The sequence below is a fragment of the Eurypyga helias genome, unplaced genomic scaffold (genome assembly GCF_000690775.1).
Source record: "Eurypyga helias isolate BGI_N326 unplaced genomic scaffold, ASM69077v1 scaffold18242, whole genome shotgun sequence".
In the NCBI taxonomy this organism is placed as follows: Eukaryota; Metazoa; Chordata; class Aves; order Eurypygiformes; family Eurypygidae; genus Eurypyga; species Eurypyga helias.
Genome location: NW_010235521.1, coordinates 4,447 through 72,866, shown reverse-complemented (window position 1 = coordinate 72,866; position 68,420 = coordinate 4,447). Strand labels below are relative to the sequence as shown.

General features: G+C 42.5%; 1 protein-coding gene across 1 annotated transcript; it reads right to left on the bottom strand.

Moving 5' to 3' along the window:
- Positions 1-14,753: 14,753 nt before the first annotated feature.
- ATP9A (ATPase, class II, type 9A) lies at positions 14,754-64,037 on the bottom strand. Its single transcript, XM_010146791.1, has 29 exons — positions 63,942-64,037; positions 63,186-63,340; positions 62,023-62,167; positions 61,594-61,707; positions 58,048-58,156; positions 51,085-51,143; positions 50,150-50,201; positions 49,481-49,575; positions 48,158-48,238; positions 46,767-46,842; positions 43,571-43,647; positions 42,866-43,026; positions 41,969-42,111; positions 41,088-41,200; positions 38,070-38,282; positions 32,569-32,730; positions 27,843-27,935; positions 26,918-27,001; positions 25,918-26,088; positions 23,976-24,074; positions 23,605-23,694; positions 23,329-23,473; positions 22,753-22,817; positions 21,827-21,982; positions 20,395-20,459; positions 19,472-19,580; positions 18,148-18,205; positions 16,040-16,243; positions 14,754-14,890 (listed from the first exon to the last, which is right to left on the bottom strand). The coding sequence occupies exons 1-29, from the start codon at positions 64,035-64,037 to the stop codon at positions 14,754-14,756; spliced, it is 3,327 nt and encodes a 1,108-aa protein (XP_010145093.1).
- Positions 64,038-68,420: the final 4,383 nt, after the last annotated feature.

Genomic DNA, 68,420 nt, shown 5'->3' with positions numbered 1-68,420 from the left:
CCCCGACGGAGAATGACCCGCTCCGCGCTGTTAACGGGCAATAAACCTGAAAGAGTTGTGGGGTTTTTTTTAATTTCTCATGCTCTCCAGGAGATAAGGCATCAAGGCTTCCTGAGGATGTGCTCTCAGGCCATTGGGGCAGCTGCCTGGAGTTTATCATCATAGACTTCATGGAGACATCTCTGTTTTCCACTTGCAAAAGGTATTTCAGGCTCACAGCAACAATAAGTTTTTTGACAAAAGCTCCTCACCCTTCCAAAGTAAATACTGTTCTCCCTGAATCTGCCATCACATGCAATGGACTCCCCAGCGCTACCTCAGCCTGTTTAAGATGTTAAGCAGAGCTGAGCCTAAACACCATATTCACCCGCTCTGGCTGAGTCTTCCCTGCACCGAACCGAGACTAAGCCTGACAGGGACGGAACAACGCAGCCTCTGCAGCTCGGCCCGCTGAAGTACCGCGCACTGGCACCTCCCCCCTTCCCGTAACAGTCCTGGAGCATCATGACGACGTGTTACCAACTCACGCTTACTTCTGACAATGCATTTGTCTAAAGAACGTAGTCACTCACTCCCTGAAGTTACAAACGGAGGAGTGTCTGATCTTGTAACGAGCTCCACGTGGCCCGGGGAATCCACCCACATACAGCTCTCCGAGACTGGAACGAGAGCTGCTTGAATTTTTCCCATCTAAACATTTTTTCCAAATGAGAAATAGCTTTTCATCTACAACAAAAATTGGTTGAAATTTTCTGTTTTCTTCAACAAAACTCAGTACACTGAAAAGCCTTTTTTTTTAAATTTTAGTTAGTTTATGGTGGTGTGGTTTGAGTTTTTTGGGGGGTTTGTTTGTTTGGGTTTTTTCTTTTTGGGGGGGGAGGGGGGGAAGGGGGCCCCTCCCCCCCAAATTTACTTGTACTGAATGGATTCTGTTTGTGAACAATAAAAATATATTTTCTTTTTATAAGTGAAGAGTGACTTGTTTTTAATTTTACTTTTTCCCCGACAAAGGTAATCTCAGAAAACAGAACCACAAATAAAAAAAGATATTGAAGAAAGGGTAGAGTAAAGCCTTTCTCTTCTCCCTTCCCACCCCTCACCCTCAAAATTTCCTGTAAAGGAAAAAATAAATGTCTTTCAATGCACTCAGGACAATAGGGCCCCACTCCCACTGTCTTCAGTCAGGCAGCATTTGAATTATTGTCCTCTTATGGGACCAGGAGGATGTAATTAATTCAGTTGGCCTGATATGATACCATCCTAGGCTGCAATTTCCCGTTTTATCTATTACCGTGTCTGTCTCCTAGAAATCTGTAGGATTTACGAAGCGTCGCATGGGTTCGTAACCACTCGTACATGGAAATCTCCAACACACTCATGTTAGGATACATGTGAACATACCAGATCGGCACCTGCAGCTGTAGGAAAACGTGTTCTGAGCCTCAGCCTCCCGAAAAAAAACAACCTCAGACTTTGTTTCGGGCAAAATCAGAATCATACAGCTGGGGGAGGCTGCCCGGGACTTGCCCAGCCTCGCAGCATCCTCCGGCCCCGCAGCATCCCCCAACATCCCTGCAATGGCCCCGCGCCCCTTCCCCGCAACTCCCACCTCGCCTCTGGGACTGACATCACCTCCCTTTTCAATCTGCCGAGAGTCCGTACTGGTGCTTGGAGGGGGAATTTTACAGGTGAGGAAAATACTTTGCCTGAGAAACCGAGGCGGGATGGCCCCTTGCGTGCGACGGACTGGAGCGATCTTCCCGGGAAGCTTTTCTTTTCGTGCTCGGACAGACGGCAAACCCGATCCTTCGGCTGAAAACCGGAGAGTTTACATACATGTCCCGTGTCCATATGGGGAGGGAAAGGGCCAAGGCAGCCGGCGCACGGGGTGGGCAGCGCAGGAGCAGCCGCTGCAGAGGGTCCGCTCCTGGTGGGATGCGGCAGCAGCCGGGAGCGCACAGGAAGGCGCATCGACACCTTTGTAAGCTCGGAAATCAAACAAGGCATTGATTTTCTGTATGGTGAGCAGCACTAGCGGCACTCCAACATCGCGTTGTGCGCCCTGCGTTAGCAAACCTCGTGCGAGAGGGATGTTTACACGCCATGATCTGTGCGTCTCCCAAACATCAAACGTTGTTTTCAGGGAACACTTAAGCCCTCCAGATTGGCGCTGCTTTACAAACTAGCAATGACTAGGTTAGCAGCTCTGAGGCTTTTTGCCGACAAGCATGTAGGATAAAATTGAACTATAACCCCTTCTTAAAAGCAAGACTAATTAAACAAATAAGAGCTCTGGATGAGGCTAAAAAGCTGTTAATTTCTCACCAAATATATTTTCTCTTTAAGACTATAAAACCATAGGAGGTTTTTATTTTGCTTTCAAAGATTTTAAGCTAAGGTTCAGGGGGAAAAAAAAAGAAAAGTCAGCCAAACAGAGCAATTACTCGCTGGAATAATTAGTAAGAACTTTAGTCACACTTGGGAGTTGGAGGTGCTTCTCTGTGTGGGCAAGGCAAGTAAACAACATGTTACCATTTACCTGTTTGTTGTAGAGCTTAAGTCACAGTTACTGCGGTCATCAGACCACGCTTTGGGAAAAGATCTCCAAGAAACAGCCATGCATCAGAAATGCCAATATTTTAACTTCATAACCCTGGATTTTTAGCCTCATCAAAAATTGCTACCTGGGAAATCATAGAATCATAGAAAAAAAAAAATCTCCATTATTCATAGAATCATGGAATGTTGAGTTGGAAGGAACCTTAAAGACCATCCAGTTCCAACCCCCCTGCCATGGGCAGGGACACCTTCCACTAGACCAGGTTGCTCCAAGCCTCATCCAGCCTGGCCTTGGACACTTCCAGGGATGTGGCATCTGCAGCTTCTCTGGGCAACCTGTGCCAGTGCCTCATCACCTTCTCCAGGAAGAACTTCTTCCTTACATCTTATATCTTACATAAATATACCCTCTTTCAGTTTAAAGCCATTATCCCTTGTTCTATCACCACCCACCCTTGTAAAAAGTCCCTCTCCAGCATTCTGGGATTGGTCATACCAGGATTGGAACTGGCTTGTGAACCTCTGTCCCTTTGCACAATGCAGGAAAAAAGGGAGAGGAAGAAAGGACATGTGCTGGCCAGGACCAGGCAGTGCGGATTCACAGGCACTTGCTGGCTCAGCCTACAGCAGCCCTTGAGCTGCCCCATCTACTGCCCTTCCCTAGGGCAGATGAACACTGGGAATCCTTTCCTGCCTGCTCTGCTCAGTGAAACTGGATACAGCAGGGTCCCTTAAGCCACAGTTGTTACAACAGTACAAGGAAATAGCTGGTCACTTTAGCACATTGCTCCCCGCTCACAGAATAGTGTGTGGAATGAGAGTAGCGTCATTAATTAATCACTATTTACAGCTATTCAACTCACCATCCCCTTCCAAGGAGTTACTGTAGAGAACGAAGGTAGGAATTTGAAGAGATTCTTCTGACTGCAGATGATAATGAGCCTTTTTCCCAGCTGTTCCTTTCAGGGGGCTGGATTCAACATTCCCTAGGTATACAAGTCCACGCACCAGTGGCTTCTCAGTTCTCAGCGTGGGCCTTCCTCCAAGTACCACACAGCAGCAAGCACCTCTCCAGGGGCTGGGTGGGTGTTTGCCAAGCTTTTGGAAAGGGAAAGCATTCATGGTTGAAAGCTAGTCCAGGAAGGACTTAGCAAACTTAGACCAAGATGATGATTATGAAACCCACCACACTCACAGACTCAAGTACCCACACCTATTGACTCCTGGCTCCGCTGGAGAACACAGCTACACCAGTGGATAACTCCAAAACACATCAAATCACAGTCACACTGCTCTCTCGCTATATAAATTGTTTTTTTCCCCATACAAGTTCAGAGTGAATTGCAGCTTAGAGTGATATTCTCCTATCTAAAGACAGAATACTACCCACTATCAGGGCACTGGCAAAATATGTGTATAAGTGGCATTAGTTTTAGTTACATTAGGACATAAGTTGGTTTATTAATAACAATAACAACAACAAACTAATCCAATTAGACACCTGCACATTAGGTTCAGGATGGAAACACTGGCACAGTCATTTGCTATATCATATGATGGCTAAACTAAAGAAGGATAATAAAGAAAGGTTATGACTGTTTTGAAAAGGTGGTTTTATCCTTTAATATCACCGCCAGGGCAAGGGAATCTGATACTATATCCTGAACACAATTTACGATTCATTACTTGGGCCCTGGCCACACCCGGCAGCTAATCTAGAGTTTCACACATTTAATGACCTTCATACTTGAATTATGTGGTCTGTAAAATCTGATTTACACTGTTGTTAAAATAGTTGGTGTTTGAAAGAGAATATATTTTAAAGTATGTATTTGTGCACAAAGTTTGTTGGGGGTTTTTTTGCCTAAAAGATCCAAACCCAGGCATTAATTTACCCCAAAGCATATAAAACGTTCCCTACAGCATAATTTCTAGTGCAATATTTCTTTCAGCACCTCAGATTTACTCACTATGTTTCTTCAGGAGCAACTGCATTCAGTTACACAAAGGAGCAGAAAGCCCCCACGATGTAATCGTAGGTACTTAGTCGGTAAGTTAACTTGACAAGCCAGTTCATGACAGAGTCCAGGGTCTATAATGAGTCCTTACCTGCCACCGTCGTAAAACCGCTGCATTAGGTCAGTCCTTGCTCGGGCCGTACGAGAGGTACCTTGCAATCCCGGATCATTCAAGCGTGTGAGTTTTTTATTGGATGTTAACACCTGATATTTCCTTCAGGCTCTGGTTTTACTGAAGGTTTTGTGGCATTATGTTCTTCAGAGCTGGAATGGCAACAGGAGCTGAAAGAGAGGAGCGCGGGAACCCCTATAAATCACAGCCCTGCACAGTATCCTGACGGTGAAAGATCACGAGAGACACCCAGGCTGTTGAAGGAACCAGCTGTCGTTCGCATGTGAAACACAAGATGTTTCTTTCTGTAGAAGGCTGTTTCTGGTGAACACTGAACCTGTAAAAATTACTTCCACGCTTCAGTAACAAGGACTCGCAAGGATTCAAGTCAGACTTGAACAAAACCTGAGGATTGCATGGGTGTGGGTGAGTGTGACCTGTTTGTTCACACCAGCCGCATCTTCCACTGATGTACCAACACAATCCACTTTCTCCATCTGATTTTTGGAAAGATGCTGTCCTTACAGATTAGTGTTTCAAGATAGCAATTTCACTTAGAAAATTTATTTTCTGGGTCATTTCTCCTTGTATATAGGAAAGAACAGATAACAAAATCTGATCAGCACGAGGTTTGACACTTCCTAGAAGTGAAACTGGGCAGCTTCGAATCAAACTTCAGTCTATAGACAGTTGCCTGAGAAATTCTGGCACTAGTTGCAGCCTAAAACATAAACTGTCACTTTGGTTAATTTATCTGGATCCAGTTAAAAGGCAGCAATGCATCTTGACAAAGAAATAAAAGGATACCAAAGGTTGGAGAGGGGCATATCTGGAGAAAGCAAGAGAGATGAAGGGTTGATAACATCTAGCCTTGGTCTTTCAGAAATGTCTCTTACATTTGACAGCCCAGCTGTCAGGGTGGAGAAGGTCCAAGTCCCTGTGCCACACTGCAAATAATAACTGATAAATGCGTCTTTGGAGTAGCTCGCAGCAGACCACGATAGTGTAGATACTGTTTAAAACCGGTCTTCCCCTTCTCCAAGTATTTTACTTACCTTGGACACAGAAGTGAGGAGGAGAATCAGTGTTAATTTCACTTTAGGCAAAAAATTTTTCCGTGCTCTTGTTTAATTTTATTCACCTTCAATGTTAAAATCACTTTTTGGTTTGTCATTGGGCTTAAAGTAATTATTACAGGCTAGAAAGAAGCCAAGATGGCACACTGAATAATTAAAGCTACATTAATAAACAGCAGGACGTAAGTGCTTCTGTTAAGCGTAAGAATGAAATTAAAAGAAGGCTCCTATGTGCAAATAAGTGATTTGTAACTGCATCTACATGCAAGGCAGTGTGTACGCACAGGTGGAAATCGGGCACGGGCACTGCGAGGGCTGGCACCCGCGATGGTGCCCGAAGGGAATTTGGGAGGTGAACGTCAGCTGGGTCTCCCCAGGCTGGCTAACCACCGGCACAGCTCCAGCGGCAAGAGCTCTCCTGGCTGGTGATGCAGGTTCAGGCCAAGGATGCCTTGTCAAGAGCGCGGGTAAAATGCTGCTGCTCTTCACCAGGGCTCTGCAATTTCACAGCTCGTGGCGTGCTGGTTGTCAGACCTAAGGAGATCAGGACGGAGCCTAACAGAGGTGCAGCTGGAGAGTGATAAACATTCCCAGCGACATCTCCAGGGTGAAGATCCTGCCTCGTCGGGGTTGGGAGGTCGCTGGCAGTGCTGCTGCCCTCGCAGCGAGGTGACAAGCTGCTTCAGTGTCTGCTGCGGTCCACAGGTCTCTCTGCTCAAAGGTCCTATCCTTTAACTCCTGGAACAAGATCAAAGCCAAAGGTAATAAAAACATTGTAAGCGCGACCCATTTGAGCTCCCCGTTCCAAATCAGCACCCTGAGCTGCCCAGGAGGGCCGATTCACATGCAGGACCTTCCTGTGGAGGGTGATGGCGATGGCGATGGCTCTGCCGGTGCTGGCCCAGGACGGCCGTCACAGCACCTTATAAACATGCCCTTTATGCAAAACCTTCACCTCGCGGTTACAAGGGGTGCAGAGGAATTCCGCCGCTGTGGCAGCATCCCTTGCCTTGCCCTAGGCTCAGCGCTGAGCGGCATTTCATTCCATGGCAGTTACACCATCGCTGCGGAACAGGTAACGTGCTTCGTCGAGACCATGACGCGGCATTTTATATAATGGTATCACGGACGAACGGTTTGGTCTCATTTTAAACAGCAATTTGCATCGCCTTTTGACAAGTCACTCGCTGGTGAAAACGGCCGCCGTGCGAAGTGAGTCTGAAGCGACACGTCTTACGAGCAGCAGAGCCAGCGGACAGATCCGTGTCTAACAGCAGAGAAATACAATGCCCACAGCACAGCTACAACACAGCTTTTCAGAGTGGATGCGGAACGCATGAGGAAATACACCATCTGATGAAATCTCAGGCAGAGGAGATACCTGCTTCCCATGAGCCCACCAGGCGTGTGCCCCTCGGGGCTGACTAGGCAGAATCACACAGTACCATCAGTTCACCTCTGTTCATGCTCTTAATTTATACTGTGGGTAATTCTGCTTTTACCCTGGTAAACAAGTTTCTGGATATGGTTAAGCTACTCAGAGTGTACATTTAAAATAAAATCTGTTTCACATAAAAGGACAAATGAGAATGACTATTACCCCCCTCTTTAATGCGCTAAATTCTTCTGCACAGATTGTTCTTGTTACTACTTCTTTCTGTGAGAGAATCTGAACAGCACACAATATTCCTCCTTACGTGCACAATTACAGCAAGGCAAGAGAGGGAGGCTTTAAAGTGGGAATGCAATGATTTTACAGACCGTTTTTGCAACTCACTCAGTAAGTTAGGTCTTAGGCCACAAAGGGAGGAAGAGCAGCGTAGGGAAGGACATTCTTCTGAAGGCCAGATCCTGCAAGATGCTGATCATCTCTAACTTTTAATTACAAGCAGCAAAAATTCAGAAACTCACCATGTAACCCGGAGAGCCCCACACCAGCTCGTGGCCCAAGGAAACCGCAGCATCAGTTTTGATACTGACCTTAAATAGGTGCTGGGCCAGGACTTGGTGCTGCTAGTAACTGCTGTCAGTCAGCAGAGCTTTTCCTCACGTTACCTGCTCGCAGTTGCAGAGATGCTGTTTCTGCAGCCAACTGCTGCTCACGCTCTCCAACACTCACCGCTTTCACGTGTGGTTGCAAAACATTTAGCGCAGATGTAATTTGAATATGCAGTTCCAGGTTTAAAAGGTGGAAGAACACAGCCAAATCTCTGGATTGGGGTTTATCAATATACTGTTTAATATGGACCATTTTTTTTTTAAGCCTGCAATCACATTCCTAAGATAAAAACAGGCATCTGAATACTCTGTGGAATAAATAACTTTCCTACAGGACTGGTTCCAATGTTCAAGGTGGGGAGAATGTCTAATAATCAAAACAAGGATATTGTTCTGCACTCTGTGCTCTGCCACGGACTTTGGGTACAGGCTGGGGCCCACAGGATCTCTCTGTCCCCACCTCCCACCTGTGGAATGGGAACAGGAGCAGTTACCTTGCTCTAGCGAAGATTTATCACGATATTTAACGCCACGGAGAAGATGCAGGGTGTGTGCAGAGCTGCCGACTTGAGCCATCAGAAGGCAAGGACGGAGGGCTTATCGACAAGGTCTCCTTCTCTGCAAATGGTTTAAGGTAAAGGGAAGTTTCTGTACATCTTCATACATCACCTAAGGCTCAGGGCCATGGTCAGACACCCAACTCCCAGCCAGCACCCTTTTTTTCTTTTAAATAAGGAAAAAAAAAAAGACACACCAGTGTATAATACAACCACAATTCGAAAAAGAAGGCCAGGCATTCTTTGGTAAAGCCTAGGCTGAAAACTTATCCCAGGATGCGTGATCTTCCAAAAATCTGCCAACCCCTGCAGTGTTCAAACTTCTTGTATGACCACAGCCACATGAAGAATGAAATTAAACCCCATGGAAATCTTTGACATTTCTGCTATTATGCAATGTTTGGGTGAAAAAAAAAATTGCAGAAATTCTCCTTCCCTTTCCAGAGTGAGTTCAGAAAAACTATTTCTAGCTTTTTTTAATTACACATTTCACCATTAAAAAGAAACCATCCATAAATTAAAAGAACCACTAACTAGGGCTTATGTAACCCGTTTAGAGTGGGAAATTGGTAACACTTGGGAGTGAAGTCTGTTACTGTAATTTCTGGAGTCTACAGCATTCATTTGATGTGCAAACATCACAAAAATTGTTTATTTAATATTTGCATTAACTATTTTATACAAAAAAATGTTAATCATGAAAAAGGTTAAGATGCTGGCATCTGCATCCTATAGAATCCAAAAACCTTGAATAAATGATAAATGATCTGAGGGATAATTTATCACTCCTTTGGTGAAATTGTCTCCCAAATTATAGATTTACTTTACCTTTTTTTTTTTTTTTTAGTGTTTCTGGCTCTATTGCATTGTTGTCAGAAAACTGTCATACCGTGTTCTTCATCAGGGTTATTGAAGTCGCCCCTGCGGAGAATATCCAGTGTTAGACTCCTGCCTCTCCCTCCCGTTTCTGCCCCAGAAGCGGGGCAGCCAGCCCTCGCCTTGGAGCTGCCCTTCTGCTGAGCCACTACATCACACATTCAACCAACCACAGAGAACATTCCAAAAGTCGCTGTTCCTAACGCTACCGCATCGCTGCTTTTCCAAGAGCAGGCTGTGTGTACGTTTCAAACAAAAGACTTCCTCCTAATTCACGGCAGCGGGTACGACCACCTTCGTTTGGGCTGCACCAAAAAGTACAAGAACTATTTGATCAGAATAATCTTGAATGAGCCGAGTCTCTTTGAAACTGAGTTGACAAATTACAGGGCTTGATTAAAACCCTCAAGACAGTTGGGTGCTCTGGGTCCAACTGGTTGTAGGAAAGGCAGCAGCGAAGCAGCGGCCTGGGGCTGAAGTTCCACCTGGCAGAAACAGCCTCCGGGTCCTCTGGAGGGGGTGAGCAGTGGTGGGACGGCAGCGGGGCCAGCAGCCTGCCCGTGCCCAGCAGCAGCTTCCGTGCTCCACGCAGAGCTATCCCACACCATTAAACTGCAGCGGCGACCTGCACGAAGCCGAGTGCAAGGAGTCACTAATAAAAGAAGAGCGGCAAAAGCTTACACCAATACTTAAAGAAAAAGAAAACCCTTTCCCCCCAAACCCCAACCTTCATGTTAAGGTTGTTGTAAAAGAGTTTATAACAAAGAAATGAATGAAGTAGATCTACACCGATCAGCAGAAAGTACTGACGATTCCTCAGATACAGGCTGAGTTGCACTGGGAGTATCTTACAGAACACATCTGGGCACTGATCACGCCAGGACTAACTCAGGTACATCACACGTGGGGTATATAGATGAAGTAAAGAAGTTGCATAAAATTTATTTTTCCACCTTGTTTTACAACATTCCCTTTTAAGTTTTTACACATCTGCAACGTATAACTCCACAGAACAATAAATAATTGGCATTCCTATTTCTCTTGAATCAAGAGTATTTACATGTCGTTTAACCGGATGACAGGTACAAAACATTGGCATCACAGTAAATATCATTTTGACACCAGAATCCATTTCCCCAATTAAAAATTAAATTAACATTTATTTTTTAACAATTAAAAATGTTCTCGAAGGCGTATAAGTACACAAGTTGTAGTAGGCAGTAGTGATGGACCATATTGGCAAAGCTGTAGAACCCAGGATTTCATGCAAATTGAAGTTTATAGATTATGAAATAACTAATAATGAGTAAATAAATAAAAAAAATTAAAGAGCCCATCCAGCTCACAAGTTGTAGTAGGCAGTAGTGATGGACCATATTGGCAAAGCTGTAGAACCCAGGATTTCATGCAAATTGAAGTTTATAGATTATGAAATAACTGAGTAAATAAATAAAAAAATTAGAGAGCCCATTCAGCTCACACTGAAGATTTTGGTGGGCACTGGACTGACCCCAGCAACTGCAGAGATAGGTCAAACCCCCTCCCAACAGCTGTGTGTGAAGAACTCAGGACAGTGAGCTGCGTGCAACGGTAGTTCACACACCTGGCTCAGAGCACTGCTTGTGCAAACCCAGGATTTACGATGCATCAGATGGTGCAGCAGCTTCCTTCAAAAGATAAAGCCAGAAGACAAGCTCTAGGGATTCAGACATCTAACTCCCCGGGGTCCATGACACACTCAGCTCAGCGATAGCAAAGTTCTCCTCAGCAGCTGCAGAGGGGTTTAATTGTGATAATTCAGTAGACCACAACAAAAACAGCCTTTGATGCGGCTCAGTTTGGTCCAGCCACAGCTGTAACTCCCAGCACGCAGACTGAGGGACAGCAGGGAGGTCACTCATCACTCCCCAGCCCAGTTCTGGTAAGACCCTGCACAGATTGAAGCTGCTGCTGTTGAATAATGTTGCATTTCAGTTGCACTATGAGCTGAGCACAACAAATGTTTGCAGAGATAAACAGGACAAGCTCTGTGGAAAAAACAAGTACAGAGTTTAAGGGGAAAAACCCACTGAAGAGGGCTGTGACACGCCTGGAACTACTGCGGAGATGCAAGAGTGTCACAAAGCCTCCACGTCAGCTCAGCACCGCGGGAGCACAGCGGAGCGCGCTGGCTTCCCGGAAGCAGCCATGGGAAGCAGGAGCACGCTGTGGGGCACACACCACTACCTAGGGCACCGTCCCAAAGCACACCGGTTATCTGAACTGCTACAGCACATACACCAGAACAAGAAAAGGAATAGGAAGAACACCGAGTAAGGCTACAAACAAGATACTACATGGAAGAACAACGCTTCACTCCCAGTAGGCACAAATCATGAGCATACTAGAGGAAAAAGATTAAATTAAGTTTCCAGCAGAGAATCCGTTTATTCAAATATACAGTAAGTCTGAACATATGTATTAAACTTTGCTTTTAAAAACATTTTTAAATAACTTATGAGAAATATATTGCAGACATAAAGTGCTAAACTTGAAAAACACAATCATTCCTCTTTCCTGCTCTTTGTTAGATGACGGTTTTCATTTTCCGATTGCTTTAAAAAAAATATGCAGCGTATACCCAGACAGAAACTACCTCCTGGATTTACAACCTGGTGCAAAAAAACTAGCTGCAAAGGAATATAATTTGCACCTCAAAAACACAGCTACAGATTACTACCAATTCCACTAATTACGCGTTCCTGATGAAAGTTATGATTCAATAAATACAACCGAAATCACAATTCACTCCCTTTCTTGGTGTGAGCTAATATTTTGCAAATATGGTCCACTCAGTGTAAACTGTATTGACTTCAGGAAACAGTGAACTCTACATTATACACGTCTCAAGTATTTACATACAGTCGCATGGCACTGTTATTCTGGCGGGACATCCAACTACTAATACACACAGGATAGGGACAGGGCTTTACAGCGGCGTGTGCTGCCACGTGTTTGCCAACGCACAACAGGGACCTGACTTCTCCGTCACAAGTTGCCAAAAGAAACTCTCGATTCTCGTATTTAAGTCTACTCAATCAAAGGCTGACTGGGGACTCCACAACACCCGTGTGGCCGACGCTGTCCTGGAGCTGTAGCAAGTCATGAGAAAGACAACGTTAGCTATCTTTTTGGCAAAGTGGCGTTATTCACAAAAGGCTGTTAGAGCCTAACTCCCCCCAGATGGGCTGTCCCGGCACTGCTTTTCCTCCGTGAGACAAAGCACTGAAGTGTTTGACTTCTAGGGCTGTTCCCAACACGAACATGTGTGTCAAATAGGCAGTAATGCACACTATTATTATTTTTAGGAAAAAAAAAGATAGGAGAAAAGAGGAAAAAGGTGGTAAATTTTCAAAACGTTAGGAAAAGGTGACTATTAAGAATTAGCTTCCCTTAGCCAGCAGGCTGTTTCTGAAGGTGACTGCTATGCGTTGGGACTTCAGACAAGAGCCTAAGCAGAAGACTGGTACAAGAGAAAAAAACAGTGAGTTTGATTGAAGAGCATTTGCTGTTCTTATTCTTAAGGATTTTGAAACATAATTTTCTAAATTAAGAGAGCTTCCCCCACATGAAATAACAAGGCCATAAGGACTTGCACATTCCTCTCACCTCGAGCCACGTGCATTATGAAGCACATCCAATTTTTCTCTAAATCTTCTGGAACTTGCTTCCCTTCCTCTTTGATATTTGCTCACAGGGACTGAGAGCAAGGAAGGCAGGTCAGGTTGTACAAAACATTCCCCAAAGCAATTAATATACATCGACCAGACAAGCCATGGCTATCTTAGATGTACCACTATGGGTCAACACAGAGTCCAGCTCTCCTTTTGAATCAACACTCCCATTTTCCACTGATGTTCACACCAGACCTTTTAACGCAGCATTGTGCTCCTTGCCACAGTGAAGCGCCTGTAGCGGCAGCAGAAGCTGGCAGTCCATTAAAGAGGTTCAGCATGGCACAGAGACAACCAGGGAGCTTCTGCTCCTCACACCAGCGTGGCTGCCCCGACCGGGGGGGCTGCCCCAGGAAGGGAGAAGGTAGCTCAGGCTCTGCCGACCCCGGCCCCTCCACGCAGCTGGCCAACAGTGACACCAAGCAGTGCCAGCTCCGGCGGTGGTTTTTAGGATGGGGGAATGAGACAGCAAGCAACTAATTTAGCACAGACTACACAGCCGTTAGAGGAGGATGGCTGCCACTAAAAGCTCACCCATGCTTGCTGCACAGACCCCATGGTTCCCATGACTCTCCATCGTTCTTCTGAGCAGCCTGAGTAGGTGTGGCTCTCCTCACGGTGTTACAGTGTGGGCCAGTGTTTATTACAAAAACAGAACCCACACCGAGTTTAACTTTTGAAAATTAAAAATCAGCAAGTGAAGCTGCTCTGCGCACAAGCCTAACACCCTCGTCTGAACCTCACTCCCGCCTCTGATTCAAGTTTGGTTTTTAGAGCAAAGCAAGAGCGAGGCTCTCAAAAACTGCCTCTCTGTAGGGAGCGTGTCATAAACACAACATCCACCTAGGAGGGCCTCAGCTTATTTGCAGCTCATCTTCACAGTTTCACCCTAACAGGAAACAGATTTCGTGTAGCTGTGAGGAGTAGCAGCTCTGTGACCTTTCCTTTCAGTCTCCAAGGATTCAAGACACGTCTGCCACATTGTCTGCAGAACAGTACGAGTCTCTTCTCACGTTGTCGACACATTTCAAGTCTGATCAACTGCAAGTTTCTTTTCCAAAGAGGATTGCTTTAGTTTAGATAATTTTCTCCTATACAAATAAATACAGAGTAAAGCTATTATGTCACCAACTCCTCCTAACTAACAGGAAGCACAAAAGCTAAACAAAACTGAATTTCTTCATTTTGGACTGCATTTCTCCGTATTTATGAATGGCTGGATACTTCCAAAATCACCAGGGTGACCACATTTCAACTGAAGGAAATCTCAAACATGCTCAGATTCTCAAGTGTATGTAGATCCGACATGCTGGAGCCCCGTTATGGAAACAGCATGCCATAAATCAGGAATCAGCTGTCAGCAGTACAGTGCATCACCTACATTAAGGGATTTCCAAGACGTAAAAAAATGTAACTACTTGAATCTAAAAGATAAATAATATAAAACAACATAACACGATACAAGGAACAGCACAGATACTTTAAAAAGTAACTTACATTTGTCAAGTGTAAATGCCAATGTCAGTCAGCAGCTTTCAGACACTTTTTAACTGTGCATGAGAAACCCACCATCATCTAGTTACATGCATTTGACCCCAGTTAAGTTGAACAAAAGGAACAAAACCTGGATGAATTAACAAGTGCCTCTGCCCTCAAAGTCTCCCTTTTCTCATCAGGTTTCTGTTCATGGCAGTCGTGAAGTCTTTTTCAATAAAGCAGCATGTAATAGAGATTACCACATGACCCTTATGCAAATATCGGACGTATTCGTTATAGTAACAACTACATGATTTTGTCTCTCAGCCATGTGCAACATTTGCCTCTGGTCTGCAAGGAGAGCAGCCTTAGGACGTGAGCTTCGAATAGCTTGGGGGAGAAAACCGTCGTCTCAGGTACTTCAGAACGTAGAGGGGAAGGCAGCTCACCAGAGTGATGACGGTGACTTTCCACAAGAACGACAAAGTTGCAATGAAGTAAACATCTGTAAAAAGAAACGAGCACAGTGCCAATGAAGATGGGAAGTACGTTCTGGGAAGAGGTGCAGAAAAGGAATTCAGTCTACCAACGCTTCCTTTAACAGTCTCACCTTCTCCACACGCAAGTTCAAAGCTCATACAAACCCTGGTTCCTCACTCTTCTGCCCTTCTCTTCCGCAACAGACACAGCTTTCTGCACAGCACGTTTCAGGCAGGCATGCAGCTCCGCACAGGCAGGTGCCTATACACACCCCATCTGAAACAGGGGTACCTACCTCCTGGCAATAGGAAGCTTCCTTTAAATGGATTACTTGTCCTCTGACTCTGGGAGCTGCCATCTGCTACTTGGCTGGTAGTCCAGCAAATACATCTCTCGACTCAGTTATAATGCCTCAAAATCGTTGCAAAACTAGTTGCAGCATTGTTCAAAATGGAGCTGGTATGCCCATTTGCAGGAGATACAGACCTTGCCCACTGGGAAGTTATCCTCCTCATTGTCTTCACAGTTCGCAAAGAGCTTTATGGAAGAAGTAGTGACATCTTGTGGTTCCCGAACAAACACTGGAACAAACCCTACGGATCTGCTATTCGCAACTAGACAGCTACTGGGGGAATCTGGAATTTCTCACCCTTTTTCCTTTAGCCAGGGAAAAGGACTAGCTCTGTTTCAGGCAAAAAAAAAAAACCCTGCGACCAAACCCACAAGACAAGGGCCGCAAGGCAGCAGATAAAATAAATTTTAGGAGACAGCTCCTTCACCCAGTTGAAATCTTTCACACCAACAACAGAGGTTTCAGTCTGTAGTCTCAAGTTCAGTTCCCATATGGAAATAAAGACCACTGTTACGTATGTCAGCTGACCTGTGGTGGAGCTCTGAAAGTACAGATTAGATTCACTGCACAGCACACAGTTTACTGACCACCTTTACCTCCTCCAGCATTTTGCTATGAGAAGGAACCAGAAAGTATCTTTCAAGTGCCTTCAAAACAAATATTCTGGTCAGAACCATCAGGTCAAATATTCTGGTCAGAACCACTGCCATTGTAATTACTGTTGGCTTCATCAACAGCCTTTCAGCTCAATTCAGCTCTTTACAGTCCTGTTACTATTCAGCTCACCGACTAACTGCTTGGAGAAAAGGCATTCAACCTTACCAATAAACTCATGTAAGAAGACCAGAGAAGCTATGTAGCAGGAGAGACTAAGCAGCTCAGCCACTATCATGAGCCAGTGCCACGTCTGGATCGTCAATGCCACCATCAGTAACTCGGTGAGAATCAAGGAGGTGAAGGAAATGGCAACAATGTGGACGAACTCGGATTCAAAGAGGAGGAGTGCTCCATACATGATGATGCTACCTGCAAGGGAATGGAACATTCGGGTATTTTATTCAAACATTAGTCTAAGCTCTAAAACCCACTGCTAAGTCTTGGAAAGGCTGAAACATAGTCATGCCTTGAGACTGTTTTTCATGAAACCTGATGGATGTAATGACAACATATCAGTTACTATTTAGGAGACAGAACTGATGACAAGACAGGGGAAAATTTACAGCAGAGATGCCCAGATTTCTGTAATAGTCTGAGATTCATAGACACACGGAGGTAGGAAATTAATACACGCTATTGTGGCAACTGAAGATTTCTAACATCACGAAACTCCATCCTCCCAGAAAGCAGTTGGTCACTACTCAGAAGCTAAAAGATATGAAATACTTCTAAAACCTACTGCATTGCCTCAGTGCCCAGATGGAAGCAAGGTGTTGAAAAGCTCGGTGGATACAAGTTAGCCTCTCTTTGCACTGTTTTGGCCAAGTTCTTTACCCTTCCCCCTAAAAGGAGCACACATTAAAGCACTGTTAATGATGCATTGTTTCGTGCTCCTAGTCTGGCTGGCCAGGGAATGCTCGCAACGCCCCGCACAGCCACCTGCACAAATAACTCATGTTAGCAGCATGAGTAATCCGCACCAACATCCATCACACTAGGCTAGTTTCGGAAGGGAAAACCTGCAAGTGACTAGAGCTCGAGCCACAAAGTTCAAATCCAGCTGTGAAGTTTCCAAAATTTAGGACTGCTCAAGTTTTTGGTCAGGCTCATCTCTGCTAGCAACTAGCCCAATTGTTTGGCCTCCTGTTTTCTAGTTATTTAGCACATCAGAAGTGAAGTCACTTTAACCAAATATTGTAACCAGATAGTGGTCTTAGCTCAAGAAGAAATCTTTCCCTCAATGCATCACCCTCTGGCTTTAGCTTTCCACCACTTGTGAGTTTTCTACAAATGCCCTGGCTTTGCCTTCATATTTGTACAGCATCAGGCAACCGTTATCCCTGTCTTAGGGTTCCACCGTATTAGATTTCAGAAGATAATGCCAAGAGGGCTTTTAATTCTTGGTTTCACTCCCTACTGAGGATGGTAATGTCAATTAAAACAGTAACAATTAGCTGCTTATTTTGGCACATTTATTCTGACTCTTGCTGATGCAGGAGTTTTGGGAAACAAGAAATTTGTCAGAGAATCATATTGGCATTTTAGCTTTATAGCTCCATGTTATTTGCATGTTCTCCATAATTCCCTGATTAACACTTAGAGAAAGTATTTGAGTTTGAGGTTACTTGATAAAAAAAGACAAATAAAAGACCTTCTTAGACATATACTACAATTACTACATAAATAGATGCACTGTAATTAAGGCATTTGTTTAACAGTTTTAGCAGCCTAATTAGAGTGTATGGGATATAATCAAGAACCTGAGCTCTACTCTAGTCCTTCATTACAGATGGCAATGAAGTAACCAGAACTATTGCCACCACTGACAGGGTTTAGATAGAACACACAAAGCTACAGATTCTGTATTTTGCATGTGACCTACTAACCGGTATGATACACAGGTTTAAAAACCTTTTTCAAAAGAAGGGAAGAGTCAAACTCTATGTCACAGATGGAGCAATTAAAGCACCAAAAAACTTGCACAAAGTTACAAAGGATGGTCCCAATGGGAAGAGGCACAACGCTTTCAACTTCTACACCATTGCCTACAACAGGGTCGATCAATTGCTGCCAATATTTAGTTTCAGATAATTCTTCCTTTGGTAACAATGCCAACATTTTCTGAGACATAAAGAAAAATATTTGTTCATTATCCCAAGGATGCATTGCTAAATTCACTTCATGCCTTACTTAACTTCCTCCAGTACAAAAAAACCCAGATATTCTATACTCGCTATAACATCTAAAATCACAAACAGAAGTTGATTTCTTACCTTGATAGATGCTTATTAAGACCCATATTAAAAATGTTTTGTATGATAATGGTCGTCCCTGGAGGTGGAGGAAAAAAAAAAGACAAAGTTCCACTGAGTTTTCTTTTATGAACATTCACTTACAGATCAACCCAGCAACTAATAAAGAGAGATTTTGAAGGTGATTTGCAAAGAAAACAAAACAAATCAACCAACTCTCAGGTACTGTCTCTTTATTCTCGTTTTTCATGATGTGCGAAGGAGGCCTGGGACTCTGGAAGCTCACTGCTTGCACAGTACAGTACAACCTCCTCCTTACTGCACACACAATTAATTCATTGCAAAGATGTCTCATGAGTTTAGTCACTGCAGTGTGAAATATAAGATGTGTGTATACACATATATATGAATACATTAATATTTCTAGACACACACACACAAATCACCATCATATTGAAGGCAGACAGGTTTTTAAAAAAGCATCTCCGGCCAACACAGCTATACCAGTACAAAAAAACCCCCTATGTTTAGACCAGGCCTAAGGATGGTTGGAGAATTAGTGGTTTATGACATAAGAGACAACATACAAGTGAAACCAGATGGAGACTTATTCAGGCTGTTGGAAAAACAGGCTTTGCTTCTGAGAGTATCTGTTTAACAGAAATCCTTGAGGGAAAGGATCTGTTGAAGACTCAGTCCACCCTTTCCTTCAATTAAGAAAGATGTTCCCAGTCTGCATACCCCAGTTATGCAAAATATTTTCCAGAAAAAAAAAGGACCATAAGACAAGAATCATCTTCCTGATATTTCTATGGTTAATATCAAATAAAGTTTTATTTGTCAAGAGAAGAACCTAGCTTTCATGCTAAAGCTACAAAACCAGCACATCAACCAAACTTTTAGGTCCCTTTAGATCATCCTCAAGGGAAATTTCTATTCAAGAAACTATGTGATAACCTCCTTCCTCCATCAAATGAGCACATCCCTCTCCTCATCCCCTTTTCTGGCTTCAGTGTAGCATCAAATCCCCAACAATTTCTCCTTCCCCTTTATTTTGGAACAAATCAGTAATATTAAATCCTTAGAATTTCCCACAGAATGGAACTTCTATTTCCCCAGCCGTTTTTAATAAATTGCATTTCGTGTAGCATTCAATAACAAACTGCCAGGAAATCTGGTTGTATCTGTTAATTCAAATTTGCCTTTAAAACAATTTTGCTTGAAAACGCATGATAAAAGCTCTGTATCTACTGATAATGTATTTGACTTTACACATTTAGAGAGTTTCAAGTCAAGACAGTGATCTTGCCTTAAACCAAAACAGACAAACAAGAGTCTCCCACACCTTAAGAAGATCTTTGTAGAGCTCTGGGTACAACATTGCGACTTCAGATTTAACATCCTTGTCCAGCACTAGTGAAAACACCGGAAACATCGTGTAAATTGTGGAGTACCTGAAAAGAAGGTAGAAGACCAGTAAATCATCTAAGGTGTAGATGAGCAAACAGAAATGCTGGTCTTCAGAAAGCAAATACAGGATCTTGAAGTGCCAAATGATGTACATATTATAAAATTTTGCAAATGGAATACACCAGTGTTCTGCATGTAGGAAAAACCTGCAGGATTTGCTTTTTGAATGGCTGTTGATTAGAAGCACTCACACAGATGACAGGTGCAAGTATTTCAACCCGTGTTAGAGGGAGCCAAGGGCAGACCTGTCCCCACCCCAAAATTTGCTCTAAAGTTCAGGCTTGATCCTGTTTGCATCAGAAGGTAAGGGAGATGAATGTGCTGTTGTTTTTTAAATTATGTACTCAAAACTCTATAAAGTCATGGGTTTACAAGTGTAATCCCAGTATACTTCAGTCGGGAAGCAGTTCCTCTCGTTATAGAGGCTGGGTTGTCCCCCTTCTCTGACACTCTCAGGAGCTGGGCACTGGCTCTCACTGCTGCGCAGACACCAGAGCATGACGACCGTCCCTCTGCTTTTTACTGGGATCGAAGGAGCGCATCCTGAAGGATGGCTTGCTTCTCATGTTCTGAATGTGACAAACTGTCCTTTTGGAAAGGCTTCGAGACGAACTTGTGCTGCCTCGGTTGCTTTGCTGAGCGCAGAGGAGCAGAAAGGGGACAAGGCTCACATCCATCTTTTGAAGCAGTGTTGTGAAACATGTAGAGTGGAGATGTGCATGCCTTGCATGTTAATAAGCCCAGATCTATTCATTATGCACAGGTTTTCCACACTATTAGTAAAAAGTGAGCTCTTACCCAATGATGAGAAAGCCTTGGTAGAGAGGAACTGAAGCAAAGTAAAATACTGACGAGAAAACAGCCTAGAAAAGAAAAGAAATAAGCTTTTCAGGTGCTGCATATTGCAGTAAAAGTAACAGCTTAAAAATATACTCCTTTCAAATTGGAGCACACTGGCAGTGGGTTCTTCAAATTCCTGAACTGAAGACAGAAGAATGTAACATCAACCCTTTTTATTCCTACGCAAACCTTGGATGAGAGCTGTGTTGAAGAGCGAACACTAGAACTGGACTTGGAAAACGTTTTGTAATGCAGTTCCACAGAAAAGAACATAATGAGTTTCCTCCAGGGCCCGCTGTTTTGGTCAGACTTTGTGAAGGACAGGTGTGTGCTTACTTATGCCTGGATGATGCCTTCACAACAAAGAGTTAACACTCATTAGTACAAACTGCAGAGTGTGCAATTTTAAATTTTTTTTTTAATCAGAAGTTATGGGTTTGTTTTCTGTCCTTGTTTTTAGCTGCTGAGTAAGCTAGACTGCCACGAGTTTGAACCTTTTGTCTCCATGCATCCCTCTCCAATGTGTTTATTGTAAAAAGGGGAGAGGGCGGAAGCAGCCTTCTCAAAAGTATCAAGTATTTTATTTAAAAAAAAACCTAAGTATTTTTAAGGAACATCTCAGTACACTGTGGCATCGAATTCAACTCCCAAAGAGTAGCCTTTGTCCTTAACTGTAACTTTCACTCAAGACATCACAGCTAAGAACAGAGTTTGGCCCTGAACTCCTAAAATCCCTTTCAACTCTCTCTGCCAACTGGCAATTGCATTTTTGTTACACTGAGACTCAGCACACATGAACAATGTAAATTTTGTGAATACCAAATCTGTTTCTAAGGTTCCCTTTGAAAGGGGGAGGAACAGGCTGCCTCCACGTGGCTGCAGAGCACTTGGGAGGGCTGCTACGTGCTTCAGTGGCCTTTGCAGCACGGCCCCTGCCAACAATCCACAGAACACCAGACTGAGCTTTTGGTAACCTCATCAGGGTCCCAGCCGGGTCCTCCTCAGCTGCTTAACTTTGATCTCACTATTTGAGGGCCTTACTTAAAACACACCTGAAAAGAAGTGCACTTACTCAGCAGAGACCTTCCTTAACAGCAGTGCCCTGCCTCAGATTTTCAGTACTTCCTAGCATTACTGAGCAACAGCAAAGACATGCTCCATCACAGCAGTGTTTTCTAAGGCAGAATATTGTTTGTCCAATTTTGAACTTGCTGATGTTCGTCCAATACCAGGAACTTTCTTATGTGTCTTCATACCCATGTAACAACCTCAAGTTCCAACCCATGAAAATTTTCAGGAGATTAAATAGTTGCATCCAAAATGAAACACAGAACCTTTATTTTGCTTTTTCACCTCTCCATTGGAAAATTCCGCACAACAGTCCATTCACCTGCATTGTACTGATGCACAAGCTCCTGTGGATTACAAACTGACTGAGAGCTGCAGACCGTTTGTAACTGTTCCTTCCATGCACCATTAGTAAACGACCCAGATGTTTAAACTGAGTGATAGAGAAATCGGCTGCAAGCGATGCCTGTTTTCCTTCCTGTATACAACAGCAAGCAAAAACATAGTAATATAATTTCATTTTTGGAAACAGAGAAATAGAGTATTATTATTCAGTTATCACTGACAGAATTTCCAAGAAAATTTGCAATACATTAGGTGGGGGAAGAGTATTACCTCAGCACTTCTGCCTTCCACCATGGCTTTTAAGCAAAGAGCAAAAATATGAGGAGAATTCCCATTTGAACCCTGGCCTCCAATTCTAAGCAGCTCTCTGGATTATGATTCACAACACGCATGTTAACGTGACACTCGTATCAAGTCAGTTTTGAGCACAAATTTTCAGTCTCAAAAGTTCACTCAATTTTAATGTTTTGGCTCATTGCAAGCAGTGTCTTTCCACTGCCGCCAAATCCAGTCTTGTCATTTCAAGCAGCTCCATATGCAGAAAACCAGAGCTTGCTTTCTAAACTAATATAACTAGTTTTTAATTGTACCTGTAGGATGTATGTTATCAGAATAATTACAACTCCATCATTTGGAGCATCTATGCGTGATTAAAACCCCAAAACTAACCACAATGTCCAATTTCAGGGAATCTGCCATGTACCAAATAATGAACTTGAACTCTGTTAAACACCAGTCTCCTCAGCCAAATTATTTTTCATGATAAGGGTACTGGTTTAATGATTATTCTTGTGGAAGCATCTCACTTTCTTGCACAAATTTCTGAGAATTCATTTAAGAGTCAGCTGCAAACTAGCGTCTGAATTGTAGTAGGAAGCCTCACTAAACATGAGGTAATCTCACCTTCCCTTCAACTCCAACACCGCAGTCAGCCTCCTGAATCATGCTAACATCATTCCCTCCATCACCTGCAGGTCAGAGCACAGACAAATGAAACCGGTAGTTAAAGCAACAGAGGCAACTTGCAACCCTACCAAAGGCACCTGCACCAGACTAACACTAGAATAAACACTTGAACAGCATCAACAAAAAAAAGCAGGATTTTAACTAGAAATAGGGAATTTAAATTTTTTAAGAAGTATTTTTGTAGACACAGAGGAACCCAAGTCCACTGATCACTCTGACTTATGGATGTAACACTATACCTACAATGCTGAAATAGAGCTCACAGCTTAACAATGGCACTTTATCTGATCATGTTCAAGCTCTTTTGTGAAGATACCACCCCAAATACTTACGAGTAGTTTGTCACTGAAATTTCCATATGCAAAATTTCATCTTATCAATCATCCCACAAAACCACTGTCTCCTAACTCAGCATTTCCAAGTGTTGTGAGATGACATGGGACCATTCACGCGAGAGAAATAAAAATAAAGCCACCATCCTACACAGTCACTCCTCCTTAACTAGTGCCTTACCTACAGCACAGGTGAGTTTTCCGGTCCTTTCCTGGAGCAACCGCACGATCTGGGCCTTCTGTGTCGGAGCACATCGGCAGCACACGACGGCGGGGCACTGGCAAGCCAGCTCCATGAACTCATACTCATAATATTTCAGACACACCTAATTTACAGACACCAGAAACATCACCCACGTTTGTGCTATGAAAGTTTCTTTAAAAAAAAAAATAAAATCCTAATTCAGACAGAGCGTTTTGGGGCTGTTCCTGAACAGCCTGAGGCGTTGGAGCCTACCTCCAGCGAGTCGCCAGAAATAACAAGAGCGCAGTCGTGTTTCCGGCGGAAGGCGTTCAGCTCTAGATGGGCTTCTCCACGGTTAGTCACCTGGGGAAACAAGGTGGCAACCGAGGAAGAGTTTGTTTCATTGGGATGAGAAAAAACAAACAAGTCTCAGAGGAAGCAAAAGTAATACGGACAGGCAGCACTCAGTTATTCAGAGCACTCAGTCAGATAAACAAAAGCTCAAGGGATAGGAAAGCTGGTCAAAAGAATAAAAATATTCCAGGTCTACTGCTGGAAAACAGCTGTGATCTCAGCACCTTTGCTGTTGCAGAATCTGGGGTCCCGAACAAGTCTTAGGATAGGGGAAGGTAAGTGTTACTCACTAGTCGGAATATATGGATGTCCTGTGTCCGTGTCACCAAGTGTGCGTTCTTGGCTGTACACGTGGCGGTCTCTAATTTATCCCCTGTCAGCATCCACACCTAAAATCCAAATATTTAAAGAATTAAATACAAAACCTAACAACCATGTCTGCAGGACACCTAGAAGTACCACCTGCCAGTTCAGGCATATAAAAGGACTGTCAGAATGTATATACAAATTATTTTTCTAAAAAAAGCCCTATTTTAAAACATACAAGAAAGTTCTCACAGATGAAAGAAAGCAAAACTTTTAAAGAGACAGAAACACAAAGGAAGTTGCAAACCATGTATCACATTTTTCCCACCTGCAGTATTTCACAATTCTGCTGATAAACCCACAAAATGCAAGCTACAGAATGTGTATGCGTGTGTTAATGTGTCCCACCCCAGCTATTTCTCATACACGGAAATAAGCAGGCCTTGCTGCAGAAAGATCCCTCATGGCCCTGCCTGAAATGTGGATGATGCAACTGGGGTTAGCTCACTGCTGATGTGTGTGTCTGGAACACACAAAGTTGGTTGGTTTTTTTTTTTTTTTTTAAATATACACTGCTCCTTTTATTTTGTGCTGGTGGGGGGGGGGCACTACAAAGCAATGTCAGCAGCAATACCCTTATATAATCTGGCAGGGAATTCCCTCCACAGTGTAAATATATCAGTTTGTTTTGTTTTTTCCACTTTATTCTTTCAAGACACCGCCCAAGAATATTTAACAAAACTTAAAAAAAAAAAAAAAAGCAGTGCACAAAGACTCACTTATTTGTTTAATAATCTGAGGTTGGAAAAAGATTTGATCTTAACAAGATGGTCCCTGTAACGAATTACAAGTCTGCCTTCACTCTTGATTTACTTCTTGCGTGCAATACCCTAATGAACATACCATTGCAAGGAGTGCTGAGCAGCCCTGCACTCGCTGTGCAACCACACGCTCCACGCCCCGACACCGACTCCAGCCGAGGTGAGGAGAGAAAAGTATAACGGCTTTGGAATAACTGGCCTGGACTATGCCACAGGGAGAGAAGGCCACAATGTCCCTAACGAGCTTCGTTTGACTCTGTTCATGTCACTTCTCTGCTGAAGTCCCTGTTGTTCAGAGGGATGGCTCCAAACAGAAAGGACTTTTGGAAGCCTGTCCCAGGCCTTGAATTCCACTTCCCACCTAAATCCCAAACATACAACCCTGCTTTCAATTCACAGCATGGCTGAGGATTTTTGCTCACTTTGTTACTCAAAGCAGAGAAACCACAACCAGAGCCTTTTACCTACTTTTCTTGCCCAAATCTGAATGTTTAGTCCATTATCTGGATCTGACTGACAAGGTTTCAGCGAGAAGCTGAGCAGACATCACACCGGTCCCTCACTGCTGAGCACTGCTCAGGCCGTGGGTGTCTGCCTCAGATGCTGGAGCCCAGAATGCTTGGAAAAGAAAAAAAAAAACGCACAAAACCCTCCAGTTCCTGATTCTCTTGGCTCCGTCCCCCTCTAGTGGCTACTGGAAACGTATATTCACAGCCCAGGGCTGCAACCCCAGCGCGGGAGGGAGTTTGTGCACTGGACACCAAACACATCCGAACCAGGCTTCTCCCAATTGCCCAGAAGCCTCCTGCAGTGCCCTCCTGCCTACGCTCTCGGCAGCAGGAGCCACAGCATCCTGGTGGAAGAAAAGCGCAAGAGGTGACATGCTTCCACGTGTTAACCTTTACTACTTCCAGCATATTCCATTCCCAAAGTGATGTTCAAAATGCATCAGCCAGCCCACTGTTGGCACTCGTGAAGGGCACACGGTGAAACGTTTACCCTGACAGGGCCCCCACACTGTCTGAATTTACTGTCTGTAGGACAGTGGCCCATACTCTAGAGGTTCTAAGAGTTCCTGCTAGGAGTAACATTAGGTTAGAGAGACCTTAATGCCAGCGTTTCTCAGCGTCTCCAGAGTGGGTCTGACGTCCGTCTGGAGCTGATCCTCCACGCCGGTGAGACACAGCAGCTCCATCTCCATTTCCAGGCTCTCGATGACTGTGGCTACCTTCAGGGAGCGGTCGTGCACGCTTAGCTTCGCCTGGACATAGCGTGCCTGAGGACAGCAGACATAGCCAGTCACCCACATAGCCTGCACTTTCGCGGAACACAGGGTTAATTTGAATGCCACCTGCAATGGCTTGTGAACATGAGATGCATGTTACAGAACAGGGTGGAAAACATTTCAACACGTTGTTGTTTCATCCCTGTCCCGTTCCAGCCGGGCAGCACGGTACACAGCGCGTCCTTGTGCACACCAAGGCACAGCAGCTCCTGAAGCGACATCTCCAGAGAGCCTGGAAGTGACTCCCTCAGGCTGCAGATCTATCCACAGCTTCTGCAGCTAACGGATGTACAAACAAAGGCAACAATGGAGATGCTTCAGATTCATCTCTGCGTTTAACTAAGCCGTTCTCCTTCACATTTTGCTTGACTGGGGTAAGCAAATCAGTGCTGTGTGTAGATGAGCCTCTAACAAACCCCACACGTGAGGCCCATGCTTCCGTGAAGCCTGGTGGGGTTATATTCTGGTTGGTTGTAGTTTCCCCGGATGTCGGAAAGCAATCATGAAAATTAAAAGCCAACACATTTCCCCACACAAACATAACTTGTCTAACAAATGATGAATATCTGCAGAATTTAACACCACAGAAGATTATAAGGCAGGATTTAGGAACTGTTTTTGAGGGTCCTGGCTGGGATCCAGTTTCATACATAGTACTTGAAAAGCCACTTGGATTAGAAGAACAGCAAGACACTAAGAATGACAATTCTAGCAGAAGGAGTAGGGAGACGAGAGGCGGCATTATCATGAGAGGTCTGTGAGAAGCACTTCAGTGATTGTTTGTTTAAAAACAAAGGAAAAAAAACAAATAGAAACTTACTTCAAAGTCTTGATACTGCTCTTCCGTCAGAGACTTCTTGGCTACGACAAGAACCCTCAGGCCTTCCCGAGCCATGTTGCCACACTGGAAAGAAGTACCATATTGTAAACCATAAACTGCATCTCAAGTAAGACGAGTTATGCACAGCATTGCAGAGATGGCAATGTAAGATAGCAGGTTAAGAAAATAACCATCCCATTTGAGCAACCCCAGCGAGTCTATAACATCTGATAAAGTGCATGATAAACCCGAGAGGGAAAAAGGAGATCTGCAATGGTTTGTAATCTATCCCAGTGATCAGAAACTAAAATGTCCTCTCTGCTATACCGGTGTGGCAAAAACAACCCCACTGATTTAATTTTCTCTGCCTTTAAGTAAAAGGACACAAGCCTTTGATTGGTAGACTTCACATCTTTAGCCATAAGCACTTTAAAATCAGACCAAGGTATTATTATTTCTTTGAACATCAGGGTTTAGGGATGGGGAGAATCAGTAAGTGAAGCTACTGGTATGAACATTGTGTCAACATTAGTACTAACCTGACAAACATATCCCAGTACAAAGCTGCCAAGTGTAGTTTTGAAATTAGATCTTTCAGTCTAAAATAAATCCAAATACAGGATCAAGCCCAGGACAATTTTGGTGATCTCGAGTGGCATTCTGTTTTGAGCAAAATTCGTTTTATTTACAGGATTTATTCTGCACTAAATATGTTGAACTCACCACCTGACTTCCTTGTTATTGCATTTATATTTGGCTAAAGACTAATCCAATGAATTCCCAAGATCAGTGACCTCCTGGCTTGCAGATCTTTTAGCAGTTATGTCCACTCTGCCACACTGGCAAGCTTTGTCATGTGTTGCTCTGGAGGAAGGAAAGCACTTGCGTGAGAAATCCTCCATACGCAGGACAGACGGCCCCATACCTCCTCTTCCAGCCAGTCATTGTACTGCACGATCCCAGCCATCACCACATCAGCCCCTTTCATATAGAAGGTGATCTCTCCTGTTGATTCATCCTACAGGTAAGAAACAGAAGGGTTTAAGTTGGGCCTATATTAGCATATTTGGAGTGGCCTCAGCAAGCTGAGTGATGAGTTTTCTGCACAACAATCATAAAAATGCCTGTACTAGGTCAGGCTGAAGGACCATGCAACTCAGCATCTTGTCTCAGGGCCAAAAGTAGATGCCTATTCAATAGCAATGTGGTTACTCACAGACGGGAATTAATACTTCAGACAAGGAGGATCAACTTGTTTTATCAGCAACATGTGATTTCCTTGCAGACACCTCTCAATCCCAACTGCATGTGCCTTTGGAATAACCTCTAGCCCTCACCCTGAAAATTTATTTCATACTTACCTGAAACAATAAAACAGATGCACAAAGCTTAACAGAGTAAAAATCACTATAATTTACCCCCTCTGTTATATTACATAGCATAAGCATAATTAAAGTTTATGCTTGCTGCAGGAAGGTTAGACTGCTGCCTGCCTTATCTGATACAAGTAATTTGTAGGCTGCAAGGAAAGCATATTTACATTACCACAAATTAAAAAATCCCTTCTAAGCAGGCAGATATCTAAGGAGGTCACAGCTATTAGTAGTACAAGCTAATGGAAACCCTGGCAATTTCCTCAAAGGAGACAAAACAATGAGTAAGGAACACACTGCTCTGTAAACCAAGATAGTCACCAGGCATAGGAAGAAAATAAACTTAACAGGCAAAATCAAAAAGCCCAGGAAGGTCCGGAAACAGACAGCTGTGAACGGAGAGGGAAAAGTACTTCAGGAAAAAAAAGAAATGAAAGAAAAGCACAGTGGACACTTTCATCTTCACACTACTTAATATACATGTCAATCTCTTTTGCCATTACAGAAACTAGTGGTGAAGGTCCTCGGGCATGAAGAGTCTGAGTTGTAGGTAAGAGCAGCACCTGACATGCATACTAAAATGCAAAGAAAAGAAGGTTTTTTGCTAGGAAATTAAATAGCAGCCAAGGATAACACAGCTCCTTGCTGAACATTTTTGCCATGCTCAGAAATATTCACAAGATTCTTATAATTAAGCTAAAGCATGGTTTTTAATGTCCTGAAACATCCAGCCTTCATATACCGATACGCACCCCCCTCATCCCCATAGCAAAATGCGTGTCACTCTACCAAAACAACTAGAATATGCTGAAATAAAACACAATGCTTTTGGCAGTAGCCAAAGGTAAAGATTTATCTATTAAATTATTTGATTAAAAAGTGTCTAACAACATTTCTGTAGGAAACTGAATAAAGACTCCACTTCCCGTGCTGCAGAACTGGCTTAAGATAGTTTAGATTTTTTGTCCAATATAAATACTGTATCAGCTATCTCCTTGCATTAGTCATTTCCTCTCACTGAGTTCAAAAGGAGGTTAGTGCGTTCTCATATTATGGCAAGATCACACTATAAATCTACAGAGAGATTTGCCAGTTATATTGTTTTGGAGAGGAATCTTTTTCCACCGTGGTCTGACTCTGGCCACGGTTCAAAGGCTTCTTTCAATTCCAGATATGACAATAGCACTATCTTTGCTTGACAACAAAGATCATTCCACATGGGTAAGGGGAAAAATAACGCAAAGAAAAAGAAGAATGGAAAATATTGTGGTCAAACAAACAGGGCTTCTTTCAAAAAGAAGATAAGTCGGTAAACAGTACGGTGAAGAGTGGCTGCTTTGGCAGAACAAGACTTCTGAGAACTGAAATAAACAGCTACAGAAATGACAGTTGATCACAAGTAAAGAAGCAGATATCGCAAAAATATCCCAAACCAGGCAGCATCTGCTACTTGTTTTCAATATTAACTACTACCTTACTAGAAGTTATGTGTTGAAGGAGATCTTTTTATAGGAGCCAGGGCGGACAGGACGGGCAGGGGAGACGGGCGCCTCTGCCAAGTATTTCAGTAACAGCATTACGGGGCTGGACGCATGAATCACTTGCCGAAACTCTATCCCCAGATTGCACAGGAAGCCTGGCAGGACAATCGCAATGGCTCCTGCCAGCCGAAAAAGCTATAAGAATGGGCAATATCTGTACAGTTGAGCAGAAAATATTACCATTTGAATTTACTCACTACAATCCTGAGTGCAGTTCCATTCTACAGCTTCTCCATCCCCTCCCCAGCCGCTCACTGCTCCTGCTGTCTTCTGGATACTTCATGCTACGTTCCCTCCCCTTATTTCTCCTTTCTAAGCAAGGAGCAGTTTCAGAACATACACTGAAGAGGTAAACACCTTGCAAGTTACGGATCAAACCCAAAGGGAGTGCCTACACATGCATACATGTATGTTTAATACAAGAAAACGTCACCTGGCAACTACCTAGTTATAAACACCTTTTTTTTTTTTTTTAAATGAAAACGCTGCTTGATGTTATTTTGGAGTATACAGAAACGTGGCAAAAGAATACCCAGGCAGCCAGTATCTGCTGCTCGAAACCTACTTCTGCACAGGGTAAACGGGGGGGCTGATTTTAAGTCGCTTAGCAGCAGCTCAAGGGGTTCATAATAGATGCCCAGTTAGCAAGCACAGCAGAGAGGGGCCAATGCTTCTGTTAGCACTATTTAGTCAGGATCTGGGCCTGATCTTGCTCCCACCGCCCTCAAGTGGGAGTTTTGCTGGTTTTGGGAGCAGTAATATTCCAAATGCATTTTTTTTCCTTGTTCTACCTAAAGGGGGAGAATATAGAAGATAGATAATTTAAAAGGAATAAGCCTCAAATCAAAGAGGGAAAAAAACCCATAGACGACTCCTTTCCACTTAGATGAGATAATTTAAAGGCATCCATTTCTCTGATGACATAAACACATTTTAATGCAGCATACCCTGGCTTCGATGGTTAGCCCACTTCTTAGACCCTGGATAAAACAGCATGTCATCAGAAGTTTGCACTTAGAGTAAGCAATGGGGAGGGAGGTTGTTTAGTCCTCCCTCTTTTATTCCTAATACTTTTATCCTAGGTCTTAAAAAGGTTGCCTGAAGTCTCCACACCACTTTCACTATAAAAATAATTAATCTGAAGAATTTCCACTTGCTGTATTTAAGCAGATACGCGCTACGCTTATTGCAGCTATGCCACAGAGCATCGGAGTTGAAACGCATTCAGACCCATCTCTAGACTCACAGATTTAAACACTGATTACCTTGCACAAGCCCAGTCTATCAGCCCACTTCAACTAACATTCCTGCCCTTGGGCATGTTTTAGTATTCCAAAGCCTGGAACAACCTGAAATTTGTGTACCCCCCTACATCGTACTGTGGTGGGTGAGCCAGGAATTAAAAGCAGTTCCTTAAGCAACAGGAGATCCAGGTCCAAAATACTCAGGTAGGATAACACAAATACAGGCGTTTGCATGAGTTTTAACAATTTGTATCTGCACTAAACACAGCTTGTCCTTCATGGGTTCGTGAAAACAATGATATGCACATATTACGGTTCCATCTTTATCACCAAATCTCTTGGAAGCAGGAATACTGAAGTTCTCCATAATATTTCTTGCTGTTGAATACATCATCTCTTCACCGTGCCATTTCTGACAGGGGCTGGGCTCATCCAGGTGTCCAGAGAAGCTGAGATTTGCGAAGCTAACATACATATAAGCCAATAAGGCAGACCAAATTAACCTGCTATTGACGAGGCTCACGTGCAATACTGATCCCGACTGGTTCTAACCAAAACCAAACTCTACTCCTCCTACTGCTCTAACTTAAAATATACAAGGCAGAAGATATTTTTTACACCCTATTTTCAGATATCCCAAAATAAACATGCAGCAACACAGTTTTACACAAAGTAAATAGGGGGGTGGAGAACAAGATAAAAAGGGGGAAAAACCCAAACCTGCCAATTTTACCTGTTTTCATCCTCAACAACAAAAATGAAGACCTCACAAAATGCTACAACAAATCATATCTTGCCCTGAATTATAGGTTTCATATTCATGTTTTAGATTCCTGGTACCAATTATATGTCTGTACTCTAAGTAAAAACCAACAAGGATGTTTTAATTATGTCCAAAAGAAATATTCAAACTGCTTCACCTTGTTTGCTTCGCAGGCAAACGGAAGTGCTTTAGGATACCTGGGTTTGTTTGTCTTACTAACGTTGATTCTCTAGCACTATCCTGAAAACTAACGATGATAAAGGTGACAACTGATGTCAACTGTTTTTAACACCCACACTTTCTTCTTCTTCTGACACTGCCCCAGCGGTGCCCGACATGAGCCGATGTGTGCGGACAGGGGGGCTGTATGGCTGAAACCCACCCCAGACTGCAGGACGAATTAAAAATGGGAAGGAGCAGCTGGAGGAAGCTGGAAGCTCAGGCTCCATGTTATGTTGAACAAGGCACCAAAGATCAATAAACTAAAGAAGTCTCAGGGCACTACAGCACTTACCACCAAATATAGCCAAGGAAAAGGGTGTATCACTGAACAAACCCAGCAAGGAGATGCTATTAGCTCTAACCAGGGAAACCAGCTTATGGCCTGAGGTGGGACAGACTGAAAAACCCAGCCAGGGAGCACAGCACAGCTGAGAGCAAGGGCTTTATGTTCCACATTGCATCAGCAGGAGATTCCCAAAGACAGGATAACTTATGGGAAGCCACTTACCCGAACAATTATCCCCATGCGCTTGCTCTCGTAAGTGAAGGGGAAGATCTGGAGGATGGTGAAGTTCAGGATGTGGCCACCCGGGGTCCTCAGCTGCACGGAGGACTGGTCTCTGCCCACCAGCGTCAAACCCACGCTCTCCGTCCACTGCACCAGGGCCACCTGCGAGGAGAAGGCCATGGTGAGGGTGGCCACCCACACCACAGCTCCCCTGAGGGGGCAGCAGGTAGGGGCTGCAACAAAGTTCGTTATCAACAGTGCTAGAGAGTCGATCCGTTCATATACACAGGTGCTCCTATATGGCTCGCTCTAACAGGTTTTTCCTGAAGTTAGCAGCTTATTGACAGTATTTTCGGAGTTTGGGCAGCCCAGCTCCTGTCTGATTCTGCTGCCAGGCAGTCCTGACCTCTCAGGAGGAGGTAGTCAGCACCCAGCCTTTGACCGAAGGGCAGCCCTGCAGCAAGGGCAGGCACAGGTACCCTCCACCCAAGGCCTGGGGTGCCCAAACTGCTGCTTGGGCACGTGAGGTCAATCTCTTTACAAACACTTACTTTTTAAATGTGCTATTTCCCAGCTTGCTGTTCATGAAATCAAGAGTTCAAAACAATGCATTCACCCTGGATTTACGGTATCAAAGCCAAAAACTAATGCAGAACACATTAAAAATTCATACTGAAAAAGCAAACAAACAAAATGAGCTCTGTGTTATAGTCTGTTTCGTAATAACAATTCACAACTTTCAACCTCTGTAGTGATCAGAAAGCCAGCTGAAGGTTGGCTCAAAGACATTTCTTGGCAGAGAACCCCTTCTCCCCAAATATTTAAAAAAAAAACCCACAAACAAAATAACCCCAAAACAAACCCATATTTTTCCAGGCACCCACTCATTAACTTGAATGTGTGGGTATCATTCTGATTGCAGCTTCTATTAAGGACCTACAACACTGAATTCTTTACAAGCTTTCACTAGATTACCACCAATGTCATGACAGAAGACCAAAGCCTTTATTTTGCTTCCCTGACAATCCCCCAGAATCCCCACCTCAGCTGACACATCCATCTCAGACTGAGCCTGCTGAGATACAGGGGTTTAACTCTAGAAGCTGTCTTGGCAGTAACGGATGAGAGCAGCAGCTGACATGAGCCCATGTATCACCGGCCTCCAGAAAGGATCAAGGGATACTCTCTCTCCAAACAGACACGGAACACTGGAAGTGTTCTGCAGTGACATTTTCAAAGGCATGAGAGTTCTGGCTGCTGACTTGAAGGTTAATTATCCCTTGTGCCTTTCAGGTTCTGCCTTTACTGCCTAAGTGACGACAAATACCTTAGCCAAAAATGGAAATTATTTTGGGAAATCACATACATGAGATACAGATTCCATTTTTATCTCTAAGTTCCTGCACTGAGTCAAGATTTTACTAGATGAATTGATACAATCACTTCTAATTGGAGAATCTTTTGTGAACTCAGCTCCCTTTCATCCACAATTAGGCTTAAAAGACAAGCTAATATAAACTTTTCCTTTCATAAAGCAGTCTTAAATCACCAGATTAAAAAAAATTAGTTAAACTGACTTTGCCTTGAAAGGCCTTTAAACCAATTTGAATCAATATTTGGTTTAATGTTAGGAAGTTTTTGCAGCCTTATTCTCAAAGATTACAACAAATCAAAGGCTCTTTCAAGCTTGTATTTTTCATAAGTTTCTTCAAGCCATCCTCAGTGCATTAAAGTGCGCAGATAGACAATCCTTCTAACAGTCTCCCAGAGCAGAGATGCAGCTTGGGTTTCTAATACTCTGGTTAGTCAACAAGTATCAAGAATTTTTCACAGCATGATTTCAGTGCATGCAGCACTGGCAGTTAATTTGCCCATGTAGGTAAGCTGCAAATGTCTGGAGATACAAATCTGTGCTCCCAGCTCAGCCTGTTAAAGCTTCGCCTTTGCTACTTCCTTTCACATCTACCTCCCTCCCTCCTTCCCTGCCAGCATCTCATTTAAATCTTATGTCAGGAAGCATTTAAACCTCCTGAAAGAAAAGCCTTGCGCAGAGGAACAGATGGATGACCAGCAGTTCCGAGGTGCTACATCATGCACGTGACACGCTTCAAACTGCATTGCACTCAGCCACGCCAGTCATTTTGGATGGCCCTGAGACCACAAAAATGTATGTCAATGGAAGGGGAAGAATAATGAAAGGAATCCCCCTTTTCCATGCTGCTCCGGAGCAGGAGTGGGTCCTGTCAGCCCTTAATGGCCCTCCAGGTGAACCACATTCAGCACCCGAGGGGAAGTGGGGCTGACCCCTTTGAACATGCCACTTCCCAGCCTCTGTAGCACTTAATGAATAATTACTGAGAGGGAAAGTGATATAATTTTGAAGTGTTCCTATCAGATGTACCAAAAGCATTGACATTATCGTCTCCATTCAGCAGACAACACAATGGGCCCGGCCTCTGGGAAGTGCTGCAGCACCAGCGGACAACACCGATGGCAACAAAAGCGCCGATGGCTCTTCTGGCAGAGTCCGGGCACCTGGGGACAGGGAACACATTCCCAGCTCAGTGTGAGACAGAGGAGGTATACTCAGCACCATACAAGCAGATACCTGGAGGTGCTTTCAGTCACAGCTAAAAGATGAGAGGAGTTCAAGATGAAAAAATGTATTTACAGCTACAACAGAGGAGATTTAAGCAGGCTTGAAACTCCTCATGAACCATCAAGGGAGCCCATGCTCAGTGCTGAGGAGAAATGAGTAAAGTCCCTGACCACACTCCAGGAGTTTGCAGCTCCATCCAGGCCAAGATACTGATCTGAGCACTGCAAAGCAGAGCAGCTCGAGCAGCTCGGCACACTATCCCCCAAACTTTGCTCTTTCCGACAATTAAATTACCCAAGCCACCACTGAAGTGGATATTGACTAATAAATTTCATTCTAAAGAGACAAATTGATCCTTCTGTGCCATGAGTTGCTCTCAAAACGTCCCATTTAGGGTTGCCTAGGCAGACAAACAGGCAGAAACCAATTGATCGGTGCACCCTTTCATGTCCTGGCAGCTGCAGTGGGTTGTCAGGGTTAAAGACTGTTTGCCCAGGAATCCCAGGCACTCTTATCTCTGATCAGATTATATCTATTTCATTTCCCCTGTTAGTTACTGTATGGCTACAACTGACACGCTTGCAGAGCCCCAAGGCTGTAACTGATATCTGAATAAAGATACTTCAAGACTTCTAAATGGCAGTGTGCACAGGAAACAAATTTAGGAAATCCTGCTTTCTGTTACAGGAAATGAATCCTATGCCAACTGGTAGAAATTACCCTTGCTGTTAAAGTAAAGAGAATACAAGTTTTTGTACTCATTTCATAAACTGACCTTCCCTCCCATGGCAATATTTTATTGATATAGGATTTCAAAGGCTGGCTTTAACAGGAGTCCAAAGCCATTCCCCTACAGGGAATGTTATTTAACAGCATCTCTCCATTCTCATTGACTCGATTTGTGCTGATCCTGCGTTTTGTACCATCTAGTATGACATACACAGAGCATGTCTAAACAATATTTGTGTATCTAAGACCTACAGACAAGATTTCCTCAGTGCAGCAAAGCATATCTGATTTCTGAACTCGCTGTAATTCTCTACTTAAGACACCACAAGAAAGGAAAAAAGAATATAAACAATAATCTTGGAAGGATTAGTTATCATGCTGTAGTAAAACAAACAAACAATAATCCCTTGGGTATGGGAGACAAATTGCTGCATAAATATTTTAAAGACAGAACAGTATAAAGCAAAAAGGAAAAGAAAAATCACTGGCTTCACTACATACCATAGGATATACGTAAATAAACAGAAGATCTGTGCGAAAACAGCCAGTAAATGCTTTAGGGAAACAAAAAAAAAGACAAACCAAACCAAAACTTAAATACAGATCACAATAATTACCATCTGGAAATCATTCAGAACTCGTTTCAATCCAAAGGCAGTTGCTTTCTGTAAGCTGTCTTTACAAGGGAGAGCAACACAGAGGAGAAAAGCAGGTAAGCAAAACCCCAACCTAGATTGTGTGGTAAAAAGACACACATGCTCACCGCTCACCGCTCCGAAACCAGGGAGGAGTAAGTGCTTGTCACTGTAGGCACATCCATGGGGGATGGGAAGGGGGGGAGGCAGCAAAGATGCAGCTTTTGTATAGTACTGACAGGAACACACTATATCAAATTAATGAATAGCCTGCTTTGGAAGAAAAACACTATGGGGAATATTTTGAATGTACATGAAATGTGGAAACTAACTGTGTGCCAGTCATTCAGTAAGACATGCAACAACCTCAAACTCGTCACGTAGCTGGGCTTCTAATGAATTAATTTATTTCTATGCAAACAATTTCTTCACTCTAACAATGAGGAAAGCCAGCTTTTCTACTGATGGCCAAAGGTGAAAAGGTTATTATCGGGGGAAAATTGTTTTATTTGAGGCAATGAATGGCAGAACCATGCTAATGTAGTCAAACGGGTGATACGATCTCATACCATCCGTAGGATTCTTACGGGAAGTTTCACACTTCACTCTCTTTCAATGGCACAGAGCAAGTGTAATTGTACAAATTAATAGAAAACAAATTGTTTTACCTTGGTTGCACTAAAGAAGATGTATCCAAGAAGCACAACCAATACATGTAACCATATATTATTCCACCTGTCTTCGTCACAGAAGGAAACAACACTCTAATTAGGTAGAGGGTGGCCAAGAGTATTTTAATCGTAAGTCCCATATTGAACCTGATCTCTCAGATGTTCAATAAAAGTCTCCAGTGAACCTCCGGAGAGCTGGGAAGTTTCTCTCTACAGAGCCACCCTGCATAGCCCTGGCTGCACTGGGCGCCAGCAGAGAACTGGCAGAGCACAGCTCTTCTCCGAGACAAACTCTTGTGAGCTTCATTCATGCTGCAGAATTCACTCAGGCTCCAGGTCTGTCCCATCTGCACCGGAAGGGACGTGCCATGGAACATCAGGGCTACCCAGTGTGATTTACAGCTTTTCCCTTGGTCTGGCAGTTCGAACACCTTGCAGACCAAGGACATGCTGACTTGTGGGAATGCTCTAACACCCTCTGATGAGCCGTGCCCTCTCCCAAACAAGGCAAGATTGCCTATAATTTACCAAACATGGTCAAAGGGACTCAGAGCTGAACTGCAAAATTACCTTGGACAAAATGTGCAGAAAAACAAGCAAAAATCTGCAATGCAGAGGCTGATAGAAGAGCCAGATACTAGAGTCACCATGTAGCTCTGTAGTTTCAGGCAGAGAGGCAGATTTGGGTGAAGTATACCAGCTGAGAGGGTGCTTATGGTCTCTTTATGGGTTATCAGTGCAATAAAGGCATTAAAATATTATCCCCTTTCACTAGACTGGAGTATTTTCACCAAATAATATTTTTTTTTCCCCCTAGAAACAAGCAAGGTCATATTTATATTTTTATACACCCAAATGGATACTAACCTCATCAGGACTGGAGGCCTGGTACACCCGGCAGGAATCCTCATAGTGTCTCTCGGCTTCAGCCTGGTCCGTGACCCCGTTGGACTCGTAGACCGGCGTCACGTTGTGGCATAGCGCGATGGCTTTCACTGCCTCGTGCACTCGGCTGCTCATGGTCTTACGCACCTTGGTGGCTAAGGTAACGCCCTTCACAGCAGGTGGGTCCTGAGATTGCTTTTATAAAAAAGGAAAGCAGAAAAAAAAAGATGATTTAAATTGAGTTTTTATTTCAGTGACGACCACGCATGTGGCACCTGTGCAGACTCTTACAGCTCCAGGAATCAGACACACTCTCCACACACCTTAACCCAGACCATCACTGGGAACACACCCCAGCACTTTGTCACTGTTACTGGTGGAGGAGAGTGCCCCAAAATGTCTACCTAAATTTTAGGAATGGTACACTGAGAAAAAGACCCTTTGTTGCAGATCCACCAAACTGGTGAAAGACCACAGTCAGAAGACTCAGTGAAACTACTTTTTGCTCCACAAAAGACTGGTAGCTCTGAAAATTTAGAGTCAATTTGGTTTCACATGCAAGAGAATGTAATTGCAAAAAACAGAAAACAGATGACTTGTATGGTCCTAGAAAATCTTAATTACATTATTTTAATTTTTAATACTATTTTTAGTATCAGAATGGGAGTCCTCAGATAATTGCACAATTACTAAATTATCCTGGTTGAAGAAGGGACACACAGTGATCTAGTTTCCTGCTCTGTTAACCTTTAGTGTCAAGAGGACAAAAGTTTCACTTCCAGGTCAAAGGCCACAACATGGTAAAAATAAGAGCAAAGAATAAGAACTACAGTTCCAAATGAATCACTGCCAGCAAATGCTTCTCATTATAAGGAACCTCACTTGGTACTGATAAACATTTTATGAGATGTATCCTTTACCACTATAATTCCACATGCTATTTTCCACACTCTAATGATTAGGACACATAAGAACTTCAAAATTAATATTGATGCTCGTCAGCACTGTTGCAACAGGCTTTGACCAAATCAAACAACTGCAAACCCCGAGCTGGAGTGCATTTAGGTTGACGTAAAGCGCCAGTCACAAACTGGACTGCTCAGAATCACCCAGATGTTCTTGACAAATATTGAATACTTTGACAAATAATTAACTAGTAGTCAAGTTTTCTCTGGAGATTGAGTACAAAATTAGGGTCAATAGATCTGACAGTTTTGGTTGGTCATTGGTTTGGGGTTTGGTTTTTGTCGTTCTTTTGTTCTGGTGTTTTTTGTTTTTTGAAGTACAGTTCAGTCATTTAAGCATCTTAACACCAAGAGAAGAACCAGAGGCTAAGAAGGCTGTGAAAGCAGAGGAGAGAAAGAGAAAGAAATGGCTAGAGAAGGAGTTACAAGTTACCTGAGACACATGCCAGTGAAAAAGATAATTACTCAAAATAGCAGGTATTTATCAACTGTCATATGCTTAGTTAAAATCACATTGCAGCGTGACAGGGAAAAGCTATGCCACCAAATGACTGCTGAGGTCAAGGAAACCTGCTGTGCATCTTTACCACCATGAACAAAATCCAAAAATAAAAATCCTATTCACAGTACATGGTGCCTTTTTCCAGGCAAGAATGCTGGCTTCATGTTTCACTTTGTGGGGGCTATAGAAAGCGTACTTCAGCCTAAAATCTCTAGAGCAAAACAAAACCAATGTGACATGAAAAACCCAGTTCGCTGCATTGGGTGTGCATGCTCAAGGAAAAGCACGGGCACTTCAAAAAGGACTTCTGTGGTTTCTGTATGAATGAAACAATCCTCAACTATGGAGAAATGAAAATGCTTCAGGTATGACAGAGGAGCAGTAACTCATCACTAACATCTGCAGACTGTGTCTGTGGAATCACAGTTTTTAAAAGAGAAAATCTAATCGTAAGTCACAAAAAAGCTATTTCTAGCTGCAGTTGAAAGAATGGTTATTAACAGAAAACGAAAAATAACGCTACCAAGATTACATAACTAGTGACAATTCTTAAATTTTTTATAAGTACCAGTGGCTGGAACATCAGCAACTGGCAGCTGATTTTTTTTTTTTTAAAAAAGGTAGTTATATTCTTAAGTAAAACCTCATCCCTTGTTTTAAGAAGGAAAGGCATGTATCTATACGAAGTTCCAATTGCTAAGTATCTTGTCTGCTGTAACATACTAAAGAATACAGTTTGCTGACCCATACAAGACACATGCCACTACCTGGTTACCAGAGAAAACTGAAATAAACGTCTAGAATAGAGATGAAGGCTTTTTGATGCTGGCTCACCCAGTGATACTGAAGGAGGAATGCAAGGGAGAGACTTCCCAAAACAGGATTTTCCTGTTCTATACTTTACATGTTGACTTTGCTGCCTTCTTCAGCTGTAGATACTTCTCAAAGCAAACATCACTTATGTCTCATGTAAGATCACTGGTGCATTAGTGAAAGAATCCCACTTTTACCATTTTCTTTTTTAACAATCAGGCCCAAAGCAGCAGTACTGGCTCACTGTTCCCTGTTATTGATTACTGAGTACCCATGAGTCCTCCTCCTTTACTACTGCCCAAGTACACACCATTTTCAACAGTAACTTAATCCACTGAATATTACCCAGAGCCAGTTTTTCAATGAAGCAAATGCTGTGGTTCCTGTCAGTGGTGAATATCTAAATAAAAGTATGTTATTTTACAGTCAGACATGGTAGCAAGACGCAGGCGCATACACTTACAGACCTGGGCACGTGCTGTGGCAGTTAAAGACTGGTGGATATGAAACAATCTACAAATGTAATAAGCAAACATGATAATATGCATATATTAGGCATCCAGTGACCTTCAGACTTTTCTAAAATGTAATAGTCAGCAGGCACATCCCTGCCATATTAATTCACCATTAACCCAGTGACCCAGAAAACTATTTTGTGAACAAATTATTAAGTAATGCAATTTAATTCTACCTGCATGTATACCCCCGATTATGTGGTACCTGCGTGTATATACTGAATATGTGGCTCTGCACTTCATCCATGGAGTCCAGGCCGTAAGCGACGGTTCCCAGGTGAAGTCGCTTGAAGACCATCTCGTTCTGGGTAAGAGTTCCTGTAACAGAAGCAGCACCAGACCTGAAGCAGGAACCAACATGCCTATTCCCCAGCACATGTTCTTATCCTTGCTGTACCCCAAATTCAAGAGAAACTGGTCCAGAAACAGTCTGTCACTGCATCAAGCTCTCAGCCCAGGCCAAGGCTCCCAAAAAGACAGTATTAACAAACCTGGGAGCTGATTCTCCCAGGAAGCAGCAGTGCACATCACCATACCAGTAAATAAGAATGAATTTTACCCCAGTCAATGCCACCAAGAGCTGCAGGCATAGTTCTGGTCCTCTTGGAACTAAAGAAAAACTTCTAGAAACTACTTTAATGTGACCAGGATTTTATGTCTGATCAAGCTTTTCATTACAACTTAAGTTTTCTGAATTCAAGCTCAAAGTGTAAGGACAGCAGCAGAGACACTGATGGTACATTTCTGACTACACGTGATATTCATCTGGCTTTGAAAACTAACTCTAAGAAGTTATTCTTAATTTTATTTTTACGCTCAGCTTTTGGTTAAATAGCACACACTAAGTGTTCTTTGAAGTAGAATAATATTCCTGTCCTAGCTATCTTATAGTGTTCAGAACAAAAAAAAAATGCCTTTCTTTTTCCCCCAAAAAACTGATTAAATCATATTGTCAAAGCAATAGGAAATGCATGTTTCTTCTAGTCCAAAGAAATCTTAACATTATACTCTCTGGCTGGACAAAAATTTAACAAAATCCAAACAAAAACATACCATGACTCAAAACTGTATTTTCTACGTAGATACCTGTTTTATCTGTAAGCAAATAGGATATCCTCCCCAGCTGCTCAGGAATAGTGCTGGACCGAACCACAGTCCCAGGGATTTTGGAATCTCTGCGGATTACCCAGCTGTAGACAATTTTCCCCATGTCCAGATTCACACGTAAACTATGCAGGAGGAAGGGGAAAAAGAAAAAGAAAATGTATCTCCAGTTAAGCTTTGGAAAAAAATCACTGTGAACTGCCACAGCGCAACAAAAGGACATGTCTTCCATGCTGAATTGGAGCTGCCAAAGAGGGTGTTTTGGTAGAAGTATATTCAAAGTCAGTGGTTGGGTGGCAAATGGGGAGAAGGACTGTGTTTTGCTGCAGTGGTACTGTAAGGCAAAGAGTGATGGTAAAATTAGGTTGAGAAGAACAGATATAATTTGAGGGGAAGATGGACATAGACAAGTAAGGACAGCATGACGAGGTTAAAAATGGAACTGAAATTAATCCCAGACCTCCACCGAAAATAACAATCTAATTATTAATATAGTGCAATTAAATATTAATGTTTCAGTCCCCTTTAAAAGGCAAATGGATCCCATTACACTACATGCTATATAAATATCCCTCCTTTTCCATTTTTTTTTTCTGCTCTTATCAAAGTAACCAGGCAGCCCAAACACTGAGAGAAGGGGCCTTAAAGGACTAATCCACAGCCTGAGTTAGTCAGCGACAGGTAAATACACTAAACAAACTCAGTGGAAACACCAAAGCAATTCTTATATTTGAATAGTAATTTGATTTCTATTTCTAGATTTCTTTACTTGTCAAATGAGGAATAAATAAAGAGTTGACATGCTTGATCATACTAGAAGCATGGAGGAGGATGCAAAGGAAATAGTATTTTGCTGGGAAGAATTAGCAATTGCCTTACCTAATGGGAATGATGTTTGAGAACAGAAGGAGAAATCTTATGATCTGAAGATACCAACGGCCAGCAAAGTGCTGAAGGGCCACCATGACAAGCGAGACTACCACAAGAGCCCCAAACAGGATCTTGGTAAGACAGTTCACTTCCAAATCAAAAAGACCAATCTAAAGAAATAATATAAAGATATTTCAAACTCACAAGAGAAGACATTACCTCAATGTAAGATTAACTTATCCAAAGAGTCAACTCCACTAGTCAACTTCTCTTTTAAAACACTACAAACATATTTAAGTTTATAAGCAATATTGTTACCACCTTACCAAATACGACTTACATCCTCTGGAAGGTAAGCAACGCATGAAGAGGTGTGAGGGGACCCAGGCTGCCAAAAGCTGCAGACTATATTAACATCCCTGCACCTTGTCTTAGCTTTGCTGTAACAGCAGAATGCAGCAAAGTCAGGTCTCCTATTCTAAATGGGATTATCTCATTATAACCACAGAAAACAATGGCTTTACCAATCTTAAAGTGAGAAGACATGTATATAGTAGGATCAAAAAATTAAGCAGGTAAGTTCTGCTGTGGCAGCTATCTTAAACCACAGATTGGAAGATTGAAATCATGATTCCTATGAGGTTGTCCCTGTAGTGTGTACATATAGCATTTCTGCCCCTTTTTATTTCTTATGAGACTGTTTCCTTACCATACCTTACTTCTTGGGTTTGAAGTATTCATCACGCTGCGCAGTTCCCTTCCAGTGTAGAGTACAACTCCCACAACAGTACCTAAACAAAGCAGAGCACATGTCAGCTGAAGAAGAACAACCTCTGTTTTCTCTATAAAAATACTTGCTGGATCCATAGGCTTGACAGTTGGGAAGGACTTTTAGCAGATTAATTTCAGAAGCAATAGCAACCAGAAATTTAAAAAGCTGGCAGCTGAGATACAAAACGTATGATCACACAGTCTTTGAACAGAAGACATCCTACAAAAAGACAGGAAGTTGATGCAGCATCATGGACTGCATCAATTAATGTGCATAGAAAGAGAAGTCAACTGCTCTGCGGTCTCCATTTTACCTGACCCCCTTCTGATGTCAGTTGTCTCTCCCCACTATAAGCAAAAGTTAGCAAGGCCAAAGGATTTCTTGGCTTTCCTCCCACCACTCTGAATCCCACTTAGGTGTGGGTAAGTCTGCCTTACACCAGATCATGGTCCTTGTGTGTCAAAATTAAATCAGTGCTCTGGGGTAGGGTTCTTCTTTGTTGGTGAAAGCTGCCACAGAGTAAAATCAATGAATTCCAACAGCTTTCAAAGACAGAATTAACTTTCTTACTGTAGATTTTAAAGTATTTGTCTAATTGCTGTTCTCACGAAAAGGCAAACCATACCAACTCCTACCTTGCTGTAACAGATGGAACTGCTGGGAGCCTATCAGTGTATTTTACTGCTATGTCCCACAGTTGCTAAAGAGCTGAGAGCAACAAAGTTCTCCCTTTTATTCACATAGAAACATAATACAGTTTAGCACCATAAATTACTGATTTTCTATAGATTTCTCTAAAGACTTTGCAAAAAGCTATAAAGAAAAAGCTATCTACTGTGAAGAGTTTAAAAGCTGCTATTGTCAAAGTCTAATTTTTTACTAGCCTATTTCAGTGGTCTGTAAAAATGGAGAAAAACAACACTGAAAAAAGCAGCACTGCAAATACATTGACATTTTACACTCTGCTATTCCCATTAATGATGATACTCTCATTAATGATCAAAGTTTTAACAAGCCGCAAGTGAATTATTTTTAAATAAGACTGATTCAAAAGAGGTGGTTTCTAAAAATATGCTGGAAAACATTCCTTTAAAAAAAAAAAAACACCACAACCCCCCTCACACATACCAAAAAAACAACAACAAATCACTGGAGCCAGATGGCAGGTGGTGGCAAGATCATCACAATTCAAATCAGCAGATGGCACAGCTACTCCAAATCGACCACAAACAGTCAGAGTCAGACCCATTCCTACTAGAGCAGATGGAGAAAGCCACATAGCTCTGCTTTGTCTTACAAGCAAAGGCTGTCCCAGCGAGATGGCATCACCACAACTTGACAGCTTTAACTTACAGAAGAAGAAAAATACCATCGCCACTTTTTTCTAACAGAAATAACCTCCAACATGCTATTTATTATTGCCATAGGAGAAACAAAACTCAGTATTATACTGATCAAGTCAGTCAAAATGAGAGGGAAGACTTGTCAGGGCTAGAAAAGAGCTTGAAGGCACATTGGTATGTGCAAAAGAGTTTCTAGTTCTTTTACGGCCATTCAAAACAGACTCCATTGCATAAACCGTTTGAAATGATGAAAAAATTTGCAAATGTTACTCCTATTAACTGAACTCACAAAGAATGACTATCTACAAATGACTTATTCAGAGAGGAGGATTAGATTAAAACAGTAAGTTCATCTGGGCAGAGAGGAGGTCGTTACACGCCTTGATACAGTCACCAAGACCACCCAGGACTTCCCAACACCAGCGATGACATGACCAGGAGGAGCAGAGTGTGTGCTGTGCCCTCCTTTGGGGAAAAACATCTGCACTCATGTGTATACACACACAACTGAGTGTACAGCAAAGGGGAGCTTTTACCCTCAGCAGGCACCAGCTGTGAGCATGCTAAGGGCAGGAGAGCATTTCCCTCTGGTTTCAGTAGGACTATTCACTGTAAAACACACCCCCAAGTCCCGCCACCCCATGCTAGGCTCAGCGATGGCAGTGAGAGATCTGCACCAGCTCAAGAGCTGGTACAAATTAAAGCTTGGATACAAGAAGCCAGAAAGTCCCCTTGGGAGAGGGCGCTGCGAGGAAAATAACCATACAGGACAGAATCACAAGAAATACAGCTTTTCATTTCTCCATCTATTTTGTCAAAGCAGGATAAGTGGAGACTCATGCATTAAGCAGCCTGATGGGTATTTGAAGCTGCCAGGCTGCCTACATGTGTCTACACTGAGAGGGGAGGAAGGTAGGTTACCTACTGCATGGCAATAGGGATCTATAAACATTATTTAATTATTGTATTTGGAAAACTATTTGTTTTACAACCCCTTGGTCACCACACTGTGACAACACTGCAATACATCTCAAAGAAGAGTCAGAGCAGGATTAGATAGAAACATACAGAATAAAATTTATTCACCGTTTTCTGCTTTTAAAGGAGCAAATCAAAATCTTTTCCATGCTTCAGAAAGAAGTCTTTTGAAGTTCATGTTCCTTCTCATTATTATTAATTCCACATACACCTAGGCACTGCACTGTGTAGTGTCTCCGTTCAACAACTTGAATTCCAGAGCACAATTTCACTCTCCTCCAGCTACCACCCTGCAAACCTTGCAAGCACACTGGACAGGAGAGGAACAAGGCTTTTACTTTGACAAGCCTCTACAAGAGGGCATTGATTAATCTCAGGCCTTGGGAGCTTACCGTATATATAAACTGAAATCTGCCAAAGAATTCACTTTTTTTTCCTTTTTGAAAGTATATAAGACAAACTCAATGGAAGCACTTACCTGGAAATCTTTCATCTTAGCTTCTGTTACCAGAATCTGTTTGACACCATTTCTGTTACAGATTAGGATGTCAATGCAGAGAGCAATTAAGTGCTATTCTGGTCCTGGATGCTAAAAGAAGTGCCCAAAGGCCACTCCAATTCTTTCTCATCTAGGAATGTCCAAGAGGCAATTAGACATCAGCTCAGCTCCCCAGAGGTGTTAGGACAAGTGGTAAACCTCATTCCAACTGCTAATTTCTCCAACTGACAGAGATTATTATTCCATTAAAAAAGACCTTTAAAAATTGTTAACATATTCCCTTAAAGAAAAAAAATAGTACACGTGCTTCCATCTTACCTGATGCAATCACTGTGCTGGCCCATAGGGTGTTTTCTATGCTTAAACTTTCATTCACTGGAGGGTCACTGTCCTCCTACAACAGGATAAAACCAAACTTGTCAGCAGTGTAAAAGGCCAGTGGGTGACAGTTACACAGAGGTTTTTGGAGAGGTGCGCTGGGAGTGCTGGTAGAGGGCTTCTTGATACGATGGGGGATTTTCATAAGCCCAGGTAAATCTCTGCTTGGGTTAAGAACACAAGCTTTTTGTTTCAGTGGAGCAGAAGGGTTGGAGGAAAAAAAAAAAAAAAGAATCTATTAAGATACCTCTGCTTGCTGAAGTCCCCCAGGAATCATAAATGAGAAAGGGATTTGTCAGCGGCTCTCCAGGGACTACAGGAATATGTTTCCACACTTGGCTCATGTGGATTAATAGCATTTCTCCTGCCACTGTAAGATCTCACTGAGAACCTGTTTGCACTGCTCAGTGATGCCTGGGAAGTTGTCTGATGTGCACCAGAGAACAGTTACAAGAATGCACAAGTCCTCTTAGGCACCAAAAGATTCTACACAGTTGCACGAGAAAGTAAATTAACGTCTGTGTAGAGTTTATACAAGAACGGCCTCCCCAGGCCTCAACTCCTATTTTGTGCCAGCACTATTAGACTAGATTAAACCTTGCCACATAAAGATAAAAAGGAAAACCCTATGATTTTGAACTAAAATACCAGAAAACAACTTCTAAAACATTGTAACTGTCTCCTATTAGTTACAAAATCATTTGTCCTCTGAAAGCTCAACAGTACTAGATAAATCTCAAGATTTCCATAATCCCACTGAGAGGAACAAAACCCCAACCTTTTGCCCCAACTAGGCAATGCATCTTCCCAACAAGTCAGAAGATACATGTTTTTAATAGTGATATTTCACAGTGACTCTGAGCTGCTGCATTCTGAGTTGGGGGCAGTTATAACTAAGTTCACCTAAATTTCAGGCAACTCAAGACAAAAACCCCATCGACTCAGAATTAAGATTGCTATTGCCTGATCTAGCTAAGATCCCTTGTCTTTTTCATAATTAAAGGATTTTAATCCTACAGAGTCCATGGTGCCCAGATTTCCTTCACCGGCACCATGAATACGTAACTACCAACCTCTGTCCAAATGTTCAGCTCTAGTAGCTTCAGCGTAAGGTCCTCAATCCCAAACATGGTCTCCAAGTCAAAGCTTCACTGAACATATTTTTGTTTCAGATCTATTTCATGGATTATATGAAAAAAAATGAAAGGGACAGGGAATGGCAAGACACTTCACTATTTCTCCTGAAAAACCCTGGCATCCTGGTAGCCCTCAACAGGTTTGCATAGCAAACACTAAATATATTATTTCAAGCACGTATAAACAAGACTCACCCTTGTGAAGGTTCCCACAAAATTATGTATATCAATATTGGGTTCTTCTGCGTACACGTATGATCGGATTTGCAGTAGGTCCTACAAAACAGACATGTTTTGGCAGACAGACAACCACATTTTAATAACGTACAAATGTTTCTACCAAAATACTCTGAGCAAAAGTTACATATCAAGTTAATTACTAAGTTATATTAATTAGTGGAGCCCAACTGTCTAAAAGAAAATACAATTGTTGTACCAGCTTCACTGAAGAGTATTTCTTGAACTGATACCTGAGAGAATCCTGGGAGTTACTTAGATATCAGTGCCCCATAAAAGAAATTTCAGCCTGAATAAACAAGACAGCCCAAGACTTATTACTTCGTAGCAAATAAGGTTTGGATTAGTCTTCCAAGGCAACCAAGGAAGCCCCTATCACTCAATACTTCATTCAAGATGCCAGTGTCACTATGAACAGTTCTGTGGTGACACTAAGATACGCCAATTATGCACAGCATTTTCACACTGACTCCTACACGTGCACAAACTATTCACTCCAAGGAGAGAATGCTTTGCTTCAAAGCCTTTGTATAAAACAAATTTCTTGCACTTTTACAGACAGAACATCAATAAAACAGGTACTCTGATTCTCCCTTTTTCTTGTTTTCTTTAAAAAAACCCACCAAAACAAAAATAAAACAACACATGGACTACTTCAGCTAGATATTCTGGGAAATGGCACGTTTGATGGAGGTTATATGCTTATTTCAGACCACAGAGTGGGGCTTCCGTGGTGATATTCCTCCCTTCATAAAGGCAAGCAACAAACACTTAACTGCCTCTGAAGCCATTTCATGGAAACGCATGAATTGTGCCTCTGAACATACTGCAGTGTCAAGCAGGAAAGGAGCATTTGAGAAGTACCACCACCAAGAGTGCCTATCCTGCAACAAGACCTATCTTGCAGTAAGTTTACTGCAATGGTTTCTGGAGAGGAAAAAGAGAATAGGATCATCCTACCGTTAGCCACCTCCTGCTGGAAGGTCACTCCCCGGCTGCCCACCCCAGTGCCTATCCGCACAGCTCTGCAGTGACAGCCATGCAGCACAGACACACCCAGCTCTACCTTACCCAAAATCCTGCCAAGAGCTCGGGAAAAGCTGGTTTACCCTTATATTCTTTGTTGCCAAAGCTGATCTGTAGCATGCACTGAGCCCTTTGCAGAACTAAGCATTAACCTGCTCCTCAAAACAGCCCATTAACTGAAGCACCTGAATGTTTTTCAGGTAAAACAGATCCGCATGTTTACCAGGCAGAATATTTCATGTGAAGGCAGCTTACAGAAGCAGTTGGCAGTCTCTGAGTACAGGTAACGGGCAGTCGCAACTTCCAGTCTGTCTCACCGTCCAGCTGGTCAGTGCGAAGGAAGCAAGAGCCTGCGGATTTCCAACAGCAGTCAGTGCTCCTTCCAGAGCTGCCTCAGCTACACCTACAGCTCATGAAATGGCTTCCGAGCTAGGACACCCTTCTTTCTTTGGAAACAGCATCTCATTTAAAATAACATTTGCCAATAAGGTAAAGAATTATATTCTTGCATCACCCATTCATTTCCTCCCACTTGTCCAGAATACAGCGAGACTGCCCTGTCACTTTAAGACATCTGAAATGTTCTCATTAGTCTGTACGTTTGCTAACCCTTCTGATCAAACATTTCCTTATCCCACACTTAAAACAAACCTGAACAGCAAGTAAAGCGATTTACATCTACAACACAAACTGTTGTGCAACAAGATCCATTTGCCCAGGATTCAACCACTGACACTCTTTAATTAACAAACAAATACAGAGTATAACACCCTGAGAAGTGGCAGCCCATAAAATTTACTTGAATTCTTCGTCTCTCTAAAATTTTACTATTATCTATTTCTTTCAGATTTCCAAAAGACAATTTTCTCTAACCAACCAGTGAAAGGTTAATGGCTATTTTGACAATTGGTTCCAGATGTTTACCATTCTTCTCCGACGTCCTCAGGAAGATCATGTCAGCAGGGACCCGCTGGTTCTGTTCGGAGAAGAAAGGCCATTATTGTGCATACACCCCTGCACGCGCGTGCAGCCGCCTTCCACAGCCCCACTGTGACAAGCAAAGGGGGGATGGAGGAGAGAGGATTTCTTTGTCAGACTGAAGCTTGGTATTCATTTTGATTTGAATCCTAAACTCGCTTCCCTGCAGAATTCCAGGTGCAGAATAATAACTGGTGCCAGCTCCCACTGACCAGACCCACCAACGGCTGGGTTTACAAAAGAGCTAGTAAGTAACTCTAGAAGTATGAAGAAATCTTAAATTAATGCTGGTTTCCTTTCAAGAAGTCCCATGCTAGAAGAAAACGTGTATCTGGAGTCTACAGCTACCATTTTTCTTTTTTCTGTACTGAGTATTTTCAGACTAATTTTAGAGGCCACAGCTGCTTGCAGAGAGACTGTGTAGGGGAAAAAAAAAAATCAGCAGATAAAAAACCCACACAAACTTGTATAAAGGGGGAAATATACCAACACATACTAGTGCCTGCAAATGGATCACAGTGCCTCCCAATATTTGTGTTGTTTACACCCAAAGCAACATTCAGATATTGCATTTGTATCAGGTATTTAACTTGTGTTCAAGAGTCAGAGATAGGACCAGGGAGGCTTTTTATCTAGTTACAGTGTAAGTGGAAAAATGAGGTTATAGGTGCATACCTACAGATTTGGTCTCATTTGTAAAGATGATGATGCTATTTTGGTGGGGCAGGGGAGGCCTGAAAAGTGATTAAATATTGTAAATAGTGTTCAACACTTGACATTCTAAGCCTATCATAAAACAAATGGGACTTCAAAACACCTCATTTTCTATGGTCTTTCAAACAGAAGTACTTTACACAGAAAAGATACACAGAAAAGCTAACCTTTTCAACAATGATGAGGTCGCCTACTTGTATATTAGAGCTTTTCACCTTCACAGTCCCTGCAAAGGAAAGATATCAGAGCATTAGAGCAGCGGGGGACAGGGTTTGTGGGCGCTGTGTGATGCTCCCTACCTCCCTTCCTTCCACTTCGCTATTCTGGAGAAAATGGGTAATGTTTCTATCACATAAATTGGGCAGCACAGCCCTGTAAAGACTTACCAAGCCCACTGCTCCCACTGGGTTTATAAAGCAGTAGGTCTCAATCTGTGCAAAGGGCTGGAAGCCTCTTGCCTAACAGCTCAGCCCGTGACGCAGAAACCCCCTGGTCACTCTCTAGTGACAACTCTGAAACAAGCCCTTAAACTTTTTGATTTTTCATACTGCTTAACCCAGGAATTTAACGTACTTTTGGCATCGGGCAGACAACAGAGCACGAATAGGAAAACTACAACAGGGCACCATCATCTCCCGACTCCTATTCCCTAGGTGGTTGAAAATTTAATGCTCAACTCTCAAGCCAAGGCCTGGGAGCCATAAGTAAAATGGGCACATCTTAAAAAACAGGCTCATTTCCTTCCGCGCCACAGCTCTTGTATCTGGCTCAGCTCTACCACCTCTCCTTTGCCTCTCCATGGACACAGCCTGAACAAGCTCTGCAGATTATGGGTCCTACGGAAAACGCATAAATATTTATCTCCCTGCAGCTGTCAAACATTTCCCAGTTGCTTTAAAACAGGGGATTAATTTAACAATTGGCTAGTAATTTCAAATCATTAGCCAGCTCTAGATTTGGCTTCTCAGACTAACTAGTGATTTATAATCAGTTAATTTGAACCCTGCCTCTATGTGTCTGCCTGTTATATTTCAACAAAAGCCTCTTTAATCTGCTGTGATTTGAGTGGAAGTGGGGGAGGCACGTGGAGCTCACCCCAGCACAGACAACACTCCTACTGTACCTCGAAACTCATGGGCTAACTGGCCAGATAGCAACTCAGGGGGAAAGGAGAAGGGGGAAGGGAGGGGGAATAGAAATTAGCACAAAGCACAAAGGTCACTAGGATTTTACTACTGTCAGTCCCTTCATTAGCATCCTTCTCAGGATATGCTTCAGTGTTTCTGCTCCAAATTAACAATGAAAGCCATTCTGGGCTCCTGGCAGCCTGCTGCTTTGGTGACACACTGTGTGCTTAACAACATGCTTCATCACTGCTGCTAATAAATGCAGACTTCCTTACATGCTGTAATTATTCCTACAAATTATAAGCAGTCATGGCCCATTTCACAAATATCTCATAGGTCTTCCGTGGATTTCGGGTTCTTACTCGCAAGATTTTTATTTTAAAAAAAAAAAAAAGTAAACAAAGCGAATGCTGGGCTAAAGACATCTCTGCTGGGGCAGGAAGCATACCGAGGATTAAGAGTCCATTACGCAGAGGCTTGAAAAGAAAAGCCGCACTCCAAGAGGATCCAAAAAAGCATCCCTGGCAGTCTTCTGTATGGGCTATACAAAGTTAGGTACTATGACACTAAAAGGGTCTGACAGATAACATCTCTTCCTCCCCTTTTAATACGGTTATTCACCAAACAACAAAAAGTGCTTTTGAATATTCTTCTGTGTAAAGGAGGGAAAAAACCCCAAATGTGTGCTCTCCCCACACAGGCATAGCAATCCCTAAACCACTGTGCAAAAAAGCTCTTGGAAGGAGAGATGGATTTGTTTACCGTATTTAAGTATTTCTCTTAAAGATCCCAAGGAGTTATTTGGTGATTACCAGTACAGGAAGCACTACCCGCACGGTTCAAGAACAGAAACTTACTTTTGTAGCGCTTTCCTTAATGATGTAAATTCATGCTGGAAAAGAAAAATTAATGCCTGGACAAAGGTACAGCGTGATCTTTTCCTACCATTATGCAAATAAAAGGCTTTTTGGATCATTATTCTGAAAACAATATTGTCTGCTTTAAAATTCTTCCAATTAAAAAAAAAAAATCAAAGCTGCTGGAGCAGATTTGTCTTGTTCAATAACCCTCCCAACCTCAGCTGTTTCAAGGTAAAAGAAAGAGAGGACCTTTCTAACCAAGACACGTTTTTATAACTCCTGTATAAATGAGATGCCCTTTTTAGGTAGCAAAGCTAGTTCTGCTTTTCCAGCCATACTCCTGGCCTCTCATGGATGACATCTCTGCAGTATGTACCATATGTCCTGCTAAGAAGGCGCGGGACCAGATGTTTCCTTTGACTCAGGACTCCCATAAAGCAACTTACTTGAATTAGTTTTATTTTGATCTTGGGAATTCTGTAATTCCTTTTTCTTTCTGTGGGGAAACGACCTCCTAAACATTAGATGTTTTCTCACACATGTTTAAGAAACCAACTAATAACACAACTGCATTGTTTACCAATATTGTTCTACTATTAAGGTATTTTTGTAATAAAAAATGAATGCTTTTATAAATGCATCTAGATCTGCTTCCTCTGAATATATTTAGGTTTATGTAGCACTTACAATACTTCCAGTTTATATTCTGATTAACTTCAGAAAATACAAGTCAGCAATTAACACAATTTTTAAAAGCACCCACTCTTGATACCTTACTTAAAAAAAAAAAGTAAGTTCTTAAAATTTGATTGGTACTTGTTTGATTCATTGCTGTACACTTTTTTAATCTTAAAAAAAAATCAGGAAACAATAAAATGCAAACAGGTTGTTCCAATTCAGCTGTGGGCTTTGCAATTATCATCAAATCTGCAGTGTGATGGATATACTATAAAGCAGATTATTTAAGGTATTAAATATATTAGCCATAAGAGATGCCTTTATCTACTACATGAGCACTTATGTCAAGATTTCACAATGAATCTGCAGAGCTTCATTAAGGCACAGACCAAAACACTTAATTTGGAATTAAACGTGAAGCCAGAGAGAAAATAAGTCCAATGCGTCTAAAAAAAAACTAAGTTGTTTGCATGTGCTGCATCAAACTTTTGGCTTTTGCAGCCTTATGCTGTATAAACTGTGGAGCAGGACGCAGAGGGTTTGGGAAAATATTGTTTTTATATGGCTGGTAAATGCCAATGATCTGTATCTTAAGTAGCACCCCACAGTAGGAGGTCTCTTCCCATTTCGTTCTGTGGAGTCTCTCTCTATTATGCAGTGTTACCCAGGGAGGGGGGCTGTGAGAGAAGAAAAACAAACCAAGAATTTGCAAGCACAGTTCTAGCCTTCTATCAAGCAGAAAGCCAGCACACAGACTTCTGAACACAAGGAGGCTTGTAGGTTTATGAATGGGGGATTGAAATTTGATTATTTTTTATTACAATCCAAACAACTGTCCTTTAAATGGAGTTTTTTCTATTTAAAAAAAAAAAAAGGCTTTCCAGAAGTCTGCTGGTTTCATCATTCTGGAATATAAATGGATCATATCGGTAGAAAGAGAAAAGAGGTTCAGAGTGGAGTTTTTTTGATGTTATGTAAAATAAAGGAACCCAGAAAATACCCTACTGTCTACTCAGCTTCACGCTACCCTCCAAAAAGATTAGTTCCTGGAATTCAGCAACCATATTCAAAATAAAATGTGATCCAAAGAGGATGCTCCCTTCTGCTCTACCAAGCAAGCAGCTTAGTGTATCCTAAAAAGCTTAACAAGAACAGTACATGAAAAAAGCTTCACGTACAGAAGCAAAGCTGTAAATCCAAAATACAACCCCAGGGTGGGGGACCAGGCTGGTGGGTGTGCTGGAGTGGAGAGCTCCTGGCTGGAGATGTGTCCGTCTGTGAGGAACTGCACACAAAGAGGACAAGAGAATGCCAACTCGGGAAAGCACCTAAGTCTGTGCTTACTCCTGTCCCTATTCAAAGCTGCATATAATCATGTGCTTAAGTCTCCATGACTTCATTCGGACCTGAGAACGTATTTACATCCGTGGGGTTGTGCTGAGGAGGCCAAGGTTGGAGATGGGAAAAACTATTCTCCAGCCACCTTAAGAGCAGCTTAGTGCAAATACTCTGGGGAAATAAAAATAGCTTGGAGAAAGCTAGAGCACTCCATTAGATCCATTATAGCCAACCTTCAAGAACAGCAGTGCTCAGTGCCGAGCCTCACCTAATCCCCTTCCCCCAAAACACTGGCTTTAGAGGTGAAACTATGGTGAAGTTTGCTTTGGTTTTTTTTTAAATCATATAGCAACATTCAGAGGGCTTTTGTGCACCAGTACCCTTCTGCACTGCCCCTTCTCAGTACACGGTGGCACTGATATCCTGAAGCATGAACTGTGCTATTCAACACACACAAAAAAAGAAAAGAAACAGCCTGCAAAGAGTTTTGTCAGCTACACCCTTGAGTTTTGTCAGCTACATTGACAATTACTGGTCAAGATCAGCTGTTCTCAGCTTATTTTGATATTTGCTGCCTCTAATTCTAACCTGATGAAAGTCTTCCTTGAAAGCTTGCCTACTTTTATTAATAGATACAGTAAAATAAACCTAACACTATCATCCCCCAGCCATGGTGGCTTCACAAGATACTCCCCTGCTCCTAGGTGATTCTCAGAAGTGCTAAGTTTTTAATCAGTGGAAAAGTAGATGCTCAGGTCTCCTGAAAAGCTTGAGTACTGAGGTTCCATGAGAGACAGAAAATTACTTTTCTCATCAAACGACGAGACAATCATAAATAATGTTCTGTGGTTTTCTGACTCTAAACTATACTGCTAGAGAACCTCATTCCTGTTTCTGCACCAAATTCATGTTAAATAAAGTGGCTTAAGATTTTTGGCTAGTGCCCAGCTGCCAATCCTCCTTGGTTTCTTTCACAAAATTAGAAAAGTTAAAGGACTGGGGGGAGGGAAATCATTCATGGGAAACGTAATAGCAATATGAAAAGAACTAAAGGAGAGGTCAGGCCCCTTATAGATCATTGAATAGAATCCAGAAGGCAACTCTTTTATATCTTTAAATAGATGTAGTACACCCCTCTTGGATGAGGCTTTTGTTGGTTGCCAAGCATTAAGTGTTGTAGTAAGAACACGTTATTAAAAGGGGATTTAATATTCAGAAACTCAAACTCTCTAGTTCAGAGTTGCCCCATAATTCCCAGGATGTGAAATATATACAGCCTTAAGCAATTATATTTAAAAAACAGCCTTATTCTTAAAAGTGCAAGTGTTGAAAGCAGCATATTTTTACTACACCTAGTTCACTGCATCCTAATTCAGAGTTATAAACTTTTATAACAAAGAAACCAGAAATAAAAGAAAAAAAAAAGTTGATTAAATTCAGTTTATTCCCTTTTTAAAAACAAAACCCTAGCCTCACTGTCATTGTCGTGGCATTAGGGGTAACTCCATAGTGAGGCCACATTTGATTTTTCAAACAAGAATTTAAATGTCTTTGTTTACAGCTGTGCTGTACCTAACAATGGCCAGAGCCAGGGACCAGAAGCAGCTGAGCTGCAGCCTGGGCTCACTTACAAACGAGGTCTCCAAACTCCTCACTGTTGGAAGAAGGGGCTAAAGATGATGTGTACAAAAAAAGTACAAGGTATTGCCAATACTGAGGAGCTACATGAGGAGCTACTGAGGAGCTACATTCAGTCACCGCTAACAAAAATACGATGATGTGTACAAAAAAAGTACAAGATATTGCCAATACTGAGGAGCTACATTCAGTCTCCGCTAACAAAAATATACAAAAGAGATGATATCACAGTCTCATTTAGCAAAAGACTTAGATGATAGAAATCCTTGTGTGGTACACCCAGAAAAAAAACCCAATGAAACTCAACCATTATTGCATGTTCAATAACTGATGGACCACAGCAGTATGTCAAGCAACTCACCTTCGCTCTCCCACATGCACTCCCAAGCTCCTTCAGTACAGAGTACTTGTACATCACTATGATTTGCAGTACCTCTGCTGAAAGGGTGCCCAGGCCTTGGCACTAGAACACTGCCTACCTTCACCCTCATTAATTGAATCTACCCCTGCAAAACCATCTTCTGACAATTTCACAGACCTAGGTTTAATTCCTCTAGTAAAATGCTTTTGCAAATTATCTACCTGTGTGGATTGTCCTCCCTTTTTTCAGCACATATGTGTTAGTTCCATTAATGACTATTAATTGATAGCATATAGGAATCCTTCTTACATCTGTCTTTCTTACTAATAGGGTGAACAAACAAAAACACACATGCAGGAGGACAGATAGACCACCACCAAAATCAGGAAAATGGTTTTTCCACCCAAACAACATATCACATCTACGATTGTTCCATTCTTGTTTCCTTCCTACTGTGCTGTTTGCTGTATTTGCCTCTCCTTCCCGTCATACACGCAGCATTATGGAGCTCTTCTCTCGCATCACAGCTTTGCAGGAAGGAAAACACATTTCCCTTCTGGAAACATCCACCTCCACAACCTAGAGCATTCAGATCCAGTTTCATTTTCTCTGGTGACTCCAACCCACTAAGGGACAATAATTGGGAAAGAAGTTTTGGCCTGCAAGCAGGGTTTAAAACTACCACATCAGCTTCTTGAAGTTCACCCCTGCCTGGTGCTGGCTGCAGAGAACCCCCAGCCCACCACGCAGGCTTTTGCGCGTGTAAATGCACTGGCTGCTCGCTCCCCATGCCTCAAGTTGCTGAGATAATGCTCTGAAGGTATCTGAAGCAATTAACACACACACACAGAGCCCACATAAGCTGTGCATCTCCCTGGGAAACCCTCAGCAAAGCCCAGCATCCACCGCTGCCCAGCATGGAGCCAACCACAAGAAGCCACCCGGACCCCCGAGGCCTCCGCAGCAGCAGCGCGGCCGCAGAGCCACGTGCCTGCGAGCCCCTAACCCCCTCCCCATTCCTTGAACTCTGCTTCTCCAACTGTCAGCAGCATTTGATTGAGTTGCAACCGCCGGCACTGCCGCAGCCGTGCCAGGATGCAGCGGGTGCGCTGGAGCCACCGAGCCGACCTCTCGCTGTGAGCTTGCTGTAGATCTGCGAGTTCACTTCCTTGTCGCGCATGTAGCATCTGATCTCCTCTGCGGCCTCGCGGATGACGGTAACAGCAAGCACAAATCCCTGAAAGGAGCACAGGGGGGAAACAGAATGGATGAAAAGGTCAGGAAAAAATCACATCTGCCTCTAATAAGAGCAATATTTACCCTTACCAACACCAACAGTCTGCATTTCCTTACTCTAGCTTCTCTCACTAAATCACTGTAGGGATAGGTGCTGCCGTGGAGAACGCCCAACAGCACACTGACAACAGACTTGCTGCTTAAAACAAAAAAATATGGTTGTTTCTCAGCTTTCCGGTGATGCTCTGCCAGCACATCCCCAAGCAAAGCTTTGTAAGGTTTATCTGAGGAGTATAAATAACACACCTCATCTCACTTCACCGGTGAGTCTCAAGTCTGAGAGGGGTTACACAAAAGAGACAGGATCCCTCAAGTCTCAGTACTGCCTCCACCACAGAAGCCATCACAGTTATCTCACCAAATCTGGGAGATTTCTTTATACAGAAGTCTATATAGAAATTTATATAACCCCTTTTTTATATATGCAGATATACAGATATAGAACATGTCTATTCATGTATATGCTACATGTAGGTTGAGTACACACTCAACCTACACAAATAAGCACTCTAAGTATGTTAATGTGAACTACTCATAATTACACATTTGTCTAATTAGGGTTTCAACCCTACTTTACTGTGGCTATGAGCAGGCATTTCATTTCCTCTTGTCATGAGGAAAATGCCCACATTACATCCTTCACTATAAAATGATAAAAAATAATGCAAACAATTCTTTATGGAACTAGTACCGCAAAGCCATTTTTTTATTAGGCACTATGCAGCTCAGACTCACTGAGTAGTTAAAACACTCCTCATACATTACAGGAGAAAAATTAACTTCTTACAACCCGTGCTCTTGAAAATTGCAACCACGTACTGATTGTCAATAAGAAACTTCTTTGTTTTAAGGGGCAGGGTGATATTAGGAACTGCATTACCTGAAAAACACATTAAAATACCTTAAAATATCTGTAAAAACCCACCCACCCAAACAGGACATTTTACCAGCGGGTTGCAATTTTCAGCTTTAAGTAACTTCAGTTTTAGAAGGAATGGCTATGCACACACCACCAAAACCTTGTGTGTGCAAGTTGCTAAGGTGGGCCCAAAGAACTTGTGAACCTCGGCTCAACAACCACCTTGGGAAAGTCTGGCTGTGGAGCATTGCTAACACTACGCAACACAGTGACAATTCAAATCCTCACTTTTTTTTTTAACAAAGGAAAATAATGAAGAATGACTTAAGAGCTAAGACTGAAGGAGAGCAGTTGGTTTAATTATTAAAATACTGAGGTACACTTCACCTGCAGCTGTCACAATCCTATAACAAAACTAAATAGTCCCTAATTCTACAACACACATATGCATCTAAATGCATGATCTAGATTGCATTTCAATACTGATATTAACGTAGTATGTTTCTGCAGTATTTAAAAATGCAGACACATGAGGAGACCCAAGAACGGGCAATTATTTTTTTAAAAGATGTCTGTATTCAATCTTGTATTTACAAACATTGAAAGTAACAAGCCATTAATACAACATTTTCATAGAAGCGTTTCACCCCCCAGCATTCTGTTTTGCACCACCGTGAAAGATCTCTTTCCCATAACCAACAAATCAAGAAAAGAGTGAACATTTCTATTTACAAGCAGCATTTGTGCATTTAGCTAGGAATTCTTATCATCTTTCCAAAGTAAAATAAAAAAGCAACAGTTATTTTCAACTTATGTTTCAGCTGTTTGAAGAGCCTTCAAATAATCATCCCAAAATATTCCCACATGTGCCGACTCCCTGTGTCATCTCATATGTCATTCCAACCCCAACACTCATATTAGCAGCCAGTAATGAACAAAGACCTTTCTTATCCTGCTTTCTGGCAGCTCATATGCCAAATTCTAATTGCTCACCTAGCACAGACAAATCATAACCGCCTTTGCAGAACCCAGAAAGAGAGATCCCCTGTGTGCATGTATACTTCATTTAACAAAACCAGAGTTCGATTTATACAGCAAATGCACACACTCGAGAGATCCAGACTTTAATACAAACAGAATTTTAGCAGCAATGTCCCAAAGCTGCCCCCTTCACTTTTTTCTGGCTTTTACCAGGGATTTCACTGTACTGAAAGTCTAAAAGGCAGGAAAAAATTCCTTTGCCCCTTTTCAGATCCCTCAGAGCCATGAATTTTTACCACCACCACCATTTCACAAATCAGTATGCAAGCAGTGTCTTAGAAAGATCCCTGTGCTTTTTCAATCAATTTTCAGTTGGTTTTGTGTCATTTCTTAAAAGTAAAAAGAATGTCTATGTTTGGGTATTTTAAAAACTCAGGTAGACGAGCTAAACCAACCCAAGTTTAAAGACAGCCCTGCTTTAAGCAGTTGGACCAGATGTCCCTCTGAACCAAAATTACTTGACAATACTGTGAGCTAAAGGGCAGCAGAGAAGCTATTCACATCGAAAGAGAAATAATTGTTTTACTGGGATAAAAGAAAAAAAAAAGGTACCTATACTTAAGGACTTTAACTGGCTCATACAGTGCATTTTAGAGATTTAAGCAGCCTATTCTATGCAAGTATTCCTCTTTCTATCCTTTGAGAGCACTGGAGTTTCTGCTTCAAAACTGATTATTTCCTTTGACCGCAGGTGAAACGCATGGCTATCAAAAGAAAAGGGTAAATAATACACAGGAAGGAGAGTATCTATCTACACCTCGAGCGAAGGTAAATGAGTGTGTGAATTATGTCTTTATCGATTTACTTTTATATTGCGAGAGGTTTGTGGAGGGGGGTGTCTCAAGTTTTTTTTATTTGGATTTTACAATGTGGTTAAACTATGAAGCAGCCTGTTGACCTATCCCAAGGCCGCAGGTCAAACTGTCTGGCAGGGGAGCATAATTTGCTGTCATTGCGCTCATGGCCACTCATTAAGGTCACTTTTGAAAGGACCCTTCAGTCCTTCACTGCAGCTGCCAGGCTGGTCGGGACTCCCACAACCACTGGCCCTTGCGTGATCGCCCTGGGAGGGCACGACACCCCACGCCGACCCTCCATGAGCACACCCTGCAGTCAGATGCAGTCGTGAACAACACACACATAGCCAGGGAATATATTTGCTCTGGTCTCCATTTGTTTCCCTCATGTTCTTCACAAAGCCCTGCTGCCCTTGCAGTCACCACAGCCAGTAGCGAGAGCTCTGGGCCTGTTATGATGAACAAGTTGTGTGCAGAGTCCTTACATCTCTGCTAAACTTCTACAAAATAAAGATTAGGGCCAGAACAGGCATCTACACCACAGCATGTATGGAGCAAGCCTGAAGAAGTAAGATAACAAAATGACTTAAGGTGCAAACTTACATCCTAGAGAAAAAGCAGCACAAGGAATTTTGTCAAACACTGAAACTTTCATGAATAAATAAGCCTTAAATGACCTACCAGGGGAACCCAGTATGTGTAAAGTGCGCCAAGCCTCATTTCAACGACAAATTGAGAGCAGGCCAGAAGCAAGAAATAAAGGTTGAAGAAGTATTTGAACTGGTTAAACAACACCTAAAAAAAAAGAAAAACGGAGGGAGGAGATTAATGGAGTTCAGAAGTTATGCATATTGAACTAACCACCAGAAACATGCTCCTCTAGTGTCTAAATACTGAATTAGGGCAGTCCAAGTAATCCTGGGCACTCGGGAGACATCAGTGTCCGGTCTGCCACTGCCTTAAGGCAGCTTTTGCAGGAGGCCCACCAGAAGACAACCAAACATAATTATCTCCTCTGGCTCCAGGTTCTGCACCCATCTACTGTCAAACCACTGAAATTGCAGAAAGTGTTGGTGCAGCATGATGAAAAGCTGCTTTCTTCACACTTACCCCAGGGAGAAACGTAAAAAAGTTGTATTTCTGATTGTTGATCACATTGCGAGGGTATCTCTGGTCTCTCTTCTCTGGATGGCCAAGCCAAACAGTACGAGGCCTTGGGTCTCTCCTCCCACAGCATCTTAAGCACTCGCAACACCTATAGGAGCAATATTAATTAATTAAGGAGTTAATTTTTAACAGGTTTCTATGGCTCCCTCCCCCACCAAGACCCCCTCTGCCAGCCAGGCAGAACAGCTGAGCATCACTTCTTCATCTGTCACTCACCACCTCTCATCTGTCAATTATCCACTGTATTACGAGCATCTTGAAACCCAAAGCTTGACTTTCTACCAAATACAGACACTCCACCTGTTACAGCCACTGCAGAATTGCCTTGCAGTCTGCTGAGCTATGAGCAAATGTCTTGTGTGGTGATGGAGCTGTTACCAAAACATCACGCAACCACATGTTCAAAGCTGGGCAGGCCTGCAGCAGTGCTAGAAATGTGACTACAGCAAGGGCTGGGGAGAATCCTCGATGTGCTTTCAAGAAAAAAATGCATGGAGAAACATGGACCAAGCTCATCACTGCACTGAGTCAGTGCCAGCTCCTAGGACAGCTTCCACCTCCTGTGAACAGAAGGGCTCCAGGAAGCAAGGAGGTGTGGGGTACCAGCAGAAAGGTCACCTTGCGCTGATCCTGGGTTGCAGGTTTTATGCCAGAAAGAGAGAGCAACAGCTGTTATTATTTCTTCTGTTTCCTTGTTGCTACGTGGAAATTCCCTCAACAAAAGGGGTCTTTCCCATTTACAAACTGAACTTAAACAGAGATGCATGTATGCAAAGTGATCCCATACGTCCTAAAAAAAGGAAGAGACGGCGACAGAGATCCTCTTCCTTCCCTAATACCTCAACTTCATAGAAACATATACCTTTGAATAGAAGGGTTTTGTATTTACATATTCAAACTTTTGCACTTGAAAATAGTCTTGCCGAGGAATAATCCTCTACAATCCTCTAAAAATGAAAGCTTAAGAGGAGACCGAAAATAGATACTAAATGATTAATGATTTTATTTTGACACAGTATTACAGTCATTAGCTCTGTTTATGTTGAAGGAAAATTGTATATTAACTACTAATGAATAACACACATTCTCATCAACTGCTAACGCACAATGTAGACCCAGCCACACAGCCTCGGTTTGTTACTTTAGCTGCAGCGATGCAAATTTTCAGCTCCTCGGTGACAGTCCCGCTGCAGCACCACCATGGAGGCTGTGGGTCTGAGCAGGCCACACCAACACCTGGACCCAACACCACAAAGCTGAGCTGCCAGAAAAACCGCCACAGGGATTTAAGTTCATCCTAGTTCAATCAGATTAGTCAAATGGAACCTCTCATCTAATTTTTGGCTGCATTTTTGTCTACTTTGTCAGCAGTATCTGTTCTTGTTCCATCAAATATTGTCACGTTTCAAATATCCGGGACAACAATTAATTTTTATACCTTGCAAAGCTAGTTTTCAAAGATTTTTTTAAAATAAATAAAATACGAAACCCATTGGCATGCTCATTTTTCACTTTTTAACTCGGGCTTATACTAAAGCCATTTATTTAACATAATTTCTGGCCTTTGCTAGAAGTTACACAGGAATTCAAGAAAGCCACCATCAACTTCACTAAAACTGATATGGTTACTAAAGGATCCCCTCTTCCCCCTGGGATTTCAAGTCCAGGCCATGAGACATGAGCTAAGCTCGCTCTCTCAGCCCTTGTTTAAACCACCAGTACACAACACCTCACCGAGGTCCCTCCAGCAGCCCTGGCCCGGCTGGCACCCCGACCTCTCCCCACTGCTGCTGGGAACCTCTGGACTCAGAGTCAATAAATAAAACCCATCAATGGTACATGGTGCCCATACTTGAAACTACCCAAGTAAAAATCTCCTTCGGCCCATAGTTGGGTGTCACACATAACCAAACCGTACTCTCCATTTTGGAAACCACTGGGCTGCCTACCAACGTCATGCTAGACACTGCTTTTCTCAACTAAAAGACCCCGGAATGAGGTGACAGGAAAGATTTACTCTCTAGTAAAACACAGAGGATAACAGGGTAATTCATTAAGCAATGGTAACACCAGAGAACCCCCGAGATGCCGCACAGGGCCTTTGACCCGGCCGCTGCAGCCAGTGAAAACTCAGCTCTCATGCAGATGGTAGCGAATAAAACCTTGCCCTGCTCGACATACCAATTCCTTACCTGAAGCAACAAATCAGAGAGAACATTGGTTACTTTATGGGAGATACAAGGACTTATCAGTGACCCCTCTTGTACCTTGAAAAAGCCCCTGTTCAAAATTGCAGCATTATACCCTCCCAAACCCCCAAAGGGTTCTTCTTCTGTTGTCACTGCTTCTTACTGAAAGCCAATCTCTTCCCAACCCTCCTTGCTCCTTTAAAATCAGCCCTATTGAATTTCACTGACATTTAGGAAAGCCAGGATCAGCTGGACTGATAACCAAAAGCCTAAGAGCTCTCACAAACAACTTTCCAGAAACCACCGCAAAGATCTGCTCTGGAATCACAGCATTCTGCCACAGAAGTTCCCTTCAAAACCCACCTAACTGAAAGAAATAACTGTTTAAGGAAGGACACAAAGCATTCGGCTCTTGAAGCCACTGTCTTGCCAGAGGACACACACAGCATGTTCACAACTCACCACACAGAGGGTGATTTCCTACAAAGATACCACTTGTTTGTTTTATACCCTTCCGGGTACAAATAGCAGCAAGAAGTGTTAGCAATTAAGTCAGTTCCTTCACTAGATATGAGAAATAAAAATCAACTTTGCTTCCAGAGGTGAAGAAAAGGTGCTGCCTTGTGATTCAGTGCTCCATAAGCAGGCATAGACATGAACTTCACAAGGCTGCCTTGGAAGAGAATTTCCCACAAGCTCTTAAAACTAGACAAAAAAAGGTTTGCATAATCATATTACTTTGACATTATTCTATTTCATGAAGAGTGGCAGATGAGCCCTGAAAAGGTGGATTTTCTCTAGTCTGTGCTCAAGAACAACCTAAGCTATAAGCATACAGGTGGCACCCAAAGACAGGAGAGGTTTTCTCACTCAAAACAGCTTTCAGACCAAAATGCTGACAAGGTAGCAGAGCACTGTGCTTCAGTACCCAAGCATCGGTACTGAAGGAACACAAGATCATAATTTTTGGACAGTGTCAAACGGTCTCTTATCAGCTCCATGCAAGTCAGAATCATAGACTCATGGAATGGTTTGGGTTGGAAGGGACCTTAAAGATCATCCAGTTCCACCCCCCCTGCCATGGGCAGGGACACCTTCCACTAGACCAGGTTGCTCCAAGCCTCATCCAGCCTGGCCTTGGACACTTCCAGGGATCGGGCATCCACAGTTTCTCCAGGCAACCTGTCCCAGTGCTTCACCACCTTCTCTGTGAAGAACTTCTTCCTGACACCTTATCTGTATCTCCTCAATTTCAATTTAAACCCATTACCCCTTGTCCTGTCACTACAGGCGCTTATAAAAAGTCCCCCTCCATGTACTAGGAGGTGATATAAGGTCTCCCCAGAGCCTTCTCTTCTCCAGGCTGAACAAGCCCAATTCTCTCAGCTTTTCATCATAGCAGAGGTGCTCCAGCCCTCTGATCATCTTCGTGGCCTCCTCTGGACTCGCTCCAACCAGCCTATATCCTTCTGATGTTGAAGGTTCCACAGCTGGACACAGTGAAACTCTCCATTCCAAAACCATAGTACCTGTAAGGTACCTCAGTTTCAATAACAACCCCATTGCTTTCACCTACACATTTATCACTGACCATGTAGAATTCAACTTTATCAAAGCCTCTGAAGTTATCAACTCTGACTCACAAGCTATTAATTGGCTGAAGAAGAGAAAATTAGGAGAAGGCAGGAAAATCTGACACAAATAAACACAGTGGTAAACAGTTCAAACCCCTGATAGCAATGAACACCCAGATCAAATTACCGGAATAAAATAACTGGAGATGCTTTACTGTTCAAGTACATATAAGAGGCATCAGACTTCCTACAGACTTGCAGCATCACTACTGCCATCTCTGCTGACCTTCAGACTGGGATGTTGCCCGTTATTCTGGACTGGTAACATTGCTACGACCACGGACTTCCATCTTTGACTATTCCCTAGATAGTACCATAAGACCATAGTTAACATAAGTACCCTAAATGTAACCCACCTTAAAAAAGTTACATTTGTCCCTGAAACTATCATTTTGTCAAATCTACCAACTTCTTTTTCCCCCTAGTTAAAAAAACCTAATTAGTAGATCTCTCTTCCCCACATGGTTGTGTGTAATATCCACATCTGAAAGGCAGTTATCAACTAAAGCCAAACGGTAAAGTTGGTGTCAAACACTCAAATTCATAAACTCTACTTCAGAAGTGTATTTACTAGCCTGATAGCTTTTAATTGCAGTTTTCTTTTGTGTTTGCAGGTGAAGACCTAAGATAAAGAGTAATTTGTATTCCAAATATATTTTAATGGAAAACAGTGAAAACTTCATGATGGAGGAAAACCACACAAGATTAGCTATGACTCCATGTTTTAATGGCTCTGAATTCAGAATGACCTCTATGATACAAGTCCAAATAAGAGGCTTTGCCCAAGGGAGCAAACCTGGTGTCCACACACCCCATTTCATCACCACATGCTTCCCAGTTACACAGTCGGTCGGTCCTTGTAATCAGACATCTGAAACTAGTTACCTTTGTTTATTTTTTAGGCTGGGCCTCTTCTAGGGATTGTACTCAACAGCAAAAATACCTACTCACCTATATCATAATATTTACAATAGGATAAGGCCCAAAGAGAGTACTACTATAACTGAATATATTTTTTACTTGTGTTGGGAATGACTTTTTTTTTCTCTTTTACAAAGTAAAATTCACCAAAATCTCCAAAGCAGACTTCCAGACATTTTACTAAGTCTGATGACTTATCAGAATTTTTTCTTCATGAACATATAAAGAAAATGGCAAACGAACCCCACACGCTAATCAGAACATTTTACCTTAAGAGTAGAGCACTCTGTCCAACTGTTAGATGCAAATGCTTTTGACTTTCTCGTTTCCAAATAACTATGAATTCCCTCGTCTGTGAGTGCTAACACCTAGCACTGCAAAATTGCTTACACTTGTGTGGTTCCAGATGAGACAGCAGTCCCCACTGACAGCACCTCCCAAGGCAGGGAAGTCAAAGGCAATTGCACAAAAGAGAAATTACCTAAAATTTAGCACATCTTCTGCAATTAAAGCTGTGACCTCTCACAGCATCCCCACCACAATGATATGTGTTGCTGCAAGAATTTTAATTTACAAATACTGTGTTACTATAAGGTTTGAGAATCAACCTAAAAATAATGCAGTTCCAAGTATAAACCAGAAAAGGCATGAAGGAATCTGCTATGTAAAAATAACAATTTCCTGCCTGGCTAGAGTCACAGTTTTCGCAACCTACTGAATTACAGGGAAAGCAAACTGAAAACCTAATTAGACAAAAGAAAAACTTCCTGCCTAGCAAGTTTTGGAAGGCAATTATCAGTAGTATCAATGCTCAAGTAAAGAATATCTGGCATTTTTATGAAGAAGTCAACTACACGGCCTTTTAGCAGGTTTCTATGCAACACAGAGGAATTTATTTTAAAAAGTCCAACCAGTGAACCCAATACTACAACCAGCAATAACAGAGTCGCAGGTTGCAACACTAATGGGGGAAGTTTATCAGCGCTCAGGAATCCCATTACGTCACTGTCTCCAAGCCTCCTCCTGAGCACATCGCGCTCAGCAACGAACTCACGCACCAGTGGCTGAAAACACTGAAAATCAACGAATGCTGATTTTTATCCTATAAACATTCAAAGATCCCCAAAGAGTTTTTGTTAGGAAGGCACCCAGTCAACCCCGGTACTGGCATTTAACTCCTACCTCTTCTGTGACCTTGCTTTTTCCTCTTGTCCCACAAACCCCCCAGCACACTGCCCCTGCTTTGCAGGGTGGGCACAGAGCAGACGTTACCTCCGCACACTAACTGTGCAAGTGCCAGCCCATGGCTTGTTGAAATAAGTTAGAAAATGAGCTTTTGAACACAGACTTTTCTCAAGCACAGACCCATGTGCTCATTCTTACAGGCAGATGTTTATCACCTTTCCTCCCCAAAGATATTCAATGCCCATAATTTTTAATTTTTAACTTTTCAATGATGTCTTAAACTTAATTAAAGAAGAATACATTACTAGCATCATTAGTTCTGCTTTAAAATACTCTATGAGACATCTGTGTTCCTTACAAAGCACTTTATGCAAACAGGAGTGGCTACAATGGCAGGTCGTATTTTAATAGA

Coding starts and splice junctions, on each gene's coding strand:
- ATP9A (XM_010146791.1), bottom strand. CDS start 64,037: ATGACGTTGGTAGGCAGCCCAGTGGTTTCCAAAATGGAGAGTACGGTT. Junction 63,341..63,941: donor CGAAGGAGATTTTTACTTGG/GTAGTTTCAAGT, acceptor TTTTTCTGGCAG/CTCAGCTTTGTGGTGTTGGG. Junction 22,818..23,328: donor AAAACTCACCTGTGCTGTAG/GTAAGGCACTAG, acceptor TCTGACCTGCAG/GTGATGGAGGGAATGATGTT.